General features: G+C 55.7%; 1 protein-coding gene across 1 annotated transcript; it reads right to left on the reverse strand.

Moving 5' to 3' along the window:
• Window positions 1-18,477: 18,477 nt before the first annotated feature.
• LOC113194655 (equilibrative nucleoside transporter 3) lies at window positions 18,478-52,321 on the reverse strand. Its single transcript, XM_026405825.2, has 6 exons — window positions 52,261-52,321; window positions 48,943-49,235; window positions 33,754-33,836; window positions 27,872-28,098; window positions 23,591-23,753; window positions 18,478-19,560 (listed from the first exon to the last, which is right to left on the reverse strand). Coding segments are annotated over exons 1-6 (1,422 nt in total). The 5' UTR covers window positions 52,262-52,321; the 3' UTR covers window positions 18,478-18,905.
• Window positions 52,322-60,948: the final 8,627 nt, after the last annotated feature.

The raw sequence follows: 60,948 nt of genomic DNA on the forward strand, positions 1-60,948 counted from the left end.
TCTTGCTCTGCTCCTCCCACTCCGTGTCTCTGAGGACATGACTTCACCTTTGGGGGCCTCAGTTTCCAGGGCTATAAAATGGGGTGAGTAATAGTTGGGCTCTGGAGTGGGGCTGTCTGGGTTGGACTTGAGCCCTGGCTCTGCCTCTCTGGCAGGTTGCCTAACTTCCCTCTGCCTCGGCCTGCTCATGGGTAAGAGTGACATCACTAGTGCAGCGACGGTGAACCAAGTGACGAGTGTCAAGTGTGCCCAGCGCGTGTGCTCATGGAGATGGAAGCCATGATCATTATGTTGTCCTGGCACTGGGGAACCTTGTCCCTCCTGGGTCACAGGGCTGTGACCGGGACCAAATGAAAACATATAGGACAAAGAAGCCATGCACCCGGTGGACAAAGTGAGAGGCTGTCGGGCCACAGAGCCGGGTCCCCAGGCCGCCTTCCTGGGTGCCAACGCTGTCTCTTGGCACACGGGAGCCAGGAGCCCGTTCTCACCGCAGACACTCCAGCCACGCAGACTGCCACGGCTCTCGGTTTGGTGTGTTTCTTTCCAAGGAATGTTCTATGTACATATGGAAACATCTAGTTTTTTGGCTGGGAGCAGGGTTGGGAGAGAGAGAGAGCCATCGATCACGGCACACTTCTGTACTTTTGACTTTTGAACCATATGAATGGCTCAAATGTGAAAAATAAATATAAAGGGTAGGCTTCAGGCAGGAGGAAAGTGGTCCCAGATGGAAGCTTGGATTTTCAGGAAGGAAACAAGAGCAATAGAAAGAGAAATACGAGTAAATACAAATGATATTGGTTGTATAAAACAATAAAACTAATGTGTAAAATAGAGAATTAAAATCTCCAGCACCATAGCACATGAGTCAGGAAGGGGGCACACGAGTTAGAATGTTCTAAGGTCCTCGCATCGTCTAAGCGATGGGTTGGCATGTGGCTATGTGGTAAACATCAATAAATCAAGGGAACCCGCTCCATCTCCAGGCTAACCCTAGAGGAATGGTAATTGGATGTCTCACTAACCAGCCGGTAGGGGGAAATGGAATAATGAAGTGTTTTATACGTGTGTATGTGCTAAAATTTTAAAGAATTGTTGTTTATAAATAGAGTCATACTGCACATATTGTTCTATAACTTTCTCTCTCTCTCTTAAGATATGTCCTGTGGCTCTTTCCACATGGGCACAGAGGATGTGCCCCTCCTCTTTATGTCTGCTGGTGAATGTTCCAGAAAATGATGGCAATGACAGAGTGTTAAAGTGTCAGGCCCTTCCAAGAGCAGGGTCCTGTGTGACTGCACAGGTCATACGCCCAACCCAGAGCCCACGCTGACCGCAGTTCCTGGGCTATGTGTGCAGCCTGGTCTGGGGCCACGAGCAAGACCTGCTCTCTTGAAGTTCTGAGCCCCCACCCGGGCCCTGTTGGTCACACATCAGAAAACCTAACATCCATCAAAAATAAAGGGGTTGCCAGGCGAGGTGGCACACACCTGTAATCCCAGCAGCTCAGGAGGCTGAGGCAGGAGGATTGCGAGTTCAAAGCCAGCCTCAGCAAAAAGCAAGGCACTGAGCAACTCAGTGAGACCCTGTCTCTAAGTAAAATACAAAATAGGGCAGGGGATGTAGCTCAGTTGTCGAGTGTCCCTGAGTTCAATCCCCAGGGCTCCCCCAAAATAAAGGAGCAGCCTTAGATCATCTTTATCTCTTTTCTCCTGTCTCCTACTGCAGTCAAACCACCCAGAAAGAACGTCTTTCCATTTTGTTTGCTGGTTTCAAAGAACAGGGCTCCGGTTTGGTATGGTCTGTACATGGCTTCCTGCTAGATATAAACCTCCTTTGAATCATCTCTTTGAGTCACATGGTGATCGTTATTCCCTTTTGAAGAGTTTATTCTATTGTAGTCCATGTCGATGTGCAAAGGACAAAGCCTCCACTTGTGCTGTTTTGGACCCTGGCTAATCCCTCTTCTAGAACCAGAAGGGATCAGAACTTCTGCTCCACCTCTGGCAGGCAAGTTTGGCTCTTTAATAAGATTGTTTTCTTATTGTGTATTTATTTTGACAGTTACCTTTCATTGATTGCAATTAGTACTGTTTTATTTCCATTTATGGCAGTGATTAAAAAGGTTTTAAAAATAAATTTAAGAGTTTGAAGCCAGATGTGGTGGTGCACGCCTGTAATCCCAGCAGCTCAGGGGGCTGAGGCAGGAGGATGGCAATTTCGAGACCAGTTTCAGCAACTTATTTAGACCCTTCCTCAAAATAGAAAGGGCTAAGGGTGTAGCTCAGTGGTGGAAGGCCTCTGGGATCAACCCCCAATACCATAAATTAATTAATTAAACTGTTTGAAAATAAGAGATTAAAATTTGGGTTAATAACAGTCTAGTTGGCACACAGGGCCAAATTGGTCAATGTGTGAAGTGAAGGGTTGAAATCAGTGAATGGTTGAATTAGGTCAAAGCGTCTCTGTATCATTGGAACATCCCAAGCCCTCCTTCTCCTTGTGAATCAGGCCCAGGTAACTTCTGAGGCTTGATCCAACCTCTCTTTCTACCAGGCCTCCATCCCAGCTGGAAACTGTGCAGATACAGAGGGGCAGGGGTGGGATGTTCAGTGTGGTGCTCTTTATAGTAGGGGCATGGGGGCAGAGCCTCAGTAGTGAACTGGTTGAACACACCTGCCTTCACCCATCAGTTCTATGGACCACTCTGCTCTTTGGACCTGCCACCCCCTGACCTTGGCTCTGCCACTGCCCACCTGCCCTTCCTCTGCTAAAACCCATCCTTCAAGTCCCATTGCTTCCTGGAAGCACCCCCCTGCCTGTCTCCCAAACCGTGGGTCCTGGGCCTCCTGTGACCCTCAGGATCCTCACCATAGGGATGGCTCCCTGTAGTCTCTGTATAGCATGGAAACGTGAGGGAATCTTCTCAGACTATGTCTTATTTCCTATCAGTAGCTCCCAAAGGGCAGAGATGGAGGCGTAGCTGAAGGTGTCCTGCACAGGGCTCAGAAGACCAGGGTTCAGCCCACTCTGCCTCAATGAACCCACACAAGGCAGCCCCAGGCTCGGGGTCCTCATCCTCATGGGGGGCGGGATTTCAAGATCCCAGGGTCCCTCCTGCTCTGAAGGTCTGAGACCATTACAAGAAGATTTACGGTTCTTCCATCTTAAGAGCGTCGGGTTCATAATCTCACTTAATCCTCTCAACAAATGGCAACGGTGCTGGTGCTCTTGTCTCCACTCCACTGATGGGACCACCGAGGCACAGGGAAGCCACAGCATGAAGATCAACAGGCTGCGCTGCGGTATGAACCCACCACGGAGCCTCAGGGGCCACAGAGCTCCCTTCCTGCCAACACCTAGTGCCATGCTGACCGTCAGACGGCTTTCCTCCAAGGGAGGCTGGGGATCCAGGTGTTTCCATCTCAGAGCTCTGCTGCCGGAGCACCTGTCACTGTGGCCACACACAGGTCACCAGGGCAAGGCAAGAAAGGATGGAGGAGTCCATGGGTTCCTAACTGCCTTGTCCTAATGGGGTGAAGGGTTCACATGTCCCTCCTGCTCCCCTGTTTCCCTGGCCAGACTGTCCATCATGTGGCTCCCACAGGGCCACCAGGAGGCTGAACTCTGGAGTGGTGAGCAACAAGAATCTGCAGCACAGAAGCTGAGGAACTTGACCTAGGCCACCAGGAAGTGGCAGAGGCGAGGATTTGAACCCAGATCGTGAGACTTGGAAGTTTCTACTTAAACACTCTTCTCTGTCATCTCCAAGGAAGTGCCCAGTCCACAGAGGGTGAGTAATGAGCTTAGTGGGGACAGGTGATCATAAAGAGGGTGAGTAAATTGGTCAAGGTCAAACAGCTGGGAGGCAGCTGGAGACTCTCACCCAGGGCCCTGCAGAAAGCACGGCCAGGGAGGAGGAAATGAGGCTTGAGTTCTCAGTCCAGGCCCTGCCCACCCTTTGCTGACCAAGCTAGGCCAAGATGACCTTGGGAGGGAGCCGTCTTCTAGAGGCATCCGGAGAACCCTGAGGACAGACCACCTGCCGCAGCCTGGTCTTGGGCCTGGGAGGGAAAATTCCCGCAGGGCGATGCCCGCCCCCGCCCCGTCCAGATCTGCAGTGCGGGCGCCACCTAGAGGCCGAGAGCGGAGCGGCGCCTCACTTCCTCTTGGGTGGGCGGGGCTTGGGAAGCCGGGCTCCGGGGCAGCTCCTGCCCCAACCACTTCGCCGTGGTTCTACCCCTGCCCGCTTTTCCCAGAACTCCCGGGTCTCTCTTTAGTCGTGCTTCTCTTACAAGTATTAATTGAAAACCTGGTATGGGTCCGGTCCGGACTCCTGGGTTCAGTCTTGCCAGGCCACTAGGTGTCAGTGTGACTCTGGGGCAGTCACTGCCCGTCTCCAGGCCTCAGCTTCCTCCCTTGGTAAAAGGCAGGTTCCAGTTAGGGACCCGGCCTGCGTCTGTCCTGAGTTTGAATCCCAGCGGAGCCACTTCCTTCTTGAGTTAATTAACCTTGTTGCCCCAGTTAGCGTGTCTGTAAAACGGGTGGATGCTGCCTTCCAGAGTTGTGTTACCAAGATTAAGTCACATCTAACTAAGCTGCTCGGGGCTGGATGAATTGTCTTTGCTTCTTGTGTTTTTCTGTTCCCTGTCATGCACATATTAATACTTTTTTTAAAAAGTTGTTTTTAAAAAAGAATTAGGGCTGGAGCTATAGCTCAGTTGTTAGAGTGCTTGCCTCTCATGCACAAGGTCATGGGTCCAATCCCCAGCAACACACACACAAAAAAAAGATTAAATTACGTATATGTGTTCTACCATACATGAAGTTCCTAGCTCAGGGTCTTGCTCCCTTTCCTCCACCTCCTGAAATTTGAAACATGGGCTCAGTTTCCATGGCTTCTCTACCGTTCTCCCTAAGAAAGATCCAGATCGGTCTCCTGAATTTGCACCCTACCCACCTGCACCAGTCCAGGCAGTGCCCAAAAGCCCTGGTTCCTGGAACGGCGCTCCTAACCCAGACCCAGCCAGTGCATTGGAGTGGAGGGGGCTCCTCCTTCCTCCTGGGGTTGCCTCTGCCTTCATGGTGGGGATGTGGTAAATGGTATCAATTCCCCAGAGTTCCCCAGTGCACAACCACAGTCACTGTTCATGGCTGCCCTGACAGTGAAATTCTCAGTAACGAAAAACAGGTTCACCGGGATACACAGCCCAACACCTGGCACTGGGAGAGGAAAGAGGGGCAAGTAGAACACCTGTAGCTTTAGAAGATCTCAGAAAGAACTATTATTCCAGCTGAGACAGAGGCCCAATCCCCTCCCCCGACCCCCCTCTTAACCCCAGAGGGCAATGTAAGCACCTGCTCCTGCTTCTGACATTTGCAGGCCTCTGTTTATCGCCCAGACTCAGTTTCCTCATCTGTGAAATGTGGGTATAATCCCTGGCCCATTTCCTCCCTCCATTTGTGAGGTGAAGAGTCTGACACTCTCCTATCAACAGAGCTGTCCCTTTGAGAGCAGGGACACATCCTTTTCAGACGTTCTGACCATCTGCCCCTCCCCAGGCTCCTCCCCTTGTTCACCTATTGGGGAGGTCACTCACCGGGACATAGTGGGCATCTGTCTTCACTTGAACACCTCCGCAAAGGCGAAAAGAAGGAACTGCACCTTCCCCAGGGCACCTCAGCCTCCCTCTACTTCCCCTGCCTCCCCCGGCTCTAGGCCACCCCTGCCTGTGCCCCACGCATCACATACACGCACCACGTCATTTCACCCTTCAGCAAACTCTGGGGCTGGCACGAGCATCCCCGTTTTAGAGATGAGAAAACTGAGCCTCTGAAAACTTCAGTGGAAGAAGCCGGGTTCAGGTCCAGCTCGGCTGGGCTCTCCACTGAGTCCACCTTTGGACCACACGGGGAAGAGATGCTCGTGGCTGGTGCTCAGCGGGTGTCCGGAGACAGCACCAGGCGCTGCGCAGACTTCATTTGATTCCATCCCTACACCACCCTGCCAGCTGCCCCGTGTGACAGGTGAGGAAACTGAGTCTCCGCGAGCGGAAGGGAAGCTCTGGGCCCTCCTCTCCGCCATCCTGGCTGATGCCTTGGGAGTCGACAGATTACAGTAATCAGCTAATGCCTGCGCAGGCCTCTGAAGATGAAAGCCCTCATTGAAAGCGCTAAGTATGGTGATTAAGTGGGAAGGTGGAATTAGCCGCACAGGGGGGTGGCAGCCGCCATCGGGCGAGGATTAGTGACTTGCTGCCCATCTATGCAGATGTGGGTTGGTGGGGGGAGAGACTGGGAAAGGCTGGTAGCTCTCCGGAGCTGCTCACTCGGAAGAAGGGGAGTGACTTCGAGGACCTGTGAGGCAACAGTTGGGGCCCCAGTGTGGAAGGGACAGACCCACAGACACAGGACAGAGTGAGCCCTCAGCTCCTCACCGCCCCCACCCCCATTCACCTATCCATCCACTGAGTACTGATGAGGGCCTGCAGGTACCAAGTGTGGGAGGGGGTGGCGCTGGGAATGCAGCAGAGAGCAGCTCTCACGAAGCTCCCAGCCCCCGGGAGGAGACACGTAACCATAATCACACATCAGGAGCTGGGTGTCAGGACACATAGGTCTGTGATCCCAGGGGCTCTGGAGGCTGAAGCAGGAGGATCACAAGTTCAAAGTCAGCCTCAGTAACTTACTGAGACCCTAAACAACTCAACCAGACCCTGTCTCTAAATAAAATACAAACAGGGCTGGAGATGTGGCTCAGCGGTTAAGTGCCCGTGGGTTCAATCCCTGGTACCAAAAACAAAACAAAGAATCACATATCAAGGAACTATTGTTAATTTTTTAAATAATAGTATTTATTTGTAAAGACTATTTTTAGAGTAGTTTTAGATTTACAGAAAAATTGAAAACACATTTTAGCATACAGCTCCTGCCCCCCTACACATGGTGTCCCCATCATCAACATCCCCCATCAAAATGGCACATTTATTGCAATTGATGGAGCTACATGGAGACATCATTGTTCCCGTGGGGGTTCCCTCTGGGTGGCGTTCATTCTTTGGGTTTGGACAATCGTCTTTATAACATGTACTTGTGGCTCTGTCTTACAGAAGCACTCTCATCTCTTAGTGACGCATACCAAGATGTTTACAGATGCCGTGACACGATGCCTCGATTAACAGAGTGGAGGGCTTCGGGGTGGCCCACGGGAGGGCAGCCCTGAGTGGATCATCCCTGAAGCCAGCGACAGGTACATGGAATCCACGGTGCTGTTCTGTTATTTTTTAATAAATGTATGACATTTTCCATAAAAAGAGGTTTTTATAAAAACCAAAGGCAGATAAATAACTACCACTCGTGGTAAGGACCACAAAGGAAAAAAAATGGTAAACAAGTGTAACCCTTTCTGTCTTTCCCTCTGTCACTGCAGTGTGGCCGTGTCCTGTGGAGAGGGGCACCACCAGCAGGCTCTGACAGATGAGAGTCCTAGGGCACCCAACACCAGCACCCAAGTTCCCACTTCAGTAGTGATGGCAGGAGCCGGAGGAGGCCCGACCCAGCTCCTGCCTGTGACAGGTGTGTGTGTTACTTACCTGCCCTGAGCACAGCATCCTTAAAACAGCCTCAGGGGGAAGGAGCAGGACTCCCACTTTATAAATGAGAAAAACTAGGTTGTAGAGGGTGTGAAAGGACTCACCCGAAGCCAGCAGCAGAGCCAGAGATGGAGGCTTGTGATCCTGTCAGTGTCACCCCCATCAGCCCTACCTGTTGACACAGCCACCATTCCTGAAAGGCGGGAGGTGAGGGGAGAGGATGGTTAACAAGGCCGATTGCTGGGACCTCAAACCACAGAGCTGAGGGCCAGAGGAGTCAGGGCCATTCCTCTCCAGGGCATAAGGGCAGGTGACAAGGAGGGCTGTTGTCTCCTAGAAATGTGCAGAGCCACGTGACCTTGGGCCTTCACGCAGAGAGAGGATGGAGTGCAGGGTAAGCGCCCCCCTCCCAGCAGTGCCCTCGGCTGCAGTTTGGTGGGATTTGTAAGGGAAGGGGTCCAGAGCTGGGCAAATTGGCACTGCTGGGGCACACGCTGGGGGCTGAGGGGTGCTGAGATGGGCCGTGGGGAGCTCTGGGTAAAGGACCTCAGGCTCTGGGAGAGGGAGGCTCTCGGCTCAGGAGCCCCACCAGCAATATCCACAGTGTGCACTCTGGATTTTTCCACAGGGCACAGCCTGTAACACCCCTCTCTAGTGCTCCTGTTTACCCCCTAAAAAAGCAGGAATGACAAGAGAACAAATGTGGCTGGTCCCTGCTCTCACTGCTAAGGATGATACCCTCTGCCTCAGGCCAGCCTGTGTTAACCCTTTGGGCAGCCTCTGACAGCCCCAACCCGTGTCCTTGTAGGAAGCAAGCCCCCGCCCCCATCAATGCACAATAAAAATGAACAAAGCCAAATAAAAGCCAAACATCAAGCAGAGCTCACTTCTTACAGCCACTGTTCTCCTGGTTGAGCAATGACCCCTCCCCTGTGTTCTGCAAGATGTTCCCCAGAAGCAGACGGAGGCAAGGGTTCAAGTGCAAGGAGTGTTTTGGAGGTGATCCCAGGAAGCCCCAGTTGAAGAGTGAGGGAGTGAAACTAGGAAACGAAGGAGACCCCCAAAGGTGTGTTGTTGAGCAGGTTACCATGGTAGAGAGCCAGAGCTTCAGCTCTGGGCTTTATGCAATGGGGCATTGGCTCTCCAATACTGAAAGTGCATCAGACTCCCAAAGGATGGGCCCCACCTTCCAGAATTTCTGATGCAGTGAGTGCTGGGTGGGAGCCAGCTGATAAGTTGCATATCTAGCAAATTCCAAGTGACGCAAATTACTGTGGGCTGGGACCAGATGTCCCTTCCTGTCAGAACCACTGTATGGGTGTGACTCAGCAGGATCCCACCTGAGAGGTGAGAAGACCTGGGTACTTAGGCCACAACTGCTTGTCCATCAGTACTTTATGACGTCTTCCAAGGGCATTATAACTCTCTGGCACTCAAGTTTCAGGCCAACCTTGCCCCCACCACCAGGAAGTCCTCTCACCCCTTGTAGGGGCTTCCTAGAAGAAAGGCCCTTTGGCTGGGATACGGGATGGGGTGAGGTAATATAAGGAAGGCTGCAAGAAGTTTTGACCTGGGCTGGGGATGTGGCTCAAGCGGTAGCGCGCTCGCCTGGCATGTGTGCGGCCCGGGTTCGATCCTCAGCACCACATACCAACAAAGATGTTGTGTCCGCCGAGAACTAAAAAATAAATATTAAAAATAGTTTTAATATTTATTTAGTTTTGACCTAAGATTGAAGGGCTTTGAGGGAAGCTGAGGGTCAGAGATGCCTTTGTGTAGGGGCCCTAGCAGTGTGTTTAAATGATCATTTATCTTTGTAAACAACAACAACAAAAAATGTTTTCAACGTTCTAAATAAGTATTCTTTTTTGTACTTAATTTTATATTTGCAAATTTTAGCCTTTTATCTGAAAAAGACCCTTGAAATTATCTAAGTTCCAAACCCCATAAAATTTGGATTTGCTGCCCACGGGGCCTAGCAGGAACACTTAGGTTTGCTGAATTGAAAAAGGAGTATCTACTGCTCAACTCATTAAGAACACACACCACCTGGGTTTAAGAATATTCAATTTCAAATTCCAGTTCTGCCACCTTGGAGTGGAGGTAGTTTGGCTAAGATGCTTAATATATTTAAATTTCCACTAACTTGTTTTCAAAATGAGGACAGTAATCATACTTTCCTTACAAAATCAGATGAGGGGCTGGGGCTGTAGCTCAGTGGCAGAGTGCTTGCCTAGCACGTGTGAGGCACTTGGTTCGATCCTTAACACCACATAAAAATAAAAGTAAAGCGATTCTATCCACCTATAACTACAAAACAAAAATGTTTCAAAAATCAGATGAGGATCAAATGAAACGCTCCTGGTAAAGAGCCAGACCCACAGGAAGCACTCATCAAACGTTTATCTTTATTTGCTCCCATGGTAAGCCCCGCCTCTGCCCCCGGACTAGGGATGGACCCCTTAGTTTTTCATTTGTCTTAAAGATCTCGGTCCTCAAGTCCAGGTAGGAGTGAAGGAACGGGAGCCAGAAAAGACAGCCACCCCCGGAACTGACAGGTCGTCTCGCCACGCACTCCCCCTTCCACACCCGTTCTCCCTGCCCTACTGGTCCCGCCCCTCACTCGGCGTCTGCCCCGTTGCCGGGTAACCCCCTCAGGCCCCTGCGCGGGGATTGGCTGCGAGGCCAGGCTCCCGGCATGCCCCGCGGCCTCCGGAAGTCGGGCTAGCTTGTGTGGGTTGAGCTGCCAGGCGGCGGCTAAGCCTGAGCTGTGGGGTCCCTGCGGGCGGAGCAGATCCCGGTGTGGCCGCGCGTCCCCCAGGGGGACGACCTCTGTCGGTGTGTCACCGCCCTGGGGGCCGCGGGCCAGAGTTCTTGGGAGACCTATGGAGGCCCGGGAGTGGCCCAGCAGCAGCGTCCTCAAGTGCCTGGCGGCCTGAGCCCCACCCCGCTGCCCAGGCCGCGCTACTGATTCTGGGCCTTGAGCCTGGAGAGGAGCACCCACAGCCTGGTTCAACTCTAACCTTGGGCACAATGAAAATACCTATAGTGACTAATAAGAGGCATTGTTATTGGTTGCTTACATTATGCCATTTTACAGATGGCAGGATGAGGTTCAGGGAAGATTTTAATTTGGCCTGACTCACACAGCCGCACAGATTTCCATTGCTAGGTCGCTCATCTCCAGAGTCCATGTAGCTTAGAGCCTTCTTTAGAGGATGGAGGAGAGGATGTCAGGTCCTAGCCCGGAACCCTGCACCTACTAACTGCCCAGGTGAAATTAATGGGCCGATCATCGTAGTAGGTATAAAAAGTAATAATCGTATCTAAGAGTGGCTTTGGGGGGCTGGGGATGTGGCTCAAGCGGTAGCGCGCTCGCCTAGCATGCGTGAGGCCCTGGTTTGATCCTCAGCACCACATACCAACAAAGATGTGTCCGCCGAGAACTAAAAAATAAATATTAAAAAATAATTCATTCTCTCTCTCTCTCTCTCTCTCTCTCTCTCTCTCTCTCTCTCTCTCTCTCTCTCTCCTCTCCCACTCTCTCTTTAAAAAAAAAAAAAAAAAGAAAAGAAAAAATACAATAAGAGTGGCTTTGGTCAGCAAGTTCTCAGGGACACAGTGCTCAGTTCACTTAGGAAAGGGACAACCTGGAATTTGTTCCTCCCACTCCCCAGAGTTTCAGGTTCTTAAAAATATTCACACTGCTTTGGCTTATGTTCTCTACTTCCTTCTTAAACTTCTCTCCACTTCTATTTTTACCCCTTCCTGTCCTGTCTTACAGTTTCAACTAGCTCCATGGGTGAAGCCCTTCACTTCTGAAAAAATAGCGACTAAATTTTTAAATGGCTCCAAATTTAAAGGGGATAATCAGTAATCCTAGAAGTTCTTACTTTGCTTGGCTAAAATGGAAATAGTGAAAACGTCAACCAAGAAAGAGGAACTCCACTGAGGGGATTCCATAAAGGGCGAACTTGGCTAGCCTGCCACTCTGGTTTTGAGGATAGACAGCTGTCTATATATATATATATATATATATATATATATATATATTTTACTTTTAAAAAATTAAAAATAAATTGTAGTTATAGATGGGCAGAATGCCTTTATTTTATTTGTTTATTTTTTCATGTGGTGCTGAGGATCGAACCCCGTGCCTCAGGCATGCTAGGCAAGTGCTCTGCCACTGAGCTAAAGCCCTAGCCCCAGTCTATATTCTAAATGTGAACACATCATTCTCATGATAAACTTGAATATTTGTGATCCCAAAGAACCACCTGTATTTTTTTAAGACAGAGTGAGAGAGGAGAGAGAGAGAGAGAGAGAGAGAATTTTTAATATTTATTTTTTAGTTCTTGGCGGACACAACATCTTTGTTGGTATGTGGTGCTGAGGATCGAACCCTGGCCGCATGCATGCCAGACGAGTGCACTACCGCCTGAGCCACATCCCCAGCCCCCACCTGTATTTTTTAAACTGAATATTTTAACTCAATTGCTTTACTGATATTTCCTTTTTTTTTTTCTTTGTACCAGATTGAACCCAGGGGCACTTAACCAATGACCACATCCTCAGCCCTTTTTTTTTTGTTTGTTTCCCATTTAGAAATGGGGCCTGACTAAGTTGCTGAGACTGGCTTTGAATTTACAATCTTCTTGCCTCAGCCTCCTGAGCTGCTGGGATTGCAGGAGCGCACCACCATGCCTAGCTTGACATTTACTTTTTAAAAAACCCATATGACATCATTTTATTGGAAAACTGTTATAAATAGAAAGGAAGGAAGAAATACAGATTACAGCATTGTTTTCAATTCTAGCAGGCAAGACCTTGAAGTAAGGCCTGATCTCTTATTAAAAAGAGAGAATGCCCAGTTTTATCAAGGTGTTAGCAAATTCAGGTGCTAAGCTGAAAATTTCTCCCATGGGTAATCAGCGTTGAAAGAACTGAAAAGGAAGAATATCCACATGCTGAGATTCTGTGCTTAACACTCTGCCTGGCACCGGAAGTTGCCTAGCACAGTACCAGGACTTCACTGTCCACACTTGGAAAAACTGTGGCCAGATCGCTGGAGCTGTCCATTCTCCAGTATTTGCTCTGATTCTCTTAGGGCCTGTGGAACAGGTGGGGAGCAGGAGATCTGTCCTCGTTGATCCACCACAAGCTTCCCGCTCAAGCACAGGTGGAACTGGTCACCAGAATTTGGTGTGCGCCAAAAGCTATTGGCCAACTACTACTGCATGTTCCCAGGCCCCAAGGAAGCAAGTGGAGCAAGTGTTCCTGGCTGACTTTCTGGGGTAAGAGGGGCTGAACTCCCAGAAACGGCAGCTCACTTCTGGATTAGAGTCTCTAGACTGCCACAGGATATGTGGGTAGGACAGAGACAGAGGGCAAGGGTGTCACATGTAACAAAATGTGGATGATGACACCATGAGCAGCCAAGGAAGAGGCAGGAGATCAGAAGGTCCCCAACTCATGGTGATGACACTGCAGGCTGCCACCTTTCACCCACTGATTTTTCCCTTGTGCCAACTAACGACACTCTTCCAAGATGGAGATGAGGACAGGCAGCACCGCTCTTCCCGTAGTTGTTCCCTGAACAAATATCTGGGCTCCCAGGGCCTGCTCCCTGCCACCCCAACTCTTCCAAACACAAGACACCAAGATGGAGCTCATGACTTCTCACAGAACCATCTAGCCTCGTGTCTCAGGGATTTTCACAGTGGCAGCAGGACGGAGTTGTAACCCAGAGTCCACCGGGAGACAAAAAGGAGACCAGCCATGGCTCAGGGTGAATGCATGGTCCCCACTTAGGGCCTGTCCTGCATGTCCCTAGAGGACACGATATGGCTAAGGGATTGAAGAAAGTGCTGCAGCCCCTACTGATCTCTCCTAATCCCCGTCTGCGGTTCCTAATGTGGATGCTTAGGAAGAGGGGAGGGAAACAGGAGGAGAGGTGCAGATGGAGAGCTCTGTCTGACTCCAAGGAAGGGGAATTCAAACTTTAGGTAATGAAAAAAAACTCTGATGGGCCCAGGACAAGAGTACAAATGAAGCCCTTTTACCCCGTGTCTCCATAGGTGATTTATACACCCAGTGACACACTTGACATACATGCTTTCTTCCTTGACACACATAGCTTTATATCAACCTGGAAGGTTGTTGTATTCTCTGAGTTTGGCTCAGTCCCACATCTGGAGGCATCTCCCATGCACATGTAGACACCCCAGCCCATACATCCTGACCTGCACCACGTGCAACAGCCACTCCTTGTGCCTGAGAGTGCCTTGAACACCTGCACTTGGGGCAAGGCCTGCCTCGGCCCTTATTACCTGTTTGAGGCCATCTGGGCAAAGAATTCAGGTGTCCCAGGTACCTGGAGTAAGGTCCAGAAGGGGAAAAGGTCATGTGCTGCGGGCTGTCATGTCCCCTTTGTCCTACATATTCCCTTTCCCTCCCTAACCTCACCCCCCTTCCCTTCTCTGGGAGCTCTGTAAGCAGAAGGCGGGCCCCAGACACGCTCTCTGGAAAGATAACGATGATAAAGCAAGGCCAGACTTCTGCATTCCTAGCTCACCAACATTATTAGAAACTGCAGTCTGCTCAGTTTCTGTTTCAAAAAGTTGCTGTTTGGTAACGGCTCATTTCCCTTTTTGAGTCTCAGCAAAGACTCAGCAAAATGAAAAACAGTGAACATCACCTTAGCAGCTAATGAGCTCCAGAGAACAGGTAGGAGGTGTGACCCCAGCCCTGGCAGGAGGCTCGGCACTCCCCCCTGCCCCCACTCCCCAGCTCCATACATGCCTGCCAGGAGGTGAGACCACAGCTCCACCAGCTCCTCTCTGACTTGCCCCTGGAACTCCCCCTTCCTCCCCACTCCTCCTGAATATTTATGGAGAAGTCTCAGCTGAAGGAAGCAGATGGGAAAGGGGCAACCCAAGAGCAGAGTCTCTGGGCGCCGCCCTTGGGGGCTGGTGGAGGGGATGCGGCTGGCGCTCCCTATGCCCAGGCTGCCCTGAGTCTGTGATGGTGTTTAAGGAAGGATGAGGGAATGGCCACCGGCTTCACCCCCTTTGAAGACTCTGCGGCCCTGAGCCCTCAGCTGGAACAGGAGCAGATGAAGCCTCACAGTCTCCCCAAGCCAGGTGTGAGCTCCTGACACCCCTCCTCAGTGTCTCCTGGAAGTGGGATTCAGATGGGCAGATTCAGCACCACCTGGGAACTTATCAGAGATGCAAGGACTGGCCCCACCCCAGACCCCTGTGATCGCAGACTCCAGGGGGTGGGAGGTGGGGTGGATTCAGCCCTCTGCCATCTACCCAGTGTTCCTGGGGACCGTGATGCACACCAGCGCGGTGGTAATGGCAAGGAGTCCCAGAGGCGGGCAGACTGGATTTGACACTCAGCTCTGCCGCGTCCAGCTGTGGGCCTACGTCTCAGTTCTGGGGTCAGTGATACTTGCTGGAGTGTGATTGGATTAAGTAAGATTCTGCATTCAGACACTTGACTCAATAGGAGGCAGTTCCTCTGTTTCTCCACACATCAAATGAGTCAGCGGGACTCGAGGAAGGCCATGGGTCAGACGCTCAAGGCCAGTGCACCAGGCCCTTAAGATGTGCGGCTTCTGACTCATACCCAAGACCATCTCCTGCATCCTGGGGTCCATAACTGGTTCTCCCTGCTTGCCCAGGACTGACCCTGGGTGGATCTGGTTTACTCTCCCGCTTCTCCAAAGCCTATCCTCAGGTCCGGCCCGTGGCACACGCACACCTGTAACCTAGCTACTGCTGAGCTTGAGGCAGGAAGATGGAAAGTTCAAGGCTCGTCTGGGCAACTGAGGGAGACCCTGTGTCAAAATAATAAAAAGGGCTGAGGATGTAGCTCTGTGGTAGAGGGCCCCTGGGCTCAGTCCCCTGTACTGCAATCGATCAATCAATCACGGACACCTTTCCTCCTCTGAAAGTGGGCGGGCTTCCTCTCTGCCATGCTCTCACCTGACGGTGGGGTCAGCAGGACCTGCCACATTTGTCTGGATGGGGTGCTCTATGTAGATTAACTCACTGGATCACAAGGACCCCGTGAGGACAGGCACTGTTTTCCCCCTTTACATACAAGGAAACTGGAGGTTAAGAGATTGCCTATCGGGAGGCTGAGGCAGGAGGATTGCGAGTTCAAAGCCAGCCTCAGCCACTTAGGCCCTAAGCAACTCAAGGAGACCCTGTCTCTTAAGTGAAAACGGGCTGGGGATGTGGCTCAGTGGTAAAGCACCCCTGGATGAAGTTCCTAGTACGAGACAGAGGCAGAGGCAAAGGACTCGCACCAAGTCACTGACTGATAGGAAAGTATGGGTTCAAAATCACACACCTGGTTCTTGAGCACTGTCCGGGGCAGCCTCTACGCTGCACAGGGTCTGTAGCTTGGCACCGAGGGCTCCGATGCCTTCTTACAAGGTGGGTCCCTTTGACGATCTGATGAAAGCCAGGGCTTCTTCCTCTCCCAGGGGAAGAGCATACACTTCTGCTTGAGATCTCGGGGGTCCACGAATCCCGCATCCCACCCAGAGACTCCAGATGAACACCTGTGAATGCGGCTTAGAATATTCTGCCCTCGTTCCGCTTCTGGAAGTGGGCAGGGGCCCGAGCTGCAGGAGGGAGGCTGTCAGGGGTGAGGCATGCGAGACCCAGGCGGGGGACATGGGACTCTTTCCAGAACAAGAGCAGCACAGAGGGTGCTGAGTGGCTGTGGGCCTGTGTCTTGGTCCATAAGAGTCGGCTAAGGCGGGTGGACAGTGGCTCACAGAGTCCTGCCCAGGTGAGTCACAAAGGAGATGCTTCCACCACGCAGCTGCCCCGGCTTCTCTGCCCACGAGGTGGGCACTGATCTTGTCCCTCATCTTGGCGCTGCTTCATAGCAGCTGCCACCTTCTCCCCATTGGGCTCCATGCCAACAAGAATCCACGTCTCTCATGCTGCTCCCTCTGGTTGGCTCCAGGGTGGTCCCCATCCAGAGCCGAGAGAGGCTGTTTACACTGCCCACCTCTGAAGCACCTGAGGCAGAGAGGGGTCCTAGAGAGACGGGGTCCCTAGGGAGGCGACGTCCCAAGCCACCCACAGTGGTGGTGGCCTCCTATGGAGGCCGGGATGGTACTAGGATTTTTTTTTTTCTAGGTACCAAATTTAGAAAACCTTCCAAGGGGTCTGGCTTCCATTCCCTGGCCCTGGAGAGGGACTGTGAACCCGACTGAGAGGACGGGACTTAAGCCGCTGCCACCGGGTGGATTAGGAAGATGGCTTCCCAGCTTAATCAGGAGTCGGCAGGACACCACGGCCTGCGCTTCTCCAGAGAGGGCTCGCGCCCACGCGGGTGCCAGCTTCTCACCAGGTCCCTGTCTCCCTGATCCCCAACCCGTCTCCTTCCCCAAGAAACAGCCTTGTGGGCATCTGCAACGGACCGGAAAGGCCAGAGTGGCTCTTCACGGAATGTGTCGCGAAGGACGAGGACCACAGTCACCTCGAGTGGGGACAGCGGAGCAGGGCTGGTTGTCTTTTTCTAAAATTATGTTTTGGTGCCAGGTTTTGAACCCAGGGGCACTTAACCACTGAGCCACATCCTGAGCCCTTTTATTTTTTATTTAGAGACAGGGGCTTGCTAACTTGCTGGGGGCCACGATTAGTTGCTGAGGCTAGCCTTGAACCTGCCATCCTCCCTCCTCAGCCTCCCGGGGGACTGGGATTACAGGCGTGCGCCACGGTGCCTGGCTTTGCTAGTCATTTCTGGAACAACCTCGATGTACACAAACACCCGCACCAAACCAGAACAAAGCAACACTGAAGTTCACCCACCAGAGTGCCAGGGCCCTGGTGACAGTCAAACCTATGAACGCAAAAGCCAAGTGCCAAAGGCCCAGTCACTGCAAGCCCCGAGGCCCGGGCTAGCATCTTCCAGCCCCGCCACCCTCTCCCCGCCTGCTCCCACCTCTGACTGGGTCCACAGGGGCGTGGGGGAGAGGGGAGGAAGGCAGGGAGCTTGTGGCTTCAGCTGCCTCCTGCCGGTGACAGGGGGCTGCGCGTCCCTCTTCACCCCAGATCGAGGTCACATCTCTAGGTCCTAGAAGGACTGGCTCCTGCCCGGCTGCTGTCATTAGTTCTTGGAGACCCCCCACGACCCTCGGGATTCCCTTGCCTGATCTTAAAATAAGCCCACGTCTCCCGGGGCGTGTGACACACCCCTGTGATCCCAGCAACTCAGTGGGCCACGGCCGGAGGGCCACCATGGACAGACCAGGACAGACCAGGCAACCTGATGGGACCCTGTCTCAAAAAAAGAAATAAATAAATAGGATTGGGGCTGGGGATGGTGGTGCACCCCGGTAATGCCAGAGGCTCAGGAGGCTGGGGAAGGCAGAGGCAGGAGGACGGCAGATTCCAAGCCAGCCCTGGCAACTCAGCAAGACCCGAAGAAACGCAGCGCGACCCTGTCTCAAAATGAGAGATGAGAAAACGGCTGAAGAAAAAGGCGGGGGGTGTGGCTCAGTGGTAAAGCATCCCTGGGTTCCATCCCCAGGACTAAAAACCACAGCCATGCCCCCAGGGATATGCAATATAACAAATCACCCAAACTTAGTGCTTCGCTTCCTGCCGAGACCCTGGCTAACAAGGACACCAATCAGGGTCACATTGAACACCCCAGTATTTATTGGGCCTTTGAACCAATGGCCCTGGCATGTTGTAAACATTAACATGGAAAGACCCTGTGCCCATCCAGGCTGTGGCCCCCCAGGCCAGTCCCCCCTGTTGGAGAACCCAGGCCGACCTGCTGGGTCCCGGGCACAGGGGCGCGCTGAGCCCAGTCTGGGGAAGGGGGGCTCGGCGGGGGTCTTCTGGGCTCTGGGTCTAGGTTCTGTTCTCTCCTGACAAAAGGCAGGGGCAGTGCAGGCTTGGGTCCTGTGCCTGCAGACAGCCACCCCGGAGTGCCTCTGCTGAGTAGGGAGGGCCGAGGATCCCGCCCATCTTGCTGTGGCCTGGTGACAGCTCACAGCTGACCGTGAGTGACCCATCAGCTAAGGCGGTGAGAGGCCCTCTTTACAAGTGTCCTCTTCCAACGTCTCAGAGTGTCCTGCTGCGGGGTCTGGAGCGTTTCTCCTTGCGTGGTCCGGGGGGCATGGACGGCTGGCCAGCATCCTGGGAGAGGCCGATGGCTCTGCTCTGCGCCAAGCCGGATGCCGGCCCCGTCCTCCGCGCCTTGGCAGCGCCGGCCCTCTCGCCCATCGCTGGGCCCCGAGCCTCAGGTAGCCCTGACGTCCTCGCGCCCGCCCTAGATGAGGTGCACCAGCAGGGCCGAGCAGGCGGAGCCCAGCACCAGGCCGATGGACATGTAGAAGGACATCACCACTCCTGTGGCCTCGGCCAGCTCCCGGGGCACGATCTTGGGCCCATAGATGAGGGCCAGGGTGCTGAGGTAGCCGTTGCTCAGCCCCAGCAGGCAGGTGAAGAGCACGGGGTAGACGTCGGACCGGAAGACCACAGTGGCCAGGCGGACGCGGGGCTGGTAGTTGCAGAACACGAAGAGGGGCACGAGGCAGGAGCGCAGCAGGACCAGGCCGGGCAGCACCTTGCTCTTGGGGCCTGGCACCTGGACCCAGGCAGTGATCTGCCGGCCACACAGGTCAGCAAAGTTGTACAGGAGGAAGGTGGTGAGGGGCACGAAGAACGTGGTGGTCCACGGGGAGCCGGAGTCCTTGTGGAGGGACTCAATGTTGGTGCAGACGGCGGGGAAGATGAGGCTGGTGATGAGGAACAGGTAGAGCACACAGAAGCCCAGGCCACCGGTCTTCTTCAGGATGGGGCGGAGGGGCGGCATGTGCGACCCACCGGATCCCGGGGCCACCAGGGGGGTGCTGTAGGTGTCCTGTGGTGCGGCCTCTTCACCAGAGAACACGCGGGCTGGACAAATGGGCCTCATATAGTACCTGCGGGGAGGAGGGCGGGTGTGCGGTCAGCGGGCCAATGTAGAGGCCACCTGGGCTTTCCAGGGAGAGACCCTGGAGTCTGCACAGTGTGTTCAGGACAGAACCCTTAGGCCCTGCAGCCTGGGGTCCCTCGATGACGCATGTGGTACAGGCGGTGGCTACAGGAGGCCCCCCATCCCAGGCTGCCCACCAGGCTGGCTCCAGGCCTCAGCCAGTAGTGGCTGCTGTGCTTAAGGGACAGAGGGAATCAGTGCTGACCACCACATGATGAGCACAGGCTCCTCCTGTCCTTGCTCGTCTGTTTTGTTTTGAATTTTGGAGAGGAGGAGAGGGAGATAGAGAAAAAAATAGCACACAGAAACCCGAAAATTTAAATTCTATGAGCAACAGAGGCTCATGCAACGCACCAAATAACACAGAAGAGCAAGACAGTCGAACCCTGCTGTCCTCCCACTGACCCCTCCCGAGTGCCACTGACCGATGGCAACCTCGTCAGTAACGTTCCATGCACTTGCAAAAACCACAACCTGCACCCGGCACACAGTTACTTAAAGTGGGCTCCAACTGTATGCAAGGCTTTTTGCAACAATATACAGCCTAGTACATCCACAGATACGCCGCACAGTGGCCAAAGTCACGCGGCCTGTTATTCCAAGTGCTTATGCATAACTGCCTAAGGGACACGATCTTGTGGCCAACCTTTCCCAGACCCCCCTGGTTCTCGGTCCCCTCTCTGGTGGGTGGCTGCATTGCTCAGCCTAGGCGTGTACGATGTCCTGCTCCCCTGGATGTTTAGGTTGGCCCCCGTTTTTCACTACAAGTCACACTGCCTCGAGCATCCCTATACTGAAGTCCTTGCACACGTAGCCTAGTACTTTGGCAGGATGGATGTCGAGAACAGGAGATCCCTGGATTGGGAGTTTGCCTCTGCCGGGTGCAGTGGCACACACCTGCCACCCCAGCATGGTGGAAGGCTGAGGCAGGAGGATCGCGAGTTCAGAGCCAACCGCAGCAACCTTGCAAGACTCTAAGCAACTCAGCGAGACCCTGTCTTTAAACAGAATATTAAAAATGGGCTGGGAGTCTGCTCAGTGGTCACATGTCCCTGGGTTCAATCCCTAGTACCAAAAAAAAAAAAAAAAAGTTTGAATCTGTGAAACTTCTCTTGATATCCATAAACTGCTCTCTAGATAAGAGTCCCAATTCATCTCTGCCCAATACTAATCATCCACCCTATGTCACCTGACCTGTTAATTTTTGTGAGTACCTATTTACTTTTTTCAAAAATGTGACCATGATCTATAATCATCCTGTTAGTGTGCTGCCATCATGCATCTCCTTCTACAGGGGACAGCTCCCTGGAGCCAGGACCACATGGGATTGTTTCTAGTCTACACAGAGTGGTAGAAAGAACTAGTAAGTACCCCACAGCAGTGTCTGCCCCACCTGATCTTCAGTGCTGAATACCGTCAATCTTTTCAACTTCTGCTTCGGTTAGTTTGCCTTGCTGTGTGACCTTGCCTGAGCCCTTAACTTCTCTGGCCTCAGGTATCTGAAAGCCAGGAAACAGGCTGACTCTATTAACACAGATCCAACATAAGGGCTTGGGGTACATGTGTGGGGGAAAACCACAGCATGGTGACAACTGGGTTTTGGTTTCAGCCTTGCTTCCGTCCCCCTGTGTGACCCTGGGCCTTGGTTTCTTCCTCTGAGATGGAGGTTTGACAGAGCTCTGGGGGTTCAAAGTCTCTGCCAGTCTTCCCAACCTGGGAGCCTCCAGCTGCCCCGTGAGTGGGTGGGAGTGCTGCTCCCAGTCCTTCCCTGTGATGCTGAGCAGGGGCCTTGAACCATGTTTCCCAATCAGGGACAGGAACAGTCCCACTTCCCTCTTGGCTCCGTGCTGGGTCCTGCCCTCCAGGCTGCTCTAAGAAGCTGCAGGCCAAGTCCCTGGGGTCGAGCTCCTCCCCACAGGCTCCCAACCCCTCCTCCGAGCGCAGCACGGGCTCCTTTCAGTCAGGTGCAGTCGGAGCAGCTAGGGGAGCCAGCCCTGTCTGGGAGCTCCGGCCTGGACAAGGCCGGCCGCTGGGCCTGAGTTCTCATCAACAAGGAAGCAGGAGTCTGTGCAGGCGGCCTGGCCCGGGGGCTCTGCCTCACACTCTCAGCTCCGAGGCCCTGCACCTGCCCAGATGCGACTGGCGCCCAGGCTGACCTACGAGGCTGCCTGGTTTGGTACTAAAGTCCCAGGTGAACCAGAGGTCGCTGCGCTTCGGTAACAGCCACCCAGAGCACTGGGGTCAGGGTGCGGACTCTCCTCCCAGGTTCATCCAGGGTCTCAAAAATGATCTCAAAAGCAGGACAAGGTGCCAGGCAGTGGAGGGGACCGGGGACAGTGAGCCACAGCAGGGCAAGTGGGGCTCAGGGGTCTGCGCCCGGGACACTGCGGGACGCCACGGCTGAGTCCTCTCCTCCTGAAGCCTCGGAGGCCAGCTGAGGTGGTGAGCAACCCCGAAGGAGGAGGGCAGCCCACGGCCACAGACCAGGGCTGGATGGCTCCCTGCACTGCCCAAGGTCAGGGCCTGCGGTGGCTCGCCAGGTGGCCACCCAGCACAGCTCCCTGGGGCTCAGGTGTAAAGTGGCAAAATCAACGATGACCACAGAGTGTCACAAACAAAAATCATAATTGTAATAATAATAATAATAATAAGAAGAAGAAGAAGAAGAAGAAGAAGAATTGGTAATAAACAAAAAAATAGGCACCTAACCTGCTTAGCTCACAGGCCACCTCACAGAATAGGTTCCCGTGGAAGGGGGCAGCCCAGCCGGCTCCCTCTGTGGGGCCCAGGGAAACCTGGCCTCCTCTGGGTCTCAGCATTGTCACCTGTAAAGTAGGGAAAATTCCTGCCTCCCTATGTCAGATAAGAAAAGGGCTTACAAGATGCTTTGGAAAGGATAAAACTCGGGAGAAAGCCAGAGGCTGGTTTCTCCTTTGGTACCAGGGATTGGACTCAGGGGCCCTCGACCACTGAGCACATCCTCAGCCCTGATTTGTATTCTATTTAGAGACAGGGTCTCCCTCGGTTGCTTAGGGCCTCACTAAATTGCTGAGGCTGGCTTTGCACTTGAGATCCTCCTGCCTCAGCCTCCCGAGCCACTGGGATTACAGGCGTGTGCCATTGCTCCTGGCAAGATTGGTTTCTTAAAGAGCAGGTAGGAGGAAGAAAGGAAGAGGAGGAACTGGAGAAAGGAAAAAAGAGAGACCCTCATGGCACGAAAGGGGATCCTGAGGGCAGAAGACACCCTTGGGGCAGTGAGTGGTGGGAAGTGCAGGCTGGGAGGGACCTGCAGGCCCTGCTCTGCCATGGCTGGCTATGGACCCAGGGGAGTACCCTGACTGCTCCCATCCCTGGGTCTCACCTGTACGTGGGAATGACCATAAAGAACAGCAACACTAAGAGGAACCGGGTGTGTCAGCAGTAAGCCAGGCGGGCACCCTGAGCTGGCCCAGAGGGTGCGGGGTGAACGGGAGCTGTGGCTTCTTACTGTCGCTCAGGCCCCACTTCTACCCCTCCTTCCCTGTCCCTGAACCTGCAGACACCCACTGCCTGGGGGTGTGGCTTGCAGCCAGCTCACACCAGTGACCAGGCCAACTGACTGACGGACTGCTGCAGGCCAGGTGCAGCAGGAGGCCCTGGGATACAGAGGACCCCGCTCACCCTGGGGCAGGTGCAAGTAATAAAGAAGGCCACCGACAAGCCTGCAACTCAGGAGGCTGAGGCAGGAGGATCACAGGTTCGAGGCCAGCCTCAGCTACTTAGTGAGGCCCTAAGCAACTGAGCAAGACCCTGTCCCAAAATAAAAAGGGCTGGGGGTGTGGCTCAGTGGTAAAGCACCCTGGGGTCCATCGAGGACCAAGCCCCCACGACCAAAAACCCCAGGGTATCAGATGACCCTGTTGGATGATGAGGAACACAGACACGGAGAGCTGAGGCTGTCCACTTAGGAAGACGAAGGGCGGACGACAGGGCCTCACCTGGAGTACTCCAGCCTGGGCAGCAGCAAGTAGAGCCCCAGGCACAGTCCCAGGAAGGCGGCCGCCGTCAGGAAGAAGGCCAGGGTGCTGTCCGTCACGTCTCTGGACGCCGCCAGGTCCACCAGCGAGGCCACGGCGCTAATGGTCCCTCCCATGGCTCCTCCTGCAAGGGGCAGAGGACCATGGAGTCACTTGAGGAGGACACAGGGGAGCACTCCAGGGCCCCTTTCCACTCAGACCAAAATTAAATTCCTCCAGGGTCAAAGAGGCCATCGTTCTCAGTGTCCCCAAGTGGTGGCAGACAGGAAGGGGTCCTGCCGAGTTTCAGAGGGGTGGCTCGTCCCCATCCCTGGTCCAGCTCCCTGCTCTGTGCTGGACTTGGCCTCCACGGAGGCCACCACCTGTCTCCTGCCCTGCTCCCCCTGGCCCTGGCCTCCTCCCGTGCCACCCTCCCAGGAGGACCTGACGGTTTAGATCCCAGGGACGGGAATCCCCGGGAGCTCGGGGTCTCCTTTCCTCTGTGCTTGGCCAGCGGGGAGAGGCTGGGGGACATTCCAGCAGTCCTCCCTGCCACGGAATCTCCCCTACCCAAAGGCAGCTGTGGGCCGCCCCATGTGAACGTGGGCCGGAGCACACGCATGCACACACCCATGTGCATAGCCTCACACACTCACCCACAAGCAGGCAGCCACCCCCACACAGAAGGACCTTGCCCAGCGCTTTGGCTCAGGTCACCTCATGCCCCTCACTGCTACCCAACGCTTCTCCTGTGCCGGGTGGCGCGACCTAGCAGGGCGACCCTGGACCCCGAGCACAGGGACCCCGAGCCCAGGGAACCCCAGCTCAGGGACCCCGAGCCCAGGGACCCCGAGCCCAGGGACCCCAAGCCCAGGGACCCCGAGCCCAGGGAACCCCGAGCCCAGGGAACCCCAAGCCCAGGGAACCCCGAGCCCAGGGACCCCGAGCCCAGGGACCCCGAGCCCAGGGACCCCAAGCCCAGGGACCCCGAGCCCAGGATGCACATCTGCCCTTGACTGGGCCTCGCTCGCCCTGATCCTGGAGGCCAGGAGGACTCTCAGGGCCACGGTCTGCTATCTGTAAGACGGAACCGCGATGCCCGTGGGCTGCTTTGACAGCTGCACGAGAGGGTCCCCAGAAAGTGCCCGGCACACGGCCAACTGTCACCAAGTGCCAGTTCCCTTCCCTGCCACGTCACTCATCACTCGGCTGTGTCTGGGAGGCCAGGGTGTGTCTTCCTTTCCTTCGGGAGCCTCAGCCATGGGAGTCAGTCTGTGCCAGCCGTGGGGGTCAGCTGCAGGAGTGTGACGGGCAAGTCACCCCTGCCTCGCTCTGCCCGAAAAGCGGGGGCCAGTGCTTGTCCTGTCCATCCCGAGACGGCAGAGGGGGGGAGGGGGATGACGGATGGAAGAGGGGACACTGCTATCCACACACTGATGCCTGTGAGTGGACGGGATGTGTCTGCTGGCCTTAGGGCGTCGGGATTTTGAATCTCAGAGAGGCAAGGAGGCTGACAGTGAACGGTGGGGCAGGCTGGCCCATGTGGGCACCAGCTGCTCTGCCACCCCGGGCGGCTCTTACTGGGCACCTCTTTGGCCACTGCTGGGTGGGGCAGACTGGGAGCAGGACAGTAGAGGCCCCGCCACCCAATGCCCCATTGCTGCCTCACCCACACTCAGCCAGAGCCTCTACATGAGGAATGGCCTTGGCCTTGGCCCCAATGGACAATTCTTTTTTTATTTTTTTTTTTGTTACCAGGGATTGAACTCAGTGCTTAGCCACTGAGCCACATCCCCAGCCCTATTTATATTTTATTCAGAGACAGGGTCTCACTGAGTTGCTTAGGGCCTTACCAAGTTGCTGAGGCTGGTTTTGAACTTGCAGTCCTCCTGCCTCAGCCTCCCGAGCCTCTGGGATTCAGGCAGGCATCACCCGCACTTGGCTGACAATTCTTTCCCTCAACTTTCCCAGCATCCATTCCATTAGCCTAGGTGGGGCCTGGGGTTGGGGCTGGGGCTGCAGATACCCAAATCTGCAGAGTGACTAAGACCACAGACCTTGGAACCAGAGCCTCAAAGCCCAGTCCAGTCTCAGCTCTGCTACTTCTAGCTGTGTGACCTTTGCGAAGTCAGAGAACCTCTCGGTGCCTCCATTTTCCCCATTTTCTGATGGGGGCGTTAGTAAGACCCACCTCTCAGGACCATCCTGAAGAATGAAAGGATTATTACATGCAAAGTGCTCAGAATGGTGCCCGACTCAGACAGGGTCCAAATTCCAAGTAAATCCTCTCACGTTCCCAATTAGGTTGTGGTTATTTCCGTCCTTTCCACATCAAAGCATCGACAACAGGGTAAACCCTTTGCCAAGAGGGGGCCCACTCCTGAGAAGCTGTAATCCCCACCTGGACGTTTCCTAAGAACCGGGGTTGGATGCGGGGTTGGATGCCGTAAGACGTTCCGCCGCTGCCCGGAGGAGAGATCTTAACGTCCTGCCTATTGATTCCCCTCTCCCTTACCAACTTGCGGAGAATTTGCAATTTTATCATCAACAACAAACCAGGCCTCCGGGAGCTCATCCTTCATGACTCCCTGCTTTTATCTCATCAGTTATGGAAATACATGCAAATGAGAGGTTTAAAAAAAACACCCTCCAAACAAAGGAATTGTTCCTCAGATGCCAACACGCCCAGAATTCACAGATGGGCCCAAACGAAAGGGGTGCTGGGGCTCTGGGAGCTGGAGCCACCTCGGATGTCCAGGATGCTGGACACCCCTGGTAGGGGCTGCACCCAGTCATGACCACAAAGTCTAAGCCCTAATGCTCCATCTTGAATCCACTCGTTCCTGGGTGGTCCTCTGGGGAAGGATTAATCGGGAAGGGCCACTGCTGACATCCATGGTGTCTGGTCACTGGCCCCTGGAGCGGAAGCCAGCAGGACTGAAGTCACACAGAAGAGCCCTCCTCCAGCTCGGTGGAGGGAGGTGAGGGGGTCAGAGCCTCTTTTTGAGGCCAAGGGTGTCAGGGGATTCATGTTTGGTGGCCCTTTCCCTCGGCCCAGACCTGCCCTTCTTGAAGCATGGCGAGGGCCTGTGGACTGGGCGTAGGAAACTCAGCCACGAGTCCATTTTTATTTTATTTTAGGCCCAAGGTTTTCCCAGAAGCCTAATCCCATATCAAAGATGGCAAACAGACCGGAACTCACATCTAGACTCTGATCCTGCCCGAGTAATTGCCTCAAGGGCCGTGTTGAGAAGGATTTAGAGGCTCAAGAGGAAAGATAGGGATCTACTAGTGATGTCTGGCCCTGGCACCGGGCCCGGGAGGGGGATCTGCTCATCAAGGTACTTGTCATCCCTGCCAGGTAGCACCTGGCATCCTGACCCAATGGGCACGGCACACGGTCTACACAATTCTTCTCAAGTCGGCAAACATTGAAAGCCCTCCTCTGTGCATTAGAGACATGGGGACACAGAGAGGCCGAGCCTCGGGGCTTGCTCTAGGGGTGGTGATTTCCGGGGAAAACTCAGAGGCTGATCGACCCAGCTCTGTTTTACCTTGAGGGGTCACTGGGGACAGGGACAAAACAGCCGAGGTCCTGATAACAGGCTCAGCATCTGCATGGAAACTTCAGCTGGGGGCTGACCCCTGCCGGTCACGAGCCAGCCCAGGGACGGCCCAAGTCCAGGTGACCGAGGCGCCCATTCACTAGGCCATCGGCTCCGAGAGGCCGCATCTCGTTCACCTCTGAATCCCTGGCACCGGGCGGGTCCTCTATAAAATGGAAAGAAGAAAAGGCAGGTAGAAAGGAGGAAAGAGAAAAAAGGGTGGAGAGGAAAGGGCAGGAAGAGACACAGGAAGGAGGAGGGAAGGGAGAAAGAAAGGCTGGTTCAGAAATGGCGCTTGGAAGGCGACCTGGTTTTCATAAGTGACTGCGACTGCGGCTCCCTCCTGTTCCTTTTCTGGTGTGACGGCCACACTCTCCCACAGAGACCTGGGTGGCCTTGAGTCTAAGTGGCTGAACAGCTATGGTGGAAGTGATCCTGCAGGTCTCCGTCAAAAATAATGTGCTGCCTGAGCCTCTGGGGACACACAACCTGCTGCCTGGACACCATGCCACCAGGAAGCCCAAGCAGCCATGAGGAGGTCCAGGTGGAACCCAAGCCCCTGCTCTAGCCCAGCTCAGGGTAGCTGCCAGCTTCCGGTCTCCGGCCTCCAGTGGGCTCCCAGGGCCGGTCCCGGGCCACAGAGCGGAGCAGCTCTCACCTGATATCAGTGCCTGGGCGTTCCTCATGGGGAAGGCGCCGGTCAGGCCGTAGACGCTGCTGCTGAAGATGGTGGAGGAACCACTGACGATCACCATGCAGACAATGGTGACAGCGAAAAAGCCGTGGCGCCAGGAGGAGGTGTCCACCTTCACCAGCACGGTCATCACCACGAAGATGGCCAGCGTGACAGTCAGGGAGGCCAGGACACGGACACGGACGGGAATCCTGCGGTGAAGACAACAGGAGCCGTTAGATGTGGCCTCCGGCGTGGCTTGAGGGTGGTGCTGGGGAGGGGGGGAGCTGGGTGGCAACGTCTACTCTGCGTCCAGAAGCCTGGGTTTGAGCCCCGGCTTCAGCATCTGCACCTGGGGGAGGATGCACTCAGGGGTGTGGGGGCTCCAGGGAGACAAACGGTGTACAGCAGGGGCAGGGGCAGTGCGGGTGTCCTCTCCGTGGACACTCTGCTCTTCAGCTCACTGGCTGAAGGTCGGTGCCTGCTAAGCCCCCTGCTCTGCCTGTCCCCAAGCTGTGCTCCCGCTGGCTTTGCTGAGTACCCAGAGCAACCACCCTGTGCTTCCCGAAGGAACTCTCGGTGGGCGGTGGGCGGGAGGGGAAGAGAGCTTTGTCATCGCCAGCCATCACCACGGCACTCACAGTCCCTAACTTGGGCTGCCCACTCTTCTACATGCTAGGTCCCTTCTGACACCATGGCTAGAGAACCTGAGGTCAGAGAGCTTAAGGGACTTGTTCAAGGACACTCGGCTGGGCCCCAGGGGGTACCCAACGGCTTCCTGGGATGAAGGGACTCCGAGTGGCACAGCATGGGGGGCCAGGATGGTCTCAACTGTGAGGGCAGCAGCCAAGGCAGAGCTGGTGTGCCCAGGGCCAGGCCCCAGGTGCCCCTAATGCCACACCACGCCTAAGCCCTGGCCCCCTCCCAGCCTCCATGGACCCAGGAGGACAGCGGGGAAGGAGGCCCTGAGAGAAAGGCCCGGTTTCTCTTCCAGGAGGGACAGCACCATCTCAAGGGCCCTGAGGCCATCAGATCAGACCAAGCCCCACCCAGATCTAGTTCACTCTCCCATAACCGGGTGGGGCCGTGAGTGAGAGAGAGGCCAGAGTAGACAGGAAGACAAACGTGGAAGGTCGGAAAGGACACACAGACACGTGGGCACGAGGGGGAGCGAGAGGACGAGAGGAAAGGGCCCCAGTGAACCTGAGTCTCCTCCGGGTCCCGGGTGGGAGGGCAGGTGAGCCTGGGCACTGTGAGGGGGACAGGGAAGTCCGAGGAAGCGCAGGGACAGGCCTGGCTACAGAGGAGTCGTGGGTAGCTGGCCCTGAGCACCGCGTGCCAAGTGCTGTGCAGGCAGCGGGCAGGGGACAAGCAGCACAGGCCCTGTGTTCCCCCAGCAGAGGGCCATCGGAGCCGATGGGGCATCCGGGGGCCACACGACCCATCCTGCCCCAAGGAGAGAAGGGGCAGTGGCCCTGGGCTGGGCACACAGGTCTGGAAAGACTGTCCACCTGTGCGCATTCACAGAAGTGACAGCGGACTCCGGCTGCAGACAAGATGGAGAGGAGAGCAGGGGACAAGGCTGGAGAGAGACAGAGCCGGCCCTCGAGGGCCTCCTTATCCTGCCAGCCCAGGACCTGGTCCTCAGGGGGGATGGGGTCTCTGTTGGCCGGCCCTGTCACCTACACCACCCCAACCTCACACAACAGGCACAGACCCAGCCCAGGTGACGAGAGCGTCCAGAGCTCCTGGCCACTGGGAGTGGCTGGATTAGGGATAGCGTGTGACCGGCTCAGGGCCACCGCTCTCTCCCAGGACTGACCTGGGAGGTGGCAGGGAGCAGCTCCGTGCAGCGTCTATTTGGCTGCCAGGAGTCGCCCTGGCAGCTGTGTGGGGGGAGGGGAGGCTGCCAGAGATGAGCCGTGGGGACTGGCAGAGCCCAGGGTCAGGGCAGAGGGGACTCCCTAGGCCCGATCACGCCTGGGGCAGCTCTGACCTGAATTTAAAGAACGAGTTCAGCCCTTTGGAGTCTCTGACGTTTGTTTCAAGCGCACCCACCAACACAGAGGTCCGTCAGGGTTGCAAGCTGGAGAAGGACGGGCAGGAGCTCCCAGGGACACTGCTGTGCCCACCCACGAGCCTTCGCTTGTCACACTGGTGCAGGAGGCAGGCTGGAAGTGACCGGCGCTTAGCACTAAGAGCAGGCTTCAGCGATGACGCCTGGAGGGGCTGGCGGGGGACACCCCAGCTCCCACCTGGTGTGTTCTGCTGGCTCCGGGCAGCACTAAGCCCTGGCTCCCTGGTGGTGGCTGGGCTGGTGGGTGTCCCCTCCTTCCGCCTGACCCTCCCTTGTTTCAGGGTCTGCTTCTGGGAAACTTCACCAAGATGCCCACTGAGACTCCCACTAAGACACACCTTCCCCGGGTACACAGGAGCTTCAGCCAAGGCAAATCAGACACCCGGGAAGCTGGAGGTCAAGCCTTGGCCCTGATGCTCAGGGTCATCCTTCATGCTCCAGTCTCACCCAGGGGCCTCGCCTTCTGCCCCGAGCTGCCTCACCCACCCCAGAGACAAAGCCAGCAACACTCTGCCCAGCTCGCTGTGTGATCCCAGGTGAATATTCAACTTCTCTGAGCCTCTGTCTCCTCTCTAAAAAGAAAAGCCTAGAATAGCGAATAATCAGGTCTCTAATAATGGAGCATTCTAAACCAGGGGAAATACAAGTGAATGCAGAGGGTGGGGAAAAATACCAAAAGATTCCAACCAGTTCCTGGTAAAGGTCTGCTGGGAAGCACGTCTGACAACCCGGGAGGGCAGTGGTGCTGGGCCGCTCCTCGCGCTGGCCTCGTCCCCCCACACTACCTGCCTTCCACCCCTTGGGTGTGGCCGTGGCCGGCTGCCCACACCGGTCTCCCAGACACAATGATGGAAAAGCTGGCAGTAATGGGGGCTGAATCGCAGAGCCCCCAGGGCTTTACCACAGGGAAATTAGTGGCTTGAACAAGAAGGTGGCTTTGCAGAGATCAAGGGTACACAGTGGGGGACGAGGCCAATGCCAACCACAACACAAAAGCAGAGCAGTCCAGAGCCCAGACCCTCCCCCCAGGGTGTAGAGCCTCACCTGCACAGGTGCCTTCCCACCACCCCTCCCTCAGGCAGGGTGTAGAGCCTCACCTGCACAGGTGCCTTCCCACCACCCCTCCCTCAGGCAGGGTGTAGAGCCTCACCTGCACAGGTGCCTTCCCACCACCCCTCCCCCAGGGTGTAGCGCCTCACCTGCACAGGTGCCTTCCCACCACCCCTCCCCCAGGGTGTAGAGCCTCACCTGCACAGGTGCCTTCCCACCACCCCTCCCCCAGGGTGTAGAGCCTCACCTGCACAGGTGCCTTCCCACCACCCCTCCCCCAGGGTGTAGAGCCTCACCTGCACAGGTGCCTTCCCACCACCCCTCCCCCAGGCAGGGTGTAGAGCCTCACCTGCACAGGTGCCTTCCCACCTAGATATCTGCAGCCTCAACTGCACCAGAGTCTCCGCCCACTGCCCTAGGACCTTGGGGATCCCGGAGGCCATTTCCAATGCCCATAAGGCTTTATGAAATGTGGGGGGCTCAGCCACCCCACCCCAGAGCTCGGGGGGGGGGCACACTGCCTGTCTCTGTTTCTTCCTCCCCCAGGGTAGGAAAGTGGCCCCAGGGAGAGTGATGCTCTTGGGATACTAGCGAAGGTCCAGGAGAATGTGCCCTGGTGTCAGAGTTCCACTTGGGGACAAGGCATGGCCAAGATGACAGCCCAGGAGCCTGGGGCAGGCCACACAACGTGAAGACTCTTGGAGAGGGACGTCCACGGTTCCCAGGCTGCCGGTTCCCCACCCCCACCCCTCGCCCCCCCACCACAAGGGAGGGCTCAGGACCCCAGGGGACAGTTTCTTCATAAGTCTCCAAAATGTAAATCCTCCTCATAAGTATTTATGATGCTGCAGATTTAACATAATAAAACACTTGGCGATTATGGATGAGCCAGTCAGAGAAAGCCAGGGTGCTCCAGGAGGGAGAGCAGGAGACATTTCAATCTCGCACATTAAATAAGAAACAGCCGAGCCCCAGAGGGTCCTCTCCCAGCCTGGGAACAGACGGGGCTGGGAGCACGTTCCCGCAGTGCCCAGCCCCCCCCCCACCAGATCCGGGTCAGGCCAGGGCAGATCCCCAGGGTCACACCAGGGCCTCCCCGCTGGCTGGCTGTGCGTCCTGAGTGAGATGCCAAGGGGGTATCACCCTCGTCAGGTTTCAGAAGGTGGCTTCGGACCTAAGGGGATGGCAGTGCCCATCCATGTGTGCCAGGTCACCCAAATGGGCAGAAGCCCCTGCTCCTGGAGCCCACCCTGGGGGCTTCCCACTACCATGGCCGCACCCCACCCCCGCCTCTCCCCCGCTGGGGGCTGCCAGGGTCTGGCTCTGCCCCCAACACCACCCTCCCCTCTCGGGGGCGGGATCTCTGCAGGGTGTCCCCCCTGCTCTCAGCCCCAGGAGGACACTGATGGTAGCCGGGGAACAGGAGAGCGAGGCAGGTTCAGACACACAGCTTGCCATGGGGAAGAAGGGTCTGGGGGCCCTGGACACAGAGAGGACTTCCGGACACCTCCACAGGTCAAGCATGGAGCAGTGACCACAAGTGAGAGACAGAGATGAGGGGGACAGCCGAGGAAGGGGCTTAAGCCCTGCCTGCTGGAGTGAAAACGGGTCAGTGCTGCCCGCAGAGCCCTGCTGACCCCCAGGGGTTAAGGTACACTCACTGCCGCTATTATCCCCAGCCACCACGCTTTGGGACATTGTCCAGCAGGCTCCCTGGCTCAGCCCAGAGGACGGCACACTTGGGGAGGCTGCGGTGCTGGGGATGACACCCGGGAGGCCTGGGGCTGCCCCCTCCTTCTTCACTCAGAGCAGACATCACTAATCAATCAAGGGCATTCCCTGAGCCCAAATCTGCCTGAGAATCCTGTCCAGCCTGAGATCCAGCCTGGGATCCAGGGAGACACGACAAATTGATCAGAGCCAAGCCCAACAGATTTGTCATCGCTGACGGAAGGTTCCAGTGGGCTGCGCCAGAGAGAAGCCCAGGTTCCTGGACCACAGTGGAGTCAATGTTATCACCTAGCAGCACTTGAGGGAAACGTAGGTGACGTTGCTAGGGCAACTGCCTGTGTAAACTCAAGTTGAGAATGGACGGCAAGAGTCACCTCGGGGGTCTTTGGGTCATGATTATTTGCTATTCTCTTTAACCATCCCTTCCTCTGTGGTGCACCCACATGGAGCTTCTCCCAACCCTCACCAATGTAATATCAGGAATTCTCAGCCGGGCGCTATGGTGCAGCCTGTCACCCCAGCAGCTTGGGAGGCTGAGGCAGGAGGATGGTGAGTTCAAAGCCAGCCTCAGAAAAAGTGAGGTACTAAGCAACTCAGTGAGACCCTGTCTCTAAATAAAATACCAAAAGGGGCTGGGGGTGTGGCTCAGTGGTTCAGCACCCCTGGGTGGTTCCATCCCTGGTACCAAAAAAAGAAAGTGTCCCTACCCCTAGTGAGGGCTCGGGCATATCAGCTGGTGTGGTGGCTCCTCTAGGCAGCCGGAAGCTGCAGGATGCTGTCAGAAGTGACAGTGGCTCAGCTTCCACAGACCCCAGGAGAGAGGGAAGGAAACCCACTGTCCCCACCCTCCTGGCTGCTGCCCTGGTCACCATGTGCAGCTGGAAGGTGGAAGTCCAGCTCCCTGGCCAGGCCCTGGTGGCTCAGTGACCTGAGGCCCAGCTGCGAGGACTCCTCTGAGCTGCCCCCTACCTGGGTGGCCGCGGGGAGGGGCGCCTGGGGGAGGGCCTACCTGTTGACAAGCAGGAAGTTGACCACCAGGCACAGCAAGGCGGGCACAGTGGAGGCCACGGCCAGGTAGCTCTCAAAGTAGTTCTGGAAGCACACAAGGGAGGAGGTGAGGCCACCGCAGACCAGGGCCCCTCGGGGGCTCCTCCCACTGTCCTCAGACTCCCAGGCCCATGGGGTCCCCCCATCTCCAACCTCAGATGCTCAGTCCCTCAACCAACAGCCACCGATGTTAGCAGTGAACACTTGGCCGTTAAGTGCCGGGTCACAGTGAAGGATCTCACGTTGTCCCTGTCCCCAGGGAGGCCCCCACTCCCACCCCCTCAACCTGCCCCACGGGGACCCTGAGCAGTGGGGGCAGGGCTCAGGGCAGGTCAAGAAGAAAAGCTTTGCCCTCCAGCCTTTGGCCCCTTGCCAGAATGCAGAGGGACGGACCCCCGGGTTTTGTCCTGACTCAGCCATGACCTCAGTTCTGGGGACCAAGTGAGCCCCCTTTCAAACTCGCCAGCCCCGCTCCCGCCAGGAGATGCCACCCTAGCTCTGGACTCACTCCCTTGGCAGAGCAGCTGGCCAAGGTCAAAGCCGTGTTGGGAAGTGGCTCCTACTGGCCAGGATGAGGGAAAGAGCGTTATTTTGGCATCAGCTCTGGACATGGACAAGACGGCAAGCGCCCACAGAGGGAGGGAGGCTGTGCTGGTTAGAACCTACTAGAACACATAGCTTACGATGCCGGGGAGAGATCCGCTGTGCTGGCCAGTGCTCTGAGAACTGGCCCCGCGGTAGGATGGACTTTACTCTGTGCGCATGACCCCTCAGCATTGCTGTCTTTACAAACAAAACACCGGCCAGGCGAGGCGGGGCACGCCTGTAATCCCCACAACTCTGGAGGCTGGGAGAGGAGAATCGCAAGCTTGAGGCCAGCCTCAGAAACTTGGTGAAGCTCTGATCCTGTCCCTACATAAAAGAGGGGCTAGAGACATGGCTCAGTGGTTAGGTGCTCCTGGGTTCAATCCCTAGTACCCAAAAGTAAATAAAATAAAAACAAAACACTGGTGTGACTCAGTGGTAAGGTGCTGGCCCAGCATGCTGGAGGCCCGGGGTCTCCTCCCCACCACTGGCCAAATCAAAACAAACACAACCTCCCAAAACCCACCACTGGAAAAGGGGGACTGCTCTGGCTTTGGTCACAGTAGGTTAAACCACAAACCCCAGCAGGGGACAGGATCTAAGCGGAGATGAGCGCTCACAGGTAGTGAGCATTTGCGGTCTAAAGCCACAGAGGATTTGTGGGAATGACACCGTGGAGCCCTAAACCAGGAACCAGAAACTGTGTGGGAGCCCCACCGGGGCCAGCTCCGGCCAGCTCACCTAACGGGGAGCCCACGGGAGGACCAAGTGCCAGGAACAACACGTGTGGAGCATGTTCGAGTCCAAAGAGCCCTGCCAATCCCGGAGCCCACCAAGGAGCACAGGGTGTGTCCCCTGGGGAGCAGGAAGGCTCTCGGCAGCCCAGGACTCCACAGGAGGTGGTGTCAGAACACCCAATCAGAGGAAGGAGCGAGGAGACCCGAGGAGTCCCAGGTAGGAGGGCAGGAGGGGGGGGGAGTGGAGGGGTGACCCCTTGAGAAAATGAAAAGAGTGTGGCTTTGACGAGAGGCTCCAGAGGAGGTGGGACCGCAGTCAGACCTGGAAATTGAGGGTCAGATTCTTTGGGGGGCGAGTATGATTGTAGAGACCAAGAAAGAAGGCTGTCGGGTGGGCCCCTCCTAGTCTCAGGCAGAGACCCATCTGTGGCCTCTTTTCAGGCCGTGGTCTTTGAAACCTGCACCCTGAATAAAAGGTCGCGGTGGCTTTGCAATTAAAATGATAATCGCTGCCGGTGCGGGCCTTCAACCATGAGCCTTAGAAATAGCCTGGGCCTTTGAGATGCCACCTCATTGTTCCTGCCCTGATGGGCTCAGCAGAGCCTGGACTGGCCGGGGCAGTCAGTCAATTCCGCCTGACACAGTGGCTGGGCCTGCGTGAGTCAGGGGGGTGCCAGGGTGGGAGTGGACCCAGACCCCCGGGGCTAGCCTCTTGAAGACACACCCTTCATGCTGTGGCTGCTCCGAGAGTGGCAAGTCCCTGACTGGCTCTCAGGCCGGATGCAGAATCTGTGTTTATTTTTGGAGGAGGCTGAGGTTCCCGGAATGTTTTAGGGATGGGGATTTTCCAGGTAACTGAATGTTCTGGTTTGTTGAGAGTCGAGCAGAGAACTGCATCTCTTAATGTTGGAGAGCTTAAAATACTGACAACTGACTGAGAGACTCCGACTTTCTTTCTGCTGACTGAGCTCATTTCTCTGCTGCACAAAGAACGTGCCAGACAGGCAAGTTCTACCTAGAGAGGAACTGAGGCTGGACCACCGTTCAACTGGTAGGGATGGGAAGTGAGGTGGTGATCTGCTGGACACGGCGCATTCCGAGGACCTTTTTCATTAAAACAGAACAGCCAGGTGTGGTGGCACAAAGCAGTAATCCCAACAGCTCGGGAGGCTGAGGCAGGAGGATCACAAGTTCAAAGCCAGCCTCAGCAACTTACCGAGGTTTTAATTAATTCAGCAAGACCCTGTCTCTTAAAATACAAAAAAAGGGCTGGGGATGTGGCTCAGAGGTTAAGCGCCCCTATACCAAAAAAGAAAACAAAACAAAACAAAAAAAACCCCCACTTCATCCTGATATACAGATGTTGTGGGTTTTTTACTTAATTCTCTGCAGTTTCTGCCTGTATGCAGAGTTCTAGCAAAATGAGGTGCGATGGGCACTCAATGTGGCCCCACGCTCCCCCCCCTGGTGCTCACACCCCTGTGGGATGCCTCACCCAGGGGGGCTTCCAGCCAAGAATAGAAAGCAAGGCTGATGGCTGGTGCACGTGTGACCAGGTGCACATCACTCTGTGTCATGGAAGATGGTGGCAGCCTTCTTGCTGGCTTCATTTCTCCTACACTGGCTTTGAGGACGTGGGTGGCTACGCTGGGGAACCCCATGTGGCAAGGTACTGCAGGTGACCCCAAGTTGCTGCGGGTGGTCTCCTGCAGGAAACTGAATTCTGCCAACCACCTGGGCAGGTGTGGGAGTGGCCCTCCTCCCGAGGGGCTTCAGATGAGACACAGCCCTGGCTGACATCCTGATTGCAGCTCCAGGGAATTTAATCCGAAAGCCCAGCCAACCCACTCCCAGACTCCTGGCCACCTGCAGAGACCACGAGCAGGTCAGTGTGTGGTTTCACACTCAGTTGGTAGCATTTTGTCACAGGGTTCTGGGGGGCGGGGCTCCTAAGCAGGGTCTCCTGAACACTGGCAACTGACACTGCTGTGACCCTTTCCTCAACTTCCAGTCATAGTGACAATGTCTGTGGCTCACAAGGTGAAGAAAGGCTGAGCTTGCTGACCACACCTGCCCCTCCTGCCTGCCCCTCCAAACCCTCTGCCAGAATTAGGATTTTTGTAAGTGGCTTGCACTGTTTTCAGAAAACTGGACTAGGTTCAAGTGCATGCAGATCCAGTCACCTGCTGACCCTGGGCCTCTGCACTGCCCAGTGGCTGTGGAAGGGACCAGGTAACACTCTTGGAAGCGGGGGGGGGGGGGGTCCACATTCCCCCTCTTTGGCCAGATATTGACCGACTGTTCTGAAATGCTGGGCTTCCAGGGCTTCTCTGGAGAGGTCCACGTGCCTGGGCGGCAGCTGTTCTACTGCAAAGCCTTGGCACACACTCAGGGGTCCCACAGCTCGTATCTGCTGTCTCGGTCACCACCTCACTTCCCCGGGATCACTCGGCTTCTGAAGCCTTTCCAAGAAATACCCAACAATGGCGCCAGGCATTCCAATCCTGAAGATGCACCCGCCACTGCCTTCCCGGGCTCCCCTCATTACCTCCTCCCGTGTATGCAGGGGATGTAAAGGCACTGGGGCACGGGTCCAGACCCTAATGGGAGCTGACAGTCACGCCCTCCAAAACGCTCGGGAATGCCCACCTCAGGGGGATTTATGTGATGTAATGTTTTAGGAAAAATTCCTGCGAGTTCCCTCAAAGGTGGTCTTTACTTACCCCACCAGGCACCCTGCGGCCATCTCCACGTCTACCTCGTGTACCCCAGGAGCCGAGGGCGAGCCCCAGCCTTGGAGGAGTGGAGGGATGTGGAGAATCAGGGCCCCCCATGTGATGGTGCAGGCTCTGCTGTGTCCCTCCTATGGACAGTGATATGGACGGAGTCCCTCGGAGTCGTGCGATAGCAGTTGTACAGCCACCCAAACCCTGCAGGCCAGGTGGCCTCCTCGGGATGCACGTGGAAGAGCAGCACTCAGCAAGGAGGTCGGGCAGAGGCAGTGTGAGGTGAGGGCTCCCCAAGCAGGTTCCCAGCCCCAGCAGCTGGGGACCCAGCAGGAGCCCAAGGCTCCCTAGGCCACCAGCCATGGCTGGGTGTCCACTGTCCATCCAACCAGCATCTCCTTTGCTCCCTGAAGGGTGCCAGGCCCCTGGGAGGCAGCACTGTGCGGGTCCATGGATGGGGGACAGAGAGGCGGCCGTGTCTGACTGCTCTCAGTATCTGGTGCTGACCCAGAGCCGGGGCACAGCACCGACCAGGTGTGGGGAGAGGCAGGAGGGGCCTCCAGGGGCCTTCCCCCAGGCTTTCCTGGATGGCAGCTGGAGATATTGGGGAGCGTGCCTCACAGACACAGGAGGTGGGGTGCAGGGAGAAGGATCAGGCCTCCCAACAGGAGGGGGACGGCCTGGCGGGCACAGAGGGGTGTGCTTTGCTACGCGGGGCTCCGGCTGGATTCACTCGTGGGAGCCGACCTCAGGGGCTTTCCTCTCACCAGTGGGAATCCGCTGAGCTGAGACCAACTGCCCGAGTTGCCCATCCAGTCCACACACAAGGAGGGGACAGGCAGAAAAGACTGTCAGCCACGCCCGTCTCCAGGACGCTAAGGCAAGAGGGGTCTGTCAGCCATCACTGTGAGCTTCAACCCAATGTGGGCGAGGCCCAGCTCTGAGAAACCAAGGGGAAGTTCCACTGAATGTCTGCCCAGGCCTCCCCAGGTTATCTGCACCCTGCAGTGATCTGGGGCTGGGAGAGGCTCCACACTCAGCCTCAGGGAGCCAGAACATCATCCCTGGCCCCTGTGGGGGGACCAGAGTAGGGAAACAAAAGCAGCTGGCCCCAGGCCTGCACAGACCCCTTCAGAGACCCTCCCCAGGGCCTGTGAGGGAGCAGGGAGCTGGAACAGCCCCTGGCCAGCAGGGGGTGCACCTCAGGGGCACACACCTGGAGAGTGCTGCGGGTTGGCGTCTGATGCTGGAGGGCAGGGGCCGGGGAGGACACCTGCAGTGCCACTCTACCAAGGCAAGAACCACTCGCCCTGTCCCGAGGCTGCCTGCTTCATGGTTGCACAAGCCCAGACTCCATCACAGGGACCGCAGTGTGTCACCTGTTTGCCCAGTGGCCTAGTCAGGCATCCTGCCTCTCCAGCAGCAAGCAGGGGCCAGCCCCAGGGACCCGAGGTCCATCAGGGCAAGTCACACTGAGTCGGTGTGGGTGGCATCTATCCTTTGCCCCAGCCAGGATGGCCTGCCCGAGCCGGGGCCTGATGCCTCTCCCCTCTGCCTGGACAGGGTGAGCCTGCTTCCCATCCCCCAGGGCATTTCCACAGGCCTGTGGATCTGAGCAGAGCTAAAGATAAACATTTCAACAAACCAGGGAAAAGGCCCCACTCCACCTCTATCAGCTGCTAGGAAGGGAGGACACGGTCAGTGCTCAGCAGACACTGCGTTAGAGAGGATGGTACGGCTGGGGACGTGACTCGGTGGTGGGGCACGTGCCTGGCACCCATGACATTTAGATTCTATTCCCAGCACTGGAAAAAAAAGAGTTGGGGGGGCGGAGAGGACAGTGTGTTTGGGCCACCCTGGGCACAAGTCCCCACTTCCCTCCCGACTGTGCAAGACCCTGCAGATGCCCCCGGGGTGGGGTTGGGGCTCAAAACTCAGACTGCAGACAGACTGTGGCTGGGGTGCCAGGAGTCTGCAGCCCTCCGACGGCTGGCGAGTGGGGACGAGCCACTGCTGGCCAGGACACGGGGCACCCAGTTCACATGTGATGGTGATGAGGAAGTCACTGTCATCTGCTGAGCTCTGGCCCCGTGTGGGAACACCGGGAGAGCCAGAGACGCTCTTCAAGTGCAATTTGGAAGCCTGGCCAAGTCAGCCGTCCAGATGTGCAGCCCGTTTTCCGACGGGGAGCACTTCCTGGGCTCAGAGTCCAGATTAAGAGGTTTCTCAGGGTGGGGGGGCCCCCAAAATGAGCCCGTTAATCTCTGGCAAGCCCTGGTGAAGCCTCCCCTCCCCGGAATGCCATTTGGGCACTTTGAAATCAGTGTGGCAATTAGTCACGAGCTGTAGTGGACGGACCCGGGGCCAGGCCGCTTTGTGCAGCCCCCACAGCCGCCCAGGGCAGCAGGGGCAGCTGGGCTCCTGCGGGCGAGAAAAAGCGATTCCAGCCGGGGGTGGTGGCTCAAGGCAGCCGAGCGTTACTTGGATCACAGGAGCATGAAATTAGCAGCAGCGCGCAGGCTGGCGAGAATAGCCTGCCGTTGCAGAGTTGCCACCTTCGGACAGCTGAATCCTGCGGCCTGCAACGTGCAGGGGAGGTGCCCTCGCCCAGGGCACCGCAGAAACCACCCTGGGGAGGCTGAAGGGTGAGCTCCTTATAGGAGAGGTGCTGGGTCCTCTGGGTGGGCTCTGAGGCCCTGTGTTTGGGGCATCCGTCCGGGAAAGGAGGGGCATCCAGCTGAGGACGTGGGAGGGGCAGCCCCTGCTCCAGGGGCCACAAGGAGACCAGGTCCAGCGAGGCTGCAGAGAGCGGCCAGGGCCCTGAGGGCAGGACAAAGCTGGGGACAGAATCACAGGGAAGCCTGGAAAGACTCTGGCAGTGCAGACCGAGTCAAGGCTGCCACCCTGAGGACAGAGCCCCCATGAGACATCTGCACAACACCAGCCCGTCCCTCAGTCTCTCAGGGCTTCTCCAGGCCAGAGCTTACTGGGGTCACTGAAATCTTTTCTCGCCAGGTGCAATGGCACATGCCTATAATTCCAGAGGCTTGGGAGGCTGAGGCAGAAGGACTGCAAGTTCAAGGCCCTAGACAACTTAGCAAGGCGCTGTCTCAAAAAGTAAAAAGGGCTGGGGACGTGGCTCGGTGGTTACGTGCCCTGGGTTCAATCCTTAGTGGATATCTATACAAAATCTTGTCCTCATAAAGCTCAGAGGTGCTCCCCATCCTTTAGAACCAACCCCTGCCAGAAGACCAGCCAGGTTCCTGAGGCCTCTGGAAGGAGCTCCCCGTTTCCCTGTGGGGGTACGTGTTCTGAGGGCACCTTCTCTTCTCTGTGAGGTCCTCTCTCCAGCCTCGGGGGACAGAGACCGCGGACAGCACGGGCTCTCCCCTCTCACCTGCACTCTCCCCCACTGCTGCGTGCTCCTCCCCGTCCGCCAGGAGGCGCTCTCGCGGCCTCCCTTTGGTCAAAAAGAAAGGCAGCTGGACTCTGCTGCCTCGGGCCTCCAGCCCACCCACCCACGCTGGTCTCCTGCCTCTCGCTCTGATACCGCCTGCCGCTCCCCCGTGCTGGGATGTGCTCCCCACATCCAGGTCCACCCAGAACCTCGGGGTGCGACCTGATTTGGAAACAAGGTCTTTGCAGATATGATGGAGGTGAGTCATCATGGAGGAGGGAGCCCTGTGTCCAGTGTTGGTGGAAGGGGGGGCACACAGACGACCGGGGAGAGGAAGGACGCAGAGGCTAGCGTGAGGCTGCCACGGGAGCCCGAGGCTAGAAGCAGCAGGGCCCGTCCAGCCTCCCGGGTTGTGCTACTTGGCGGTGGCAGCCCCCAGGAAGTCCTCGAGCTTCCCCGCAGCACCCACTCCCAGGGTGGAGTGACAGGGCCCAGGGAGGATGGAGAGGAGGATGAGGGGGGTCTTGGGTGGCAGGTTGAAGAGGGGTATGCGTGTCCAAAGGTACCGGGAGCTTTGGAAGGTTCCAGAATGTCCAACAGGTACAGTCAGTGCTGAGCACAGGGGAGTCCCCTGGTGGAGTGACAGGAAGGACGGGGCAGGAGACGTTGTCCCAGGGCTGCTCAGTTCTCCATTGGTTCATTCTCTCAGTGAACGAGCTGAGTGTGCTCAAGCCACCACGGGGGTGAGCCAGTGTCACTGCACAGGGAGAGAAGGTGTCAAGGGGACCGAGGCTGGGCCCGGACAGGACTGCCCGGAGTTCCCAGTGGTCAAGGCAACTTGGATTTGGGATTTTATTCTAAGTGGGAAGCCGCCGCAGGATTCTAACTCGGTCCCGACAGCGTTCACTGAGGCCCTCCCGGCTCTGCGTCCTGAGCACTCTTTACATCTATCGGATGGCTCCATGCTCCCCTTCCAGGGAAGACTCATGTTCCAGATGAAAAAACCAAAGCTCAGAGAGGTCAGGCAACTCGCCCAAAGCTACACAGCTCAAACCCAGCCCTCTGTCCCCTGGGCTGTCAGGTGACGTGCAAGGCCTCTCCATTTATGTCTTCAGCTCACTTCTACGGCACCACAGAGAATTGATGGGTATGTGTCTGCACACACACCACCACACAACCACACACACGCACATGCAGAGGATTGGCAGGAGTCCAAGGGAGGCAGTGTGGTCAGAGAGGCTGAGGCTGGCCTTGGAGGGAGAGAGGGATTTGAGACTTTTTGGAGGTTCAAGCGACAGGACATGTCGATGGACTGAATGTGGGGGTGGAGGGACCAAGGGAATAAAGGATAACCCCAAAGATCCAGGCTTGATGGACATGGGCAGGGTGTGCTGTGGCCTGGACAGAGAGGAGAAGTCCATGCTGGGCACGGACCCACACCACACCCCCATCCCCCATCCCCAGACCCACACCACACCCCCATCCCTCCCCTTTGCCTCCAGCCCAGCACCCACCCAGGACAGGCCCTCGCCAGCGCCTGGATGAATTCACCCTCCTGCACACACCGGCTGAGCTCCCTGATATTCTAGGCCCTGAGATCAGGCCCAGTTCCTGCCTTTGTGGAACCTCAGATCCAGTCCAGGGAACCGTTGGCAAATGCGTGAAGAGAATTAATGGAAGACAGGTCAGTAGCATCTCTGCGAATGACCAGGGTTCACCAGCGTGGGGGCGATCCATAAAGGAGTAACCAGTCCAGAGGTGGGCAAAGGCCTGTCCCTGGGCCGAATCTGGTCACCACCTTTTTTGTAAATACTGGGACTCGGTCACCACGGTTGGGCCACGTACTGTCAAGGCATGAACTGAGCAGCTGCCAGAGGGTGGCCCCCAAAGCCTAGACCATTTGCCCTCTGCTCCCGGGAGACCAGAGCTGCTGGCCCCAGTCCAGTCTAAGCTAGAGGGGGGCCTGCAGGCCCTGGTCACCAGCGAGTTTGAAAGGTCGGCAGAAAAAAATGCCAGCTCTCCAGAGTCCCAGGGCCGTCCCACCACGCGGGGGGGGGGGGGGACAGCATTTCCATCCATCCTGCACCCCCTCTGCTGTCGAAGCCACCCCAACAAGGGACAAGTGGCTTCTCTGATTTTCATGCTCCTGTTCCCTCTGTGCCCTCAGAGGGGCAGAGGAAGGGCCAGAGACAGACAGAGGGAAGGGCCAGAGACACCAGGACCCTGGGAAGTCCACAGGGTGACCCTGAGCTCCTGCAGGATGCCTGACTCGAGGCTCCCTGACTGCTGACACCCCATGGCCCGTCCTTCCTCTTCTGGAGCCTGATCTCCGGCACATGACCAGGAAAAGAAGGAAGCAGGCCATCGAGGACACTCCCCGCCTACGGCCCACGCAGCCCACATCAGTCTCCACCTGCCACGTGGTGGTGGTCAGGAGGCAGTCTGGGTGCTCCAGCTGTCCTCCACAGGAGGAAACCCAGGAGAGCACCAGGAGGAGGCCCTGGGCTGGCTCCAGCAGGCACTTCCTCCTCTTCCTGTGCACGGTTTCCACTGTAGACAGACAATTTCTGTCTGTCTCATGGGCCCAAACCACAGGCTGCCACAGGCCTCAGACACGTGTGCCTGCACACACACACACTCCCACACAACCACACACACGCACATGCAGAGGGCCGGCAGGAGTCCAGCAGAGCCCCTGGGCACCCACCGTCCCCGCAGACCCTTCGCAGACCGTGGCTGCCCTCAGTGAAGACGCCGCGGCTTCTCCTGGAGACCCCCCTCTAGGTCCGGCTCTCCGGGTGCTTGTGATGATCCATCACCTTAAAACGACACTGAGCTCAGGACCCAGGCCCGCTTCTCACATGGGCAGGAAATCGCCTCTGGATTCTAGGGAGGCGGGCGGGAAGAAAGAAAATCGAAGGCAGAGACCGAGCGATTGATGGCCCTGGAGGGCCTGGGGACGGGGTGCAGGAGGGGAGGGGGCGAGATCAGGAGGGAGAAAGAGAATCAGGGCCCGAGAGGCCCCGAGGGCCAGGACCCACAGGCTGAGGCCAGGCCGGCTCCCTGCCTCTGCAGGACGTGGCAAGGGCTAAAAACGAAGTCAAAGCTGGGACTATCACGTTGGCTGGACTGCAGTTAGAGTCCCAGAGTGGACAGGGGAATGAAAAATGACTCGCTTTTGGTTCTAATTTTTTTAAAAAATGGTCTAGAGCAGCCCCTGACTGGGCGGCTGGCGGGGAGGGGGTGCTGCCCTCTGCATGCGGCTCGCCCACACCTTGTGGCAGGAGCCTGCAACCCCCAGCCCACTTCTCCAACTGTCCCCACCATCTCCTGCCACCTCCTTGACGGGGCTCAGGCCAAACCCCGCCTCACTGCATTTTGATGGGGGAGGGGAGATTTCACCCAGCACCAATCTTTGGAATTCAGCTCTGAAAAAATAGATGGCCAGCCAGGCCCGGTGCTGCCCACCGGGAATCCCAGCTGCTCAGGGGGCTGAGAAAGGAAGATCACAAGCTCCAGTCCAGCCTGGGGTAGGTTAGGGAGGCCCTGTCTCAAAATAAAATAAAAAGAGCTGGGGACCTAGCTCTGGGGTAGAGCACCTCTGGGTTCAATCTCCAGAACCGCGTCACTGAGACCCACCTTGCTGGGGTAACAAGAGGGAAATCTGTGCCGACCCCTGCCGGCACAGTGGGCTCCCAAAATGGAGGCTTCGGCAGCTTGCCCCACGCCAGCTTTCCATGCCAACTCTTCCTCAGTTATGCCCTAGTTTTTGGCCCTGGGCCAACAGGGCTTCGCTGGGTTTATTTGTGGGTCTCATTCCAGAGAAAGAGAGGAGAGACGGGCAAGCAGCAAGCTGTCTAAACCATGCCCAAACTGCTGCAGGCAGAAGACGGGAGCCTGGCACGGGAGGTGACCTTGAAAGTGACATCACTGGAGTGGGGGTTTCTGTTCAAACAATCCTATGGGGTCAAACTCCCCAGCAAATGCTATCTATTCCAACAAAATATTAAAAGTATCTCCCCCCCTAAAAAAATCCCCAACCATGGAGACCCTCAGCTGATGGAGCTGCAGGTGGCAGGTAGAGGTGGATTTGTCCAACTCCCCCGTCCCTTTCCCACAAACTGGCCCTCAAGATGCTGGGCAGACCGGCCGCCTCTTGCAGGGAATTGGGAAGAGGAGGGGAAGCACGGGGGAGGCTGGTGGCAGGAATGAAGAATGAGGAAAAGAAAAATAGCCCAGAAAACGCAGAGACACCCCAGCACGCCTGTTCCCAGCACCGGCCCATGAATCGAGGGGTGACAGGTCTCTCATCTCCGATGCCAAGAGCCAGGAGCTCCGGGCAGCCACAGGTACTACATCCGCACCTGCCAGTACTTGGAAACGGGCAATAAAGCATTGAGCGGGGCTGGAATGCTAAGTGCCTGCAGCTGGGAAGGGACGGCCTGGGAGGGCCTCTCCGCCAAGAGCCAGCGCCGTTCCCAGACACCCTGCACTTGCTCTCCCTCCCTCAGCAGCCTGCACCCGGGAGCGGGGACCTGCTGGAAGAAGCCCAGTGGGCAGCAGCATCTACCGAGGCCCGTGGACGGCTGGGACACAGGAGCCCCTAGTGAATAAGAGAGGACCATAAAGCACCTGGCTAAGGCAGAGCCCGTGGGGACACACCAGGGCCACAGGCAGCTCGGAAGAGCGGGGATTTGCACTGATCATGTTTGTACAGCACCTGGGATAGTGGACCAGGCCTGTCCCAACACCCAGGAATGGGTTTACCCACACCCCCCAGGATATGGTTCTTTTTTAAAAAAAATACAGGGATTGAACCCAGGGGTACTTAACCTCTGAGCCACATCCCCAGCCCTTTTTTGTATTTTATTTAGAGACAGGGTCTCACTGAGTTGCTTAAGGCCTCACTGAGTTGTTGAGGCTGGCTTTGAACCTGTGATCCTCCTGCCTCAGACTCCCCAAGCCACTGGGATTACAGGCGTGCGCCACCACACCCAACATGGTGCTTTTATACACCAGGAAAACAAGGTGTCACAGAGGCTGACTCAGACCCAGAGCCAACAACTAGCCAGGGCTTCTCAAAAGCCACTGCACCTGTCAGTCACCTTCCCAGGAGCTACAGGTGGCAAGTCTTGGTTCTTGGAACCCAGTTGATCCTGACTCTGGGTCTCGGGTGGGGCTGGAGGCTGCACTACCCACAAGCCCCCAGGGCTGCTGGTCTCAGGACCACAGGAGGCTGTGCACCACACACTCCCTGGCAGGGGCTCTTCAGCTGCACAAACAGGCTCAGACCCCAGGTGAATTCTTAGGTTCACAGAAGAGGCCCCCGGGAAGTCAAAGCTATTGGGGGGTGGCAATCAGACAGGAGAGTAAACTAGAAAATACCAAAGTCTGCACCACGGCTGAGACTCACTCCAGCAGGATCCCTGGGCTGGGCTTGATGGGTATTTTGCAAAATGCTCCCTGGTGATCCAGGTGTGTAGCAGCTGGGCTCAGGCCTTGAAAGGCGGAAAGAGATGCCCTTCCCATGTGTTCCCCGTTCATGCCCACACTGAGGAAGGTTCCAGGGGTTAGGTCAAGGATAAGAAGGTGCCTTCAGAGAAGGAGCGGTGAGCTACCTCCTGTGCCAGCCAAGGGGTAGGGCTGGCCCTGTGGCTGGCTCTGCTGGTGTTCCCTCCTGTCCCTGAGGGATGCCCCGGAGGAAAGGCACAGGGCTCTGACAACACCCCACCCCATGCCTTCAGAACCCGCTTCGCTTCTCCACCCACGTGTGTGTGAGCGAGCATCCTCTACCCTTGAAGTCCCACTTAGTCATCTTCCATCCACTGACCCCTCTCTCTGTTCCTGGCTATAAATATACCTGTCCTTGTCAGAGTCGAGTCCCAGCTCTCTCCCTATTGCAAGAGTCTTAAACAAAGTTGGCCTTGCTGTTTTAGCAAGCGTCAGTTATTTTTTTTCTTTAACACTCCTCCCCTGCCGGTCTCTCCCCCCAGAAAACCCACAGGCACAATGTGCAGCCCTGCGCTGGGAGGGAGGAGCTTAGTGCCACTGTCAATCAAACAATTCAGATTTCTCACCTTGAGCCCCCAGGCCTGGGCAGAGGTCTGAGCCACAGGGCCCCTGCCGCAAACCCTGTACAGCCAGACCTGATGCCCCGTGGCTCCTCACATCCTTCCTCTTGGTCTGCCTTGGCCCAGCCGTTTCTTCCATCTGCAGTCTCCTCCCTCATTCTTCAAATCCACCCTGATCACAGAGATCTCTACCTTGTGCCCCAGACTCCTTGTCCCCAAGGGTTCCTATCTCCTGTGCTGTGGTGTAGACATAGCCCTCCTTGCCTTTATGCACACTGCATTGGCCAGAACTAGTCACGTGACCATGCCTGCTGCAATGGATACTGGGAAATGTAGTTTTTTTTTTTTGATGCTGTGATAGACCAAGGGTCTCAAGCACACTAGGCATGTGCTCTACACTGAGCTGCACCCCGCCCACCCTGAAATGCAGTGTCCCCCAAGGCCACGGTGTTGAAATGTAATCCCCAGTGTGAGGCATCAAGAGCGTGGAAACTTAATATGATATTTAGAAGGGAGACCTCTGGGAGATGAGCAGAGCAAGATAAGCATTAGGTGGACCCCATCACCATTTCTTGGGGATTTTTAAAAAAGAGACCCGACTCACACGCACTCAAGCTCCCTGTTGCTTGCTGTGGGGTGCTGTGCCCCACCTCTGCCAGCAAGAAAGCCACAGGAGAGGCAGCCTCTCTACTCTGGACCTCCAGAGACACCAGCCCAAATAAACCTCCTTTCTTCATAACTCACCCAGTCTGTGGTACTGTGTTATTGGCACAGAAAATGGGCTATGAGACTCTGTCTTTGCTAACTACCAACCTCCCACTTTAGTGGACACATGGTTTTCTGGGATAAACCTACATTTGAAGATAATTCACAGCTGGGAGTGTAGCCCAGTGGTAGAATCTGTGCTTAGCATGAGCCAAGACCCGAAGTTCAATTCCCAGCACCAGAAAGACCAAACAAACAAAATCAAAACTACATTTCCCAGCTTCCACTGCAATTAGTGTGATCATGTGACTGAGTTCAGACCAATGCAGTGTCAACAGAAGCAATGTGTTATTTTCAGGAAGTGTTTTTACTAGCAGCATGCCTTTCTTTCTTTCATCTTTCATCTTCCTATTGATGTAATGACTGGAGCTCCATCTGCCATCTTGGACCATGGAGTAACCTTGGACATGGGTGCTACACATGGTCAAACAACTGGGTTCCTGACACCACAGAACATCACACAAGCCTTAGGCCGCACCCCAACCCCCTGACTTCAATATGAGAGAAAAATGACCTTCCATCTTGTTTGATCCACTTCTCTTTGGCGAGTCTCTATATCTTACAGCTGAACCTAATGCTATTCAATGCACACCTTCCGACTCCCAGAGCCACGGCTTTGGATTGCTGGGTTACCAGCCTGCACCGGACAGAAGCATCACTGCCCCCTCCTCGCAACTGAATAGGAAGCAAACTGAGCCCTGGAGCTGGGTCTTATCCACCTCCATCTTCCTGGCCACACGAAGCCTGGCGCGCCCCACAAACCAGGTCAGCGCTGAGGGGAGCTCTGTCCACGCGGCTCCCACACCCTCCTCCGCTCACCAGCACGCAGCGGGCCTCCCTGGCATGGCACCCCGGGCACGGCGCCCTTACCATGATGTCGGTGTCCTCGGGGCTGTTCCCTGTGGCTGGGCTGGAGCAGTTGCGCAACTTGAAGGCCCAGTACTCCTTGGCAGTGACAAAGAAGTTCCATGGCAGCAGACTGCCGATGCCCAGGCAGAAGAAGATGACGTAGGCGCCGTTAAAGCGGTCCTCGGGCCTCGGCAGCCCGGGGCCTGGGCAGTCCAATCCGGGCAGCGCCTCTGGGTCAGCTCCGAGCGAGCCGCTCACGGGTGTGTAGGTGGAGTTGGAGCTGTGACACACGGCGTCCTCCGAGCCCAGGGCCACTGCCAGGCAGGGAGAGGCACAAGGTAGTGAGTGGATGCTGAGGCCGGGCACAGGTGGGCTTGCCTTCCTACAAACCAATCATCTCCCCCACCAGGGCTCCCAGGCCGCCAGAGCTCGGTGGGAGAGCTTCGTGTTAAAGGACCAGGAAGAGGAAAGTCAGACTAAGAGAAGGACAGGATGTCAGAACTCTAAATGACCTCACAGGTCACCCTGACCACACAAGAGGATACCGGCAACAGGCAGGGCCAAACACTGTGAGTGGGGCCCCTGACAAGCACACTGGACGGGCAACCTGGGGTCATGGCAGCATCAAAATAGGAATCGGGGCCCTGGATGGACAAAGATTGTTCTCTAAACTCTTCAACTTTATGCCCAAACAGCAAGGAGCAGGAGAGCATGTGGGATACGCCATTTGTGTAGAAAGGTGTGTGTAAAAAAATGCACACACCTATGCATTTGTGCATGCGCAGGATGTCACTGGAAGGACGCCAATGAAATCCCTGACAGTGGCTGTCTCTGAGGAGGGAGACGGACAGGGAGGAGGGCTTCACTATTCACTTTTTTGTTTCTTCTGAATTTTAAACTATGTGGCTTCTTTAACTGTTTAAAAATGAATTTAAACTATAGATGAAAATAAAGTCATCTGAGCCAGGTGTGGTGGCTCATGCCTGTAATCCCAGTGGCTCTGGAGGCTGAGGCAGGAGGAGCGTGAGTTCAAAGCCAGCCTCGGCAACTTAGTGAGTCCCTAAGCCACTTGGAGAGACTCTGTCTCTAAATAAAATATATAAAAGGGCTGGGGAGGTGGCTCAGTGGTCAGGTGCCCCTGGGTTCAATCCCTGGTACAAAATAAGTTAGTTAATAAAGTTATCTGAATTAAATAATATATTTAGCCCACTCCTCATTTTCATTTGTGGGGACAGAGGCCCAGGTCACAGACTAGGTAAATGGCTGGGCAGAGGCTTCCAGCTCGTGCCTGGGGTCCCAGCTCGGTCAACACATCCCGCCAGGAGACGGCCACTCCCAAGCCGTGGTAGCACCAAAGGCAGTGAAGGTTCTGGGCTGCTGACAACCGCTGCCCGCAAGGCCTTGGGCACGTTGCCCGCCTCTGAGCCTCGACTGCCCCACGTGCAAAGCCAGGGAAGCCTTTTTTACAATGGCCATGAACTCGGACTGGCTGGCACCGACCGGCGTGGGGAAGCGGCTACTGAACAGACGGCTGATAGTCCCTGGCATCCTGGGCTCATCACCTGTCTGGCTGGCTGCAAGGTGGCATCCCACTTCCTGGCTCTAGCTGGCACTGAGGATGTGGTAGCAGCTTGAAAAATGGGAAATACATAACGCTGAGAACGGGACACTCAGTCTGGGGTCCCTCCCGCAGTAGCATCCTCTCCATCCTATAAACGAATAAATACATGTGACGCGGCTGGCAGGGGAAGCCGCCCTGACCCGGGAGCACCCCCAGCACGGACAGGGAGCCTTGTCTATATCCTGGGATAACCTCATGGCAGCCCAAGGAATGAGGCAGGGCGGACATTTTTGCTCCTTCTACAGATGGAAAAATGGAAGCCTTGAAGGCTCTTGCTTTTTCCTACTTTCAACAGAAAGAATTCCCAGGAGCTAAAATAAAGTCCTGTAACCACACATGCCAAGGTTCCGCCTAGCCCTTGAGCTTGACAACAGCCGGACATGTTAGGTCCTACTCATTTCACAGATGAGGGGTCTGAGGCTCAGAAAGTTTCAGTAACTTGCCCAAGGTCACACAGCTACCAGATGGCAATAGTGAAGTCTCACACCAAGCAGCCTGGAGCCCATGCCAGACTCCTGGGCTTCCCTGGGAGGGGATGTGAACCTGTGTCTGCTGGTTCCAAGTCCAAACCCCCTTCCTGAAGGCCTTGCAGCCATGAAGCTGGGAGCAGAGGCAAAGGGAGTGACCAGCGTGCACACAGCATCAGTATCTGCTGAATGATGGGGCTGTGCACAACCAGGACAGCGCCCCCTACTGGGCAGAATGTACCCTGGCGCAGGGCCGCTGAAAGCTGCCCAAAGTAGGCCCAGAGCATCCAGTCAGCAAGTCTATTTGAATCTCCCTTGGTTGAGCAAGCCCCTCCCAGCCAGGGTGTGCGTATATGCACACATATGCTCACACTATCACACACTTGAAATTACTGCTAAAGAATGAGCAAAGTGGGGTGGGATGTGATAGAGCACTTGCCTAACATGTGCAAGGCCTGGGGTTCAATCCCCAGCAATGGGGGAAAAAAAAGTGATTCTAATCCATAGAAGTCAACCAGATGTTCTATCCAGAGGGACAGCATCAGGGCCCAAAGGCTAGGTCACTCAGGCCCTTCCCAGCTCATCATCTGTTTGTCCAGGGCCATTCAGCCTTGACAGGGCCTCTGAAGGAGCCAGGAATTTTCCCGGGTCATGGGCCAGAGCACTGGAGTGCGCAGAGTCTTATTACCCTTTGTGAAAGCTAGCAGAAGGCAAGGAAATGACCAAGCTTCCCCGGGTCAGGCACCAGCCCTGCTCCCTCCCTGGGAGACTCTGGGGTGAGGGGTAGCCCGGGCACCAAGCAGCAGCAACACGGGGGTGTGGGTGTCCTGCAGGATCAGCTAGGTTCCCGACCCTGGCTAAGTTAGTCTTGCCGGTGGTACTCGATTTCCTCCCTGGGGAACAGATCAGGGGGCTGGGCAGCTAGTTGGGAAGCCCTGCGGCCCTGGGCACCCAGCCCCAGGCAGGCCCCCAGTTTGGAGCCACAGAGCCAGACACCTCTGGACCCTGGGGTTGCCTGGCCCACATTCCGGCCCCGAACCCGGGCGGTGAGGCACAGGCACAGGGCGGAGGAGAGCGAGAGTCTGGGAGGAGAAGGTGGAAAGCCCGAGCGAGAGGAGAGCGGGGCGCGGAGCCCGGAGGGAGGCGGGCGCGGGAGGTGAAGGCGAGAGAGCGCGAGCCCGGGACGATCGGGGGCCAGAGGGCTCGTCCCAGGCCAGTCCCAGTCGCCGCCCGGCCTCGGCCCGCACTTACTGTCGCCGCCGCCGCCGCCGCCTCCCGGCTGCACGGCCACCGAGACTCGGGCTCCGCGGGCCGCAGGCCGGGCTCCTCCTTCCGCCCCGCCCGCCCGCCGGCGCCGGCGCTTCCCGGTTCGCTGACTCGCTCTTCGGCTTTAGTCCCCTCCCTGCGCTCCGTGCGCACCGCCCTCCTCCCCGGCGCCGGGCGGGGGCCGGCGCGCGCCCATTTCGCAGGTGCAGAAAGTGAGGCGCCTGGAGGCAAAGCACTGGTCACGCCCGCGGAGCCGGCCCACCGTCTCAGCCCTGCGCCGGGAGGACCTGGAAGGGCTCACCTCGCCCCCAGACTCCAGCAAAGGACCCCATCATTCCCTGATCCCCCCACCTTTGGGCAGGCCCCAACCCCAGGCTGAACATGGCCTCCCTGGTTTTCAGCAGACCCAGAGCTTGAAGCCCTGCTGGTGGCAGTCAGCAAGTCCCACCCTCACACCCTGACCCCTGCCACTCCATGTAACCCGGCGCCTGCGTGTGCGTCCCAGACTTACAGGCTGCACAAGTCAAATTGACCATTTTGAGGTCTTAGGAATTGCAACTCAGGAAACATATTCAGACAACTCTAGGCGGTGTTCTAAAGAAGGCTGAGTAGGTGGGAGCTATCAAGAGCCACCAAGCCGGGTGTGGTGGCTCACGCCTGTGATCCCAGCGGCTCAGGAGGCTGGGACTGGAGGATAGCGAGTTCAAATCAACTTCAGCAAAAAGCGAGGCCTTCAGCAACTCAGCGAGACCCTGTCTCTAAACAAAATAGGGGTGGGGGATGTGGCTCAGGGGTCGAGTGCCCCAGAGTCCAATCTCTGGTACCAAAAAAAAAAAAAAAAAGCCAACAAGATTGGATTTTTAGGGGGGTGCCTGTGCCCCTGGGAATTGAACCCAGAGGTGCTTAACCACTGAGCCACACCCCCAGCCCTCTTGTATTTTAATTTTGAGTCAGGGTCTTGCTGAGTCGCTTAGGGCTTTGCTAAAATGCTGAAGCTGGCAAGATCCTCCTGCCTCTGTCTCTGGGAAGGATTGTTTCTTAAAAAGCAGAAGAAATCCTTTTTAGGGAAACTGTGGTTAGAGTTGAGAACCCGGGTTGTGTAGGATAGGAGATAAAGAAAAGAAGGTGGAAGGTCCATCGCCTCTTGACGCATCTTGAACCTCCGGACGCAGTGCACTTGAGTGGTGGTTCCCGAGGCCTGCAGTCAGGGTGGAGGTGATCAGAGTTCACCTTGGGGCAGCAGCTGGAATCACGCCTAAGCCCTGAGTCCTAATGGCCTTGGGACTCCATTTTGAAAGGTCGTTTCAGAATCACATTGAGACAGGATCAGGACAGGGGACAAAAATGGCAGTTAAAGTCTGGGGCCTTTATTCATAATCTGCAGCTCAAAGTCTTTCTCCCCTCTCACTCTTAGGAAGTACGGAATGTGCCTCTTCCTACTTTTTTTATGGGGCAGGGGGACGATATTGAATCCAGGGGCACTTAACCACTGAGCCACATTCCCAGCCCTTTTTATTTTTTTTATTTTGAGACAGAAGCCTGCTAAGTTGCTAAGGGTGATCTTGAACTTGTGATCCCTCCTGCCTCAGCGTCTCTGCCTCTCAGCGTCTCGGATTTTAACAGTGGTCCACTTTACACTTTGAATATAGTGCTTGCTGCTCTGCCACTGCAGAGCATTGATTTTTTATATATATATATATTTTAGTTGTTGATGGACTTTATTTTATTCATTTATTTATATGTGGCGCTGAGAATCCAACCCAGTGTTCCACTCATGGAAGGCAAGCGCTCTACCACTGAGCACAATTCCAGCCCACTGTGACTTCTAAAATGGACGTGTTCCTTTCTCCTCCTCTCTCCCTGCTCCCTAATCTCACCCCCTCCCTAATCTCAGGGGAAACAGGATGACCTTCTACCCCATCCTAGGCGGAGAGATCTGACTTTGACACACACCCACCAATAAGGAAAGAAGTAAGTCAGACTTAGGGGAGGCACCAGAAGATCTCAGAGATGACTGTCTCCCAAATTAACAAGTGAATTGTAACCCTGAACAGAGAGCACTTGGAATGTGGACTTTGGATCACTTGTAAAGCCTCGGTTCCCCCTGGTGGGCAGAATCCCAGCCTTTGGGACAGTCCCCTGAGCTCCTTGGCTAGCAAAGCAATAAAACTTCTTTTCTCTTTTTTCTTCCTCAATATTGGATTGGCACTGGGGACAAGGTAGTGATGGACTCCAGGGCGGGGACCAGGGAGGTGGGGACCTGGAGGCTGTGCAGGCAGCCCCAGGGCTGACTGGGGACATGTACTGGGGACTGGGATTGTCCTGGGCAGGCCACATGGGCCCCTTCTGATAAGTCCTGAGGAGTCCCAAAGAGGAGAGAAAATCATTTTCTCTTTACCCTTCATTGTTGTGAGTTGGTGAGGACCCCTGAGACAAGACAGAGTGACAAGAGAGAAGCAGACTGAAGTTTACGACAGGTACAGCTCGTGCAGACACGGGAGACACTCAGAGAATCGAATCAGTCTCAAAAATGTGGCTTTGAGGTCGTGAAGCCTAACCCTCAACAAGAAGGTGGAGAAGGCTGGGCGTGGCTCAGCGTGGGGCACTTGACTGGCAGGTGCCAGGCCTTCTCCCGCCCCATCAGGGAAAGGAAAAGGGGAGTGAGTTGGGGGGGGGGGCTTATGAAAGGGGGGCAGGGGGGAGCAAACAAAAGTTTTGTTGTGCAGATTCCAGGGGCTCTGAGGGTCTGGCACAGACACACTAGAGCAGAGAGGGCAAGCGATTTCCTTTACAGATGTAAATTTCCCTTGCAAAAAACAGCTCCCTGTTCCCAAGCTTTTCCAGTATCTGTAGTTTCTCCAGATAACCAGCCCATGATGATCATCTGCCAAAGGGCACGTCTGGTCCCCCACAGTCCTAATTTGCTGTAGCTTCTCTAGTTCCCATCAGCGCCTAGAAATGGAGCAGCTACTCTCTTGTGCTGTGAAGTTCCCCCCTGCCTGGGCTGGAGCTAGGGAATGTGGGACAGTGCCTCTGGGTAGTGTTGATGACAACCACCTCTTACATGCAAGCATAGTCAGGTGCCAGGGGAATACTGTAAATGATGGATTGCTGGGCACTCACTAGCTGTCTTTATTGATTGATTGATTTTTGAATTTTTTTAAAAATTTGTAGGTGGACACAATATCTTTATTCATTGACTGTTACATGGTGCTGAGGATTGAACTCAGGGCCCCATGCATGTGAGGCAAGTGCTCTACCACTGAGCTATAGCCCCAGCCCAATTTATTGATTGATTGATTTCGGTACCAGGGATTGAACCCAAGGGTGCCTAACCACTGAGCCACATCCCCAGCCCTTTTTATTTTAAGTCGGGGGTCTCATTAAGTTGCTTAGACCCTCACCAAGTTGCTGATACAGACTTTGAACTTGTGATGATACTCCTGCTTCAGCCTTGAGAGCTGCTGGGATTGCCGGCCACCACCGGATGGCATCTTTATTCTTATGCACGTGTAAAGAAGAAAATGGAGGAGGAAGAAGGAGAAGGGGAAGAAGTAAGGGAGAAAGGAGAGAGGAAATGTCCCCACATCCCAAGCCCTGTTCACTACCCGGGTATTTTATAATTCCCTGCCTTCTGCGGGCATCCTGTCTCTCCTTGATTCAGGAATGCCCCGAATGGTTCTGAGTGCAGGACGGAAGCCGTCTTGCTAGTTCAACAGGACCTGCTCTATCCCCAGGGAGCCAGTGACACCAGGGAATGGCAGGTGGGGCCCGTAGGGAAGTCCCCAACTTGGTAGACAGAACCAGGCTTTGTAACCAGATGGCCCTGGGCTTGGGTGTCACTTTGGTGTCCCCAGGAAGCCAAGCCTCAGTTTCCTCATCTGTAAAGGGTGGGATAATGTTGACCTAATAGCCTAGGGGGCACACAGCAGGTGCCCAATAAATATCACTGGTTGCCTTCAAGGGAGGCGAGCTTGAGGATGCTTTAGGGGCCATGACGTAAGCAGCCAAATGATGTGACCGCCCAGATGGTCACACTGATACCCTGTGTCAGAGACAGATTAACAAGAGGAAAGTGTAGCAGATCTATTTGACTGAAGTTCTGTGGGACCCGGATCCTTCAGGAAAGAAGACCCAGAGACCAGAGAAAACAGTCTATTGTTGGGCTTAGTTCCACGAAGCGGGGACGCTGTGTAGAAACACAGTGGATTGGACAAAACCTAAAGGGCAAGCCAGCCCTGTCCACAAGAGGCCCCTTGGCCTCTGATCCAACTTCCTTCGTCTGAGATGAGGGCCTTCAAGAGAGAAGGCGAGAGTTCTGTATCCAGGTTTTAGGGCTGGCTTTGGGGAGAGGGCCTCCAGTTTCTGTGACCCAGGGCCAGTGGGAAAGAGGAGGACAGAAGGTTCAGAGGGTCCTGGCTTCTGAACTGCTCCTTAGGCCTTCCTACATCCTTTATTTTTAAATTTTTGGTACCAGGGATTAAACCCAGGGGCACTTAACCACTGAGTCACATCCCCAGCTTTTTATATATATATCTTTTTTTATTTTTATATTTTATTTAGAGACAGGGTCTCTCTGCTTAGGCCTTCAATAAGTTGCTGAGGCTGGCTTTGAACTTGCGATCCTCCTGCCTCAGCCTCCCGAGCTGCTGATACCAACATCCTTTAGTTCAAAGTACTTAGCATGCCAACTGCTCTACAGCACAGCTTTGCCCCCCAAAGAACTATCTCACTGAATCTCAGGACCCCATGAGTTGGGCATTATTGACTGTCCCCCCCTTATGAGAACACTGGGTACAGAGAAGTTAGTGGCATGCTCAGAGCCACACAGCTGGTAAGGAGCACAACCAAGATTCAAATTGATGCATTTCTGCCTCCAGAGCCCAGCAGGGGCTCCTGGAAGTGTTTTGGTCCCCTTCTTCCAAGCCCAGAGCCCTGAAAGCTCCCCTCTCTTCCCTACCTGGAGTCTGCTCACCTGCAGGTGGTTTTACTTGGCTCCAGGGCACAGGTGGTTCCAATCCCCTGAGCCTTCAGCCCCCACACAGTTTAGGGAGCCATCATCCAGGAATCCGGGTTTGCAGGCTGATGCTGCCATCTTGTGGTGATGTCCTGTCACTGCAACAATCAGGCAGCGCTGATTCACTGGGGTCTTTCTTTCCAGGGTTCCTGGGTCTCCACACAGGACACAGGTCCTGGGAAGTAACATATCACCCATCATCGATTCTAACTCAACCCCATGCTGACTCTAATCACCTCCCTTTGCCACTTGCTGGTTCAGCAGCTCCTTTGGAAAGTTCTAAAACTCCTGCGAACTCCAGCCCTTGGCCCTTCTGCCCCTCCATCCTCCAGGCGTCTCTTTCCAGCTCCGAGCCCCCAGTCGATCTCGTCAGTGAAGTCCTAGCAGTACCTAAACTCCACCACCATGGCCTCCTGCTGGTTCCGTGGGCCGCTGTTACCGCTGTTGACCGGTGACAAGTCCTTGCTTCCCCGATGTTGAAGAATAACACCAGAGAAGCACGCCGAGGCAAGGCCAGAGTGGAAAGTAGAAGTTTATCAAAGGACAGCAGAAAAGACTTCTCCTGGAGGAAGAAGGGGACCCAAGAGGTGGAATCCGCGGAAGTGCGGTTGTCTCCCCTTTTTATAGTTCTTTCAGTGATGGAATGTAGGTGGGAAGGCCCGAGGGGCGGGACACAGGTGGGCCAAGGAAGTAATCTGGGCAGGAAGGACTTCATTAACATTTCTTTGGGATGGGCTGTGGGCCTAGGGCTTTTCTCAGGACTTCATTAACATTTCATGAGTTGTCCTGCATTTCCCGAAATTCATTCCCAGCATGGCCTCCATTTTAGATCTTACTTGATATTAGACCCGATTTACCTAACTACACTGACTACCTAATTTTAAATCTGGTTTCATTGCCAGGCCCCGGATGGACACGCCCTGGATGGATGCCCTGGACGGACACGCCCTGGGTGGACACGCCCTGGCCTCCCTGGAGTCACTAGCAGGCCAGTGGTTCTGCTGGAATTTGCAGTTGCCAGGCAGAGACAGGCAGTCCCCAGCCCTCGTCCTGGCCCCTGCTCTCCATGAGAACTGGACACACTTTCATCCTCTACTTGCTGACCCAGATGCTCTGGCTCCTGCGTCCTGCCTTACAGAGGAGACAGATGCCCCCAGTTCGCCATGTTCCTACTCCTCAGCCCCAACTCTGCTCCACCCGCCCGGTCTCTCTTCTCAGCTCCCGCTAAGGCTGGCCCCTCCGGGGCTCCAGGTGCCTCCATCTGCCCAGGTGCCTCTCAGCCCTCTGCCTTCTCGAGGCCACGCTCTATTGAATGCTTTCCACTGTCTTTTGCTTTCTTGGGTTGTGGTTGGGTTGTGGCTTTTTGTGGACGCGTAACCTGTTTGTAGACCAGTGGGCAAATCCTCGGTGCGGAGTTTATGAATGACCACAAAGTGGACGCACCCACAGCACCAGCACCCAGACCAAGGCACCAAGTGCTCTGGGGCCCCAGCAGCTCCTCGATTCTGGTCACTGTGGCTCAAACCCAGGAGCCCTGAAGGCAGTGGTTGGTGTCCACCATTTATGATGCTGCAGCTGCTGTGGTCAGGGACGAGGTCTCTGCCCTGGTGTCAGGGGCCCCACTCAGGAGACTCAACGACTCAAAGACTGGGGTCACCTGAGCGTCCTCACTTACTGTGTCTGGGTGACTCTGGCTGTTGGCAGGAACCTCAACTGGGATTACTGGCCACAACATGCAGCTTCTTTATTTGACTGCTCAGGCCTCCTCCTATCATGAGAGTGTCACAAGGAGGACATCTGGGTGCCCCCACCCACCACAGTACTGGGGGTTGAGCCCAGGGGTACTTTCCCGCTGATCCCCACTCCCAGCCTTTTCTATGTGTGTATTTAGAGACAGGCCCTTGCAGAGTTGCTGAGGCTGGCCTCAGCCTCCTGAGGGATCACAGGTGTGCACCACGGCACCTGGCAGAGATTCACACAGTGTTATGACCTGATCTTAGAAGGTCTCTTCTGCTGTACCCTGTGGGTCAAGGAGTCACAAAGGTCCTCCTGAGTTCCAAGGAGAGGAACAGACTTCCCCTCTTGATGAAAAAGTGTCAAGATCAGTGGGAAGAAGAGCGTATCAGATGGGTGTACTGGAAAATGGAACCTGCCCCGATGGGCACATGGCCTAGTATTCCTTATTCTGCTGATGTCATATATTTATACATTTCCCCCTAGTGTTTATTTTTCTAATTGCAGTTTAGTTACACTAGCATTACTTTGGATAGTGTTACCTTGATGTATCTCTTTTAGACCCTTTTAATTTTATCAGATGTCCTTGTATGTAAGCTGTGTTTCTTATAAGTGGCACTTTTTTTTTAAAAGTCCATTCTGACTTCTTTACGTTGTACTTGGAGTCTTTTGTCCATTTACATTTTATATAATTATTGGTAGACAGATGAACATTGGAGTTTAACTCCAGTGTTTTTTTTCTTATTATTATTATTATCCCAAATGGTCTAGACTCCTTTTCCTCCTCTTCCTCCTCCTCCTCCTCCTCCTCCTCCTTCTTCCATTGGGGCTTGAGTAATTGAAAAAATTATTCATTTTTCACATTTTTGTGTTTGATATTCAGTGGAGATTATGTTTATCCATACATGATATCTACTCAAGTTCAATATCAATGAACAAGTTTCCCACTTTCCCAGGTAATGGGGGTGCCTTAGAACACTTTAATTCCACTTACTGCACCCCAACTTTTGTGTTGCTATCTCAAATAATTATTCGGCATTATTTAATACTCACGAGGCACTGCGTTTTCCCTTTCCACAGCCCCCGTTAATTTCTGTGTACTGGAAGAGGCCTTCCCCTCCTCATTTCTTTCTGCACTTACTTCCTCTGGGAATCCTTTGTCTGAGGACTCCTGTGGGTATTTCTTTAATGTCAGCCTTTTAGAAACAAATGATTTCAGCTTATTGGTCTGGAAATGCCCCCTGCAGGAAAAGGTCGGGTGGAGGTGGAGGTGGAGGTGCAGGTGGAGTTGGAGGTGGAGGTGGAGGTGGAGGTAGAGGTGGAGGTGGAGGTAGAGGTGGAGGTGGAGGTGGAGGTGGAGGTACAGGTGGAGGTAGAAGTAGAGGTTGAGGTGCGGGTGCAGGTGGAGGTGGAGGTACAGGTCAAGGTGGAGGTGGAGTTGTGGGTGGAAGTGGAGGTGGAGGTGGAGGTACAGGTGGAGGTGCAGGTGGAGGTGTAGGTGGAGTTGGAGGTGTAGGTGTAGGTGCAGGTGGAGGTGGAGGTGCAGGTGGAGTGTAGGTGTAGGTGTAGGTGCAGGTGTAGGTACAGGTGGAGGTGGAGGTGTAGGTGGAGGTGGAGGTGCAGATGTAGGTGGTGGTGTAGGTGTAGGTGCAGGTGTAGGTACAGGTGGAGGTGGAGGTGGAGGTAGAGGTGGAGGCACAGGTGGAGGTGCAGGTGTAGGTGTAGGTGGAGGTACAGGTGGAGGTGCAGGTGTAGGTGTAGGTGGAGGTCAGGTGGAGGTGCAGGTGTAGGTGGAGGTGGAGGTACAGGTGGAGGTGCAGGTGGAGGTGGAGGTACAGGTGGAGGTGCAGGTGTAGGAGTAGGTGCAGGTGGTGGTGTAGGTGTAGGTGCAGGTGTAGGTATAGGTGGAGGTGGAGGTGGAG

The sequence above is a fragment of the Urocitellus parryii genome, unplaced genomic scaffold, assembly GCF_045843805.1.
Source record: "Urocitellus parryii isolate mUroPar1 unplaced genomic scaffold, mUroPar1.hap1 Scaffold_139, whole genome shotgun sequence".
Taxonomy (NCBI): domain Eukaryota; kingdom Metazoa; phylum Chordata; class Mammalia; order Rodentia; family Sciuridae; genus Urocitellus; species Urocitellus parryii.

Excerpts from the sequence above, each read along its gene's own strand:
- LOC113194655 (XM_026405825.2), bottom strand. Across the intron at positions 33,837-48,942 it reads CCGAGGACACCGACATCATG|AACTACTTTGAGAGCTACCT; the intron begins GTAAGGGCGCCG and ends GTGTGCTTCCAG. Across the intron at positions 23,754-27,871 it reads CGCCCAGGCACTGATATCAG|GAGGAGCCATGGGAGGGACC; the intron begins GTGAGAGCTGCT and ends TGCCCCTTGCAG.